The sequence below is a fragment of the Phyllobates terribilis genome, unplaced genomic scaffold, assembly GCF_046119375.1.
Source record: "Phyllobates terribilis strain yellow unplaced genomic scaffold, ASM4611937v1 Scaffold_85__1_contigs__length_6476398, whole genome shotgun sequence".
NCBI classification, from domain to species: Eukaryota; Metazoa; Chordata; class Amphibia; order Anura; family Dendrobatidae; genus Phyllobates; species Phyllobates terribilis.
The window spans coordinates 6,302,210-6,371,873 of NW_027362845.1; the positions used below are offsets into that span (position 1 = coordinate 6,302,210).

Sequence of the window (69,664 nt, forward strand, 5' to 3'; positions counted from 1 at the left end):
AAAAAAAATAGTTACCTGTCCACGTTCCTGCGCTGATCTCCCATGCACAGCTGTCACATCTGGAGATGGTGACAGCTGTGCATGGCTGCTGTAAGCTCACGCTGCCGGGAACACGTCCGCTCCCGGCAGCGGGAGCCACTGACTGAGGTCACCGGAGTGCATTCAGGCAGCGCAGCTCCGGAGACCTCCTTTACGGCAGTGCTGTACCGTGGGAATTTCTCACGATACAGCAGTGCCGTAAAGGAGCTAACCGGAGCAGCGCTGCCTGAACTTCGGCGAACCCTTACGGCCCCGTCATTCTAGCGGCGGCAGCGGTTCAGAGCGGTCACATTCTATGTGGCTGCTCTGAACTGGAGATCTTCGTGGGACACTCGTGGACTGCTACGTAGGGGTAAGGATAAGGTTGTGGTTTATTATTTTATATTTTATTACAGGAGATCGATGGCTTCGGGGAATTAGGTGTCTAGGTGAGTATAGGTGTAGTTTTTTATTTTTTACTTTATTTTAGGTGGCGATCGGCGGGGACAGGTAATGTATGAACTAATTTCTTTTAGGTAACCACTGGCCACCAATGACATGTATTTAACATTTATTGGGGACACAGTAGGGCAATTTAAATAGCAGGATCAGGCTGATGGGAACTACTGCTCCCATCGAGCTGATTCTGCTGGCACGAGTGGACGGGGGACAGACATAGGCCGATGGGAGTAGTAGTGTCACATCGGCCTATGTCTGCCTGCACGCACAGACACCCCGCACACACACCCACACACACACCCGCACACACACACCCCGCACACACACCCGCACACACACACCCCGCACACACACACACCCCGCACACACTAATCATGACGGGTCTGGGAGGAGTGGCTGACCTGTGCGGCCGTGGGAAAGTTGATGTGAGTTCATGCAGTCAAGCATGAACTCACATGAACCCTCTGAGGGCAACGCGGCGACTTCAAATGAACAGCTGATCGGCATCTCCTGATACCTCAGCTGTTCATTTGAAATAACCGGCGGGAAAGCGCAGCACAGAACGGGAAAGCCGGCGGTGAAGTCTTTTCACTGCCGGCTTCCCCGCCCGGGTCCTTCGCTCCTTGGTGCTGCGCTCCCCGCCCGGTCCTAATTTACGATTGGGATTGGAGGTGGTGAGGGGAGCGGAGGATCGGGGTGGGAGGCTGCGGGGAAGTAGTATGGGGCTGCGTGATTGTTTAAAAGCCGGCGGCTTTTTACCGCGCGCCGGCTTTTAAACAATCAGGAGAATTCTCCCACGCTGGGATGGCATTCTGATGACAAGCTGGATCGCAGCTGAGCGCTGCCATCCAGCTTGTCATCCTTCACAGACACTGCAGAGCGCAGGCATTATGGGAACTTCCGATTCCGGTATTCGATATTATAAAAGTATCGGAATTAAGTATCGGAATTCCGATACAGTGAATATCGGCCGATACCCGATATTTCAGTATCGGAATGCTCAACACTAATGACAACTTATTCAATATGATGACCTAATGTTATCAAATTATGTGTCGTACCGGGTTCAAAATGTTCATTATACCCCTTGATAAAAACCTTGAGGGGTGTAGTTTCCAAAATGGGATCACTTGTGGGGGGTTTCAACTATTTAGGCACATCAGGGGCTCTTCAAACGTGACATGGCGTCCGCCCTCAATTCCAGCCAATTTTGCGTTCAAAAAGTCACACAGTGCTCCTTCCCTTCTGAACTCTGCCGTACACCCAAACACTGTATTTTCCCCACATATAGGCTATTGGTGTACTCAGGAGAAATTGCAAAAAGTTTTTGGGGTCCATTTTCTCCTCTTACCCTTGTGAAAATAAAACAATTGGGGCTAAAACATAATTTTTGTGGAAAAAGTTTGATTATTTATTTTCATGGCTCCATGTTTAAACTTCTGTAAAGGTTCTCTGAGGGGTCTAGTTTCCAAAATGGTGTCACTTGTGGGGGGTTTCCACTGTTTAGGCACATCAGGGGCTCCCCAAACACAACATGGCGTCCGCTAATTATTCAAGCAAATTTTACTTTCAAAAAGTCAAATGGCGCTCCTTCCCTTCCGAACCCTGCCGTACGCCTAAACAGTGGTTTTTCCCCACATATGGGGTATCTGTGTGGTCAGGGGAAATTGAACAACACATTTTGGGGTCCATTTTTTCCTGTTAACCCTGTGAAAATAAAAAAAAATTAGGTCTAAAGTAACATTTTTGTGAAAAAAGTTAAATGTTAATTTTTTTCTTCCATATTCCAAAAGTTCTGTGACGCACTTGAAGGGTTAATAAATTTTTTGAATGTGGTTTTGAGCACCTTGGGGGTGCAGATTTTAGAGTGGTTTTACTTTTAGGTATTTTCTGTCATAAAGACCCCTCAAAGTGACTTCAAATGTGATGTGGTCCCTAAAAAAATGGTTTTGTAAATTTTGTTGGAAAAATTAGAAATCTCTGGTCAACTTTTAACCCTTATAGCTCTCTAATAGAAAAAAAAATTGGTTCCAAAATTGTGCTGATGTAAAGTAGACATGAGGTAAATGTTATTTATTAACTATTTTGTGCGACATATCTCTCTGATTTAAGGGCATAAAAATTCAAATTTTGAAAATTGCTAAATTTTCAAAAATTTTCGCCAAATTTCAGTTTTTGTCACAAATAAATGCAAGTGATATCGGAGAAATTTTACCACAATCATGAAGTACAATATGTCACGAAAAAACAATCTCAGAATAAGGGGGATCCGTTGAAGCGTTCCAGAGTAATTACCTCATAAAGTGACAGTGGTCAGAATTGTAAAAATTGGCCTGGTCATTAATGTGCAAACCACCTTGGATAGTAAAGGGGTTAAAGGTGGTGGAAAAATATTTTTATGTATTTTTGGCAGCGAATGGTAAACTGGAACAATTGGGTGATCTACGTATAAATATTCCATTAATTTTTTTTTTAGGGCCCCTCAGTGCAAACCTTCGTTTAATAGATTATACATAGCAGCATTAAACTCAACAGTAGGATCTCTAGCTAACTCCAAATAAACATCCCTATTTTCTAAATCCATCAAATTCAATTTTTTATACAATCCTGCATTCAGTACTATAGTGCCACCTTTATCCGCTGAGCGGACTAGTATGTCTGAATTATCCTTTAATTTTTTCAGAGCGTCTTTTTCTCTATATGTCAGATTAGAGTCCAAATGATTAGTAGAAGATAATTCATTCTTTAATTCCACTAGTTCTTTTTCAATTAAGTCCTGGAACTGATCCAGAACCAATGGTCTGGACTGAAGTGGGTAAAAGAAAGGATTGCCAGCCCGAAAGTCGTCATTTAAATTTACATTTGGAATTAAAGATTCCGTCTCGAATTGTTTCATTTGTAATAAAGACTGTTGTTCTGTGAATAATAACATGGAATCCTGGCTTGTCCTAGGAGAAACTTCTTCTGAAGCTGTATTCTGTGGATTTTTCATGTCCATAAAATGACATCGGATGGTGAGGTTACGTGCTAGTTTGTTAACATCCAGAATTGTTCTGAAAATGTCGAATTCGTTAGAAGGTGAAAAGCTCAGGCCTTTAGCCAGGAGAGAAATTTGACTCTCAGATAAGATGTAGCTAGAGAGATTCCAAACAGGTGACTCTAATAATGGCGTTTTTCGCTCTGTGTTGGGTACTTGTTTGCATTTACGCTTACGTCCCGCCCTTGTGTGACCCGCCACTAGCTGTTTCAGTAGCGGCTAGCCCTCCCTGGGAAAGGGGTGTACTCGGACGGCGGGCCCAGTTGGTAGAATGGGGATGCAGTCGCGGCCTCGGCCCGGTCCGTGCCCAGGGCGCACACATTAAAAATAGGGGCTAGTTGATAAGTGGCAATTATGAGTGGATAAACGACTACACCACCTGTGGTGTCTGGTGATGCGCCACCAGCGCTGCTGCAGTCCTCTGAGGCGGGATGTTGTGGCAGCCGATCGTAGTACTACTCCCCACAGGCGGAGCAGGGCCTCAAGGCAGAGAAAACAGGAGGATGCAGTGGTGCGGTGTCGTGTCCTGCTGCAATAATGGACCGGAGGCAATGGATGTAGTCTTCCAAGCTTTACTCACGTTGTTAGAGGTCAGCTGCAAGGCCTCTCCTTGCTCCTCACGGCATGCTGCGGCCACCAGAGAAGGGGGTTCGGCACACCCCGGTAGTTCAGGTGTGTCTATCAGGACCCCCAGCACCAGTGTGTTCCTAGAAATCTCCCCCTTGGGCCTCTCCTGTCCGTGTGCGGCGCGTGTTGCAAGGCTGGGTCTCCCTCTGGCTATACACAGAACAAGGGCACGGGTGGCAACTCCACCCCGTCCGTTACCCGGTGGGAACCAGTTAGCCTCCGGGCTTTTCCGACTGAGACGTGAAGTAACAAAGTCAGATTTCGGGGGCCGGTACCCCTCTTGCAGCAGGAGTCCCTCTGACTAGGCCAGAATGGAGAGTACAGGTGGCATATGCCGATCAGTCCGTATTCCCTCGGATCCTTTTGCCTGCGGAGCTCTCCTCCTCAGCTCCCCTCTAGGCCTTCTTAAGCAAGGACCTTGACCGGGTAGAGACCTCCGTTAACTCTATCCTGCTCCTCGTCTCAAGGCCAGAGCACGAGGACCGTGCATCTCCAGCACGCTGCAGGCTCCTACAGAAGGCCACTGTCAGCTGTGAAGACCACAATGAAACAACCTTGAACTTAAGATGGCTGGCTATTAAATATGTATCTACAAGTGTAACCTAAAAGTGCGTCCTCCACCCTCACCCACTACATGGTTCCCCCTATCTTTGGTGCCCCCATCTCCATTATCCTGCTGGGGCAGCACCCTAGTGCATACTAGCCCCCCATAGGACAGAAGTGTGTAGTGTTGAGTGATGAGGTGGGGTCCTGACAGGTGCTCCATCCTAACCTGGGAGAGGAGATACCACACCTCTTTCACAAGATGCAGTACCCCCCTGTGGCGACCGAACCCTCAGGGGCGCCACACCCTCTTCCTCCGTTTTTTGTAATCGCTCCACCAGCACTAGATAATTTATTTTTGACAAAATACAATTGTTGCATTTCTCCCATTGAACTCATAGATGAATCTGAGTAATCATCAGAGGTGGCAGCAAAAGAATTATCCGTAACATCATCATGCTCCTTAAAACTCCCTCTTCCAGATCTCTGAAAACGTTTGTGGGAGCGTTTTTTTAAGATGGATGGTAATTGTTTATTCCAACTATAAATCTTGTTCTGTGCATAGTCCTCACTGTCCCTTTTGAACTTGGATCTTTTTATATCCATAATGGTGTTCTCCAACTTGGCCAAATTAGATTTCAGTTTGTCATTACAAATATTAAATTCTTTTAGTTGCACATATTTCCCCAAAGACGATTGTATATTTTTAATATCCAATTTAATTTAAGTCAGTTCCAGTTCCTCATGTTTGATTATGAGGTGCATAAGATTCAGTGAACATTGACAAAGAATCGCATTCTGATCTTCTTGAAAACCGTCATTGTATATAGTGGTGGCGACTTTTTTTTAAACGCAGACCTCTAGGGATCATTTCCTTTTTTATATATGTGTCCAAGGTTGTGAGATCCCACCAAACTTTAAGTTCTCTGGTCATTTTGTTTTCCATCTGGAACATGAGATCTTTAAATTCATCCGGTTCTGTTGTCACCACTGACGGTTTATTATCAAAAATAGATGCTAGTTTGTTCAGTCTAGCCGAACAATCCTCTGTGTCACTGAAATTCATTATGTCAAATTGAGGGGATGTGAAAATCCACAGGGACTCCCGGTTCAGAAGTGTGCACTTGCAGTCAGACAAGCCAATGGCCTGGTAACAGGGGCCAAGCAGAGCCGGGTAAGTGGTAATACAAGTGGGCAGTGGAATGAGTCGAGGTTTTGGTAATCATGGTGTAACAGATCGGGCAGACTGACTGGGCAGGAGAGAATTTCATGTTTTCTTGATTATAGCATCATGCGGAGAATTCCTGCTCCTTAATATTAAAAGGGGTTGTCCGGGACTTTTTTTTTTTTTTTACCATGGACTTAAGAACTAACAGGCAAGTATTTGCTAACTATGTGCCTGTTGTGCCAGGCGCCGATATCTGCTGGTTCAGAGTGGTCACGGACCGCTCCTGACAGTGATTTTTCAGCTCCCGCTCTGATCTGTTGATGGGGTGTGACTGCCGGTGTCATGCTGATTGACAGCTGGCTCCCTGCTGCCTAACTGCAGGGAGCCGTCTGTCAATCAGCATAAAGTTGGCAGTCACACCTCTTTGACAGAGCAGTCGAGAAGAGGAAGAGCTGTTCTGTTGACGTGAAGCAGCAGAATCGCTGTTAGGAGCGGTCCAGGAGCAATCTTAGCCACCACAGGGTAGAACAAGCACGTAATAAGCAATTACCTGCCTGACAGTTCTTAGGCGCATTGCATTTTTCTATCTCACCCTGTAGGAGTCACCTTCTCCTCAACCAAAAAGAGAAGGTGCATATCCACCGACATTGTGATGCGCCAGCTTCCAGATCCAATTGCAGATAAAATTATGATTTTATTGTTAATCCATTAAAAAGATATACACATTGCAAAAATAAAATAAATAAAGGTGGAGACCTCTGTGAAACCTACACGTTTCGAACGCCAAACGTTCTTCGTCCTGCTATAGAAATACATGTAGGGAGTTACAATTTACATGCTCGACCGCGCCATCATATGGGCGTGTTGATCGTTCCTCGCGCCCAATTGTCTAAGTAAAGAAATGATAGGGTGTGGGAATAACAGAATAAAAACAAGTGATCTAATCTTGAAAAGTAGGCAGTGTGTATAAAAAATACACAAAGATGATACAAACAATATGATATATACATTAACATAAAATCAAAAAGATAATAAAAGAAAAGTGCTAAACCTGTGTCAGAGAAATAGCTCAGAGCTTAGCGCAAGGAAGCACTCCTTAGAAGAACTCCTTAGGAAAACAGATACAACTACAGCAAGCAGAACCTTCCAGGACTGACCAATGACCAAAATCCAAGCTCTGATTTAATAAGATCACGGTTACACCCACATACCTTCTTTTGGTGAGCTCATATGAGGACTTGTCATAGGTGTGCTAGATCTTTTAGAAGTTTATGAGATCCCCAACTTTCAGGATATCTTCGCCCATGGAGGTCTTGGGCGTGAAATATCATGGTCTAGGTTTCTATCATGATTTTACCTTTCTATAGAGATGAAACATGGCATGGATAGCATTATCCATCTAAACGATATTAAGTTGGGGGTGTTCGGCTGGCCTTACAATGATGTGAGTGAATGCGTTATGATCGTCCCTTTGCTACGATGTCGAAAATACATCTCCCATGAATATTGGATCGATGCAAACCCCAATATTCATCACTGACAACAGTCTTCAGAGTGTCTGAGACAAGTCCTTTGAAAAGAGGAAGCCCTTGCTTCGGAAATGTACTTATCCGCCTCTGAGTATGCAAATTCTAGACTTGTTGGCTGGTTCTCATCAGATTCTTTGCTGAATTTACCTGACCACGGCAGGAGGCCCTACGTCAATAGAGGTTGAAGTGTCAGCTCTTTCTCACTTTTCTAGTTATAATCCTATATGTTCATTGTGAGGGTGATATGTCCCCTCTCCAGAGATGTCTTTTTGGATTTTACAATTTTTCTTTACGACAGGGTGCAAAATTACCCTCCCCACCCCCAACCAGGATCAAACTGGGGTGTCTGGGGCCCCAATAGGAATTGATTCTAGGGGCCCACCCTACAGCTGTATATGAAAACCTGTTAGCCATTATCCCGATTATAGTGGAGCGTCGGCTGTAAAATACAGGAGGCTCCTGCACCTCTTACTGTGCGATACCATAACTGGGATGTACAATTACGGTAATTTGCAGTAAAGGACTTTGTTGGTGAAAACAAGTTAAGACCATAGGATCCACAGGAGAGGTGATAACTCCATAGAATCCACAGGAGAGATGATATCTTATTGGTCAGTGATTGATTGGTCTGACCATTTGGGACTGTACCGATTGGAAGAATGGGGAATTTTTATCCCTGACAGGGCACTTTTATTCCTATTGCAAAATGGAGCGGCAGATCGGGTGTGTCATCTTCTTTGCCAGAAAAAGCCAAGTGCAGTGCTCATATAAAATACATATAATACAGACTGTCTTTGATGTGAGCTCAGGAGCAGATGATGGGAGTGTTACAGATTCCCCTTTAAAAAGGACCTTTTGCTGACAGCCTCTTCACATGGAAGCTCTGTGCTTTGCTCCTGCTCTGCATCCTTTCATTTCCACCTATTAGCAGTGAAATATTGATTCCTTCACACCAAAGGCTGGGGGAAAGTACACAGAGAAGCTTTAAAGTGCACTCAGACATGACCAGAAGCAAGCATCAGAAGGAGCAGAGTCCAGATAGCGGGCCTTCCAACATGGCGCCTCCTCCCCCACACCAGCCAGAGTGAGAGATGCTGAGGCTGCTGCAGCAAAGCTGGGGAGATTTGCCAGACTGACCTTAGATTCTGACCCTTCAGATGATTTACAACCTGATCAGGTATGCTCACAGAGGAAGAGAGATACAGAGACTGTGCAGGGGAGGCAATGTGGCACCACTCTCACAGCAACAGTTAAACAGAGAAGTGCAGGAAATGCAGAGCACTAACAACACCTATGGAGAAGTCAATGATTCTGGGCAAGAGCCTACACGACAAGATGTTTTCTCTGCTGGAAAATCCTGTAGCTTCTCATTAGAAATTCTCAACAAACACATGGGAGGGCTTAGAGAGGACATTAATCTCATCAGACAAAACATGAAGAAAATAAACAGCCGAGTCAATGAGTTGGAGGAAAGAGTGAGTTCTGTTGCGGACCAAATGCCTACTATACATAAATATCTCAGGAGAGGTCTTCAGAATATTAATGCCCTTCTCAAGAAGGTTGATGACCTAGAGAATAGGCATCGGCGAAATAACATACGTTTAGTCGGGGTTCATGAAAAAGCGGAGGGTCGTAATTCAGCTGATTTTTTTTAATCCTGGCTGACTACAATGTTCGGCAAAGACATTCTCTCTCAATTTTTTGCAATTGAAAGAGCTCACAGAGTTCCTACATGTCCTTTGCCACCGGGTGCTCCACCAAGACCTGTACTCATTGTTATAGCAGAAGATGGAGTCCCTCAAGATTAAGGACCCTATCTATGCTATATAACTCTGACAGTTATTTTAGGTGAAAATAACAGCAAGCTCAAATGTTCCTTCTTGTATCAATAGCGTGTCCTTGCTAAGAAGATAAAGTGTCCTCCCTGGCCAGATGTTTCTTCTTGTAGCAATAATGTGTTCTTGCAAGAAGATAAAATGGCCTTGCTAACCAGATACGTCTAATTAAATATTTTAAAGCATACAGAAACTAGCTTTTTTCGCTTGTTCAGCTAAACTGTATAATCGAACCATATATGGCAAATCCGTTTCCTGCCTTCAGGGTGTATATTAGCCCTGTGTTTTGTAATAAAGTTTAGAGCATGTTTAGACACAAACATCCTGTCCTGTGTCTTCTTCTCTCCGATATCGTAATCCAAAGGATAGAAGACCAAGAATGCAGTGACGACAGCTGGCTCCTCGAACAGGGACCTTGAGTTAATCTACCCAGGGGTGCTCGACCGGTCCGAGACGTGGGACGAATGAAGCTCTTTGTTGGTGATATATACAGCGCTGAGGTAAGAATAACTGTTATATTCTACCTAATTATATGACTGTATAGAAGAGACTCCCTCACCCCCGAGCGGTTGGCTCCCCAGGTAATTCAACAGATTGTTGTCTGGCTCAGGTCCCTTTGTACCAGTAGAACCCCCTCAGATCAGTCCTGCCTTCTATCCTTTGGAGAATTTAAGAATGAAAGTATGGATCCGATGATTGTGTTGTGGATGTGTCCAGGGATTGATGTTTTTGGTCTGTTTTTCTGGTTGGCGTATAAGTCCTAGAGAGGCTAGTAGTGGAATGGTTCAGAAACCTTTGTGGTCCATTGTCTAAGTGACCATTGTCTAAGTGACTGAGGAGTCTCTTCTAGGTGAGGAGAACAGAAAAAAATGGGGAACCAAAATGCCAAGGAAGGCATTATAGCCAAAGACTTAGTGGTACGCAGAGAAGGGAAACAGGCACTGATTGGAATTGACAAAATATTGTGTAAAGCGGGAATGAATGAGAATGGAGAGATGAATGGAGAGAAATGGAAATCCTTCTTTAACTCCTATCATGGATGGCTGAAAGATAAGGGTCTGTTAGGGACAGTAGATGTATGGATAAATGCATGCGCTTATTTTGAAGGAAAGATTGAAAAATTAGGAGACGGACGTTACAGACTGACAAAAACCGGAATGACAGATTTTCCTCCCTGTCCGCTCCCGACGTCACCCCCACCCCAGTAGCAGAATTCCCAGGAACCTAAATGTTGGGTTTGCCCCAGATGTGGACAGCAGAATCCCTTGACAGTAGACATCTGTGTGGCATGTGGAGGACCGAGACCCCACCCAGCTAGTTTATTCCCAATGACGATGGTAGTTGTGCCAGGAGCACCGGGAGCAGCAGCAGCAGGGGGGGACGCAGTGGTTCCAGGTCAGGAAGCTCGTACAATGTTAATGTATAGACCATGGAGTCCTTCCGAGCAGTTGGCGTTGATCTCCCAGCTGCCAGATCCGTCCCAGTCCCCAATGGGTTTTGCCAGAATGATAAGAACCATACAGGATACGTACAATGCAACTAGAATAGATCTGCAAGGGGTAATTAAGGGAAAATTGGCAGATGAAGCCTGCTATGATACGTTGATAGATGAGACAAAAAAACAGTATGCCAATAGGACCGGACCCGTAGATGCAGAATCTAATGATGCAGCAGCTGGAGTCCTATTCGCAGCAGCGTTGGTAAAAGCATGTCAAGACAGGCAAGCAGAAAAGCAAGTTACACTAGAAGATAGAGTGCAAGGGAAGGAGGAAGATCCTAAGGATTATTTCTATGCACTAAGGAGAACTTGGTCAGAAATGGGATTTATTCCTGAAAATAAGACTAGTGAGAGGGTATTAGCAAGTGCTTTCATGAATGGACTAAAGAAAGAGATTGCAGTGAAGGTAAAAGCAAGTAGACCAGACTGGAGATCAGTGAAAGCAGAAGATTTAGCTAGAATAACTCAGGGGGCACAGCATGACATAGAGCAGGCAAAGAGAGCTGCCAGAGTACACATAGTAGAGACGACCCCCAGAAACAACAGAGGCAGAGGACGGACTGAAGGAGGAGGACAGAAACTGTGTTACGGATGTAAAAAGCCAGGACATTTTAGAAAGAACTGTAGGACCAACCCGTATCCAAATGCTCAGAGTACGGGTCCTCCAGCCGACCAAACAACGCCCCCATAGGATGAGGGTAGCTTGCACATGAACCCCCTCATCTCCTTACCCCCAACTCCCAGTTGTATAGTGCAGGTGAACCTACCAGGGGGACATGAAACCGATTTCCAAGTAGATACGGGGGCCGACAATTCAGTAATTACGCAAGGTGATTGGCCATATACTGACACTGATTTTTCACATCATGTCATTGCCACCTCCTTCAATTCCCCGTCTGTCCTGCTCCCTGTCACTAAGAGAATTCCCCTGCAAATTCAAGGAGCTACTGTACATAGCCAGCTCATGGTATCGCCCCAAGGCCAAGGTAACCTTTTGGGAAATGATGTGTTGTCCCAATTACAAGCACATATTGAGTATCATCCCGATGGCACTGTCACCATGACCCCAGGTTTAAAACCAAGTACCCTTTGCAAAATTATGTCACTAGATATTGCCAGCATAGAAGAGACAAATGAGTTTCCCCCGATATTAGAGCAGGCTGTGCCACATGATTTTTGGGCCTCAGACAAAACAGATGTTGGTAGGTTAAGAGTTCAACCAGTAATAGTAAAATTAAAACCAGGAGCAATCTTACCTCAACAGAGGCAGTATCCCTTTAGCTCGGCTCAGGAGAATGCCATAGCCCAGCAAGTCCAAAAATTACTACACAGGGGAGTCCTAGTCAAAACCCAGTCCCCTTGCAACACTCCCCTGTACCCAGTAAAGAAAAAGAGCGTGCCAGGTCAACCAGCCGCATATAGAATGGTCCATGACCTCCGGTTGGTTAACAAAGCCACAGAACTTCTAACACCAGTTGTGCCCAACCCGCATACTCTCCTGTCACAGATACCTTCTAACTCTCTTTGTTTTTCAGTGGTCGATTTGGCAAATGCATTTTTCAGTGTACCATTACATCCTGACTGCCAGTACTTGTTTGCTTTCACATTCCAGGGCAGTCAATATACATGGACAGTGTTGCCACAGGGTGCCCAGAATTCACCTACAATGTACACTGCAAGTCTGCAGGAAATACTGGAGGGATGGTCTGAACCACATATCGTTGTTTTGCAATATGTCGATGACCTGCTCATTTGTGCCCCCTCCAGGAAACAATGTCATAGTGCAACTATATCGCTTATGTTGTTTCTCTATCACGCTGGCTGCAAGGCATCGAAAGATAAGCTTCAGTTTTGTAAATCTTCAGTCACCTTTTTGGGACATTGCATTACACCAGGAGCTCGTCATTTAACAAATGCACGCAAACAAGCAGTACAGGCATTCACCGTCCCTAACAATGTTGCAGCCCTCAGAACTTTTCTTGGACTGGTCTCCTATTGCAGACAGTGGATTCATGCCGTCTCTATTTTGATGCAGCCCCTCTATGACTGTCTTACTCCAACACCTTTTGTGCTAACACCAGAGGCAATAGACTGTTTTTATTCTCTCAAAAACCGTATTTTGGCCGCTCCAGCTTTGGGCACCCCTAATTATGAGCTCCCATTTACTCTGTACCTTCATGAACAAGCTGGACATGCAGCAGGAGTTTTAACTCAAACACACGGTAATAATCAGAGACCTGTTGCCTACTTTAGTGGCTGATTAGATGCGGTAGCCAGAGGTGCACCATCCTGCGTACGTGCTCTGCATGCTGTTAGATTGTTACTCCATAAATCCGCAGACATTGTTCTTGACCACCCGCTCACCGTTCTAACACCTCATGATGTCTACACTATATTGAATCAAGTGCAACCCGCTCACCTCTCAGCAGCACGTCATCTTAGGTTACAATGTGCACTGTTAATGCCTCCCAATGTTTCTTTACAGAGGTGTACTACCCTGAATCCAGCAACTTTGTTACCTCTCTCGGATCTAAAGGAGGGGTTAGGTACTGTGCTTTTTAAGGAAGATCCAAGAGAGGAAGTTCCTCATGACTGTGTACAAATGATGGCACAAGAAACGACAGGTTTACCTACTGTATTTGAACATGAATTAGAAAATGCAGATTTTGAATTTTCTGTAGATGGATCCCGTCATCAGGACGATTCAGGTACTTTCCATACTGGATATGCAGTTGTCTCCCTCAATGCAGTAATCAAGGCAGAACCAATGCTCCCACACCAATCGGCTCAAGAGGCCGATCTTAGGGCCCTAACCGAGGCCTGTAAACTAGCAGAAGGTAGTATTGTTAACATTTACACGGATTCTAGGTACGCATTCGGTATAGCGCATGATTTTTGGTCCCATATGGAAGTCAAGAGGTTTCCTGACGGCAGCAGGACACCCCATTAAGAATGCTGATGCAGTCCAGCAGTTAATTGATGCACTACAACTACCCAAAAAAGTAGCCGTCATAAAGGTAAGAGCACATACCAGACGCACCGACCAGGTAAGCAGAGGTAACGCGATGGCAGATGCAGCGGCAAAAACAGCAGCCTGTAAGCCGCAACAAGGGCCAACAGTACGTCAGTTAAGTGCCCCTAAAAACCCATTTGTGTCGGAGGACATCTTATCCCAAATGCAGGCTCAGGCTCAAAAGGAGGAGGTTGATAAGTGGTTAAAGGAAGGTGCATGCCTGAATGAAGCAAATGGGGTATGGGGGAAAGGGACACGACGATGCCTTCCAAGGGCACTGTACCCAGCGGCTGCCCAGATACTACATGGGCCGACACACCAATCTAAAACGGCTGTGATGAGTGTGATGCAGAAACATTGGGTGGCACCAGGGTTCTCCACCTGTATAGAAAGCCTGATACAAGGGTGCATGATATGTGCTACACATAATCAGGGTAGAGTAGTTAAAACACCACCCAAACACACCCCCCGGCCCCTCTATCCATTCCAGAGACTGCAAATTGATTATATTCAGCTTCCAAAGTCAGGATCATGGGAATATGTGTTGGTCTGTATTGATTTGTTCTCAGGATGGCCAGAGGCTTTCCCGATTGCCAAAGCCACGGCTGCGGCAACCGCAAAGAAACTGCTTGCGGAGGTGGTTTGCAGGTATGGGGTACCAGAGGTAATTGAGAGTGAAAGAGGTGCACACTTCACAGGTGAAATAATGAATGAAGTCATGTCAGCTCTAGGAATTCAACAAGCATTCCACACCCCATATCACCCGCAAAGTAGTGGTAAAGTGGAAAGACTGAATGGGACATTGAAATTAAAAATTCAGAAAGCCATGGCTGAAACAGGAAAACCATGGCCGGACTGTTTACCGCTTGCTCTGTTTTCAGTAAGATACACGCCTAATAAAAAGACTGGACTCTCTCCATATGAGATATTGTTTGGCAATGTACCCAGCCTAGGGTGTTTCTAGCCGCAAGCATTAGAAATGAACAACCATGTGCTAAGTTCCTACGTGAGGGCTTTACACAAAAAGATTAAGCAAGTACATGATAATGTCTTCAGTTCTCTTCCAGATCCAGATCAAGACTCTAGCAGCCATACGCTGCAACCTGGAGACTGGGTGGTTATAAAAAGACACGTGAGGAAAAGCCTAGATCCACGGTTTGACGGACCCTTTCAAGTTCTGCTGACCACAAGCACAGCCGTTAAGCTAGAGGGAAAAGAGACCTGGATCCACGCGTCCCATTGCAAAAAGTTACTAGGAGAACCAGCGGACAAAGAATGATGACATTGTTTATACTTACCTGCATACTTACAACCACAGGTGCATGGACTACGTTAGGCACCACAGATGGAGGTGACAATAGATTCATTAAACACCATCTTGCTCTAATCGATGGACTAAAGGAGCAAAACCAGACTATTGCTAATTGCTGGATATGTACACATGCCCCTGTGACGTCCACTAGCATACCCTTTCTCGCTGTCCCAGTCTCATGGGAAGAGAAACTTTTGGCTGAACTGTTCAGATACTTGGGCCAATAATGCCACACAGAGACTGTGGAATACCACTGTTGGGATTCCCGTAGTAGGATGGACAAAATTTCCGTGGTGGCAAGGGAACCTGACGGGTCAAATAATTCCCAGGTTGTATTTAGCATTTAAAGGAGGGGAGTGGGTACCTCGTAACAAAACAAAAATTACTAATTTAGGGAAAATACCTGAACAAGGATTAAAAATAAGTTTTAATGCCACTTCAGGAAGCAGTGATGCCTTTACACCTTCCCTGTTGGAAAGATATCTACACACTTCTAATTGGGTGAATAATGTCTATTTTAAAAACGGGACAAATGATACCTGTGCCAACGTACCTGGCAATCTACAGTGTAACGAAAGCTAAAGTTATCAGAAAGGTGCACCTACGTGTGGCAATCCTGATGCTGGCTATTGTTCCCCTATAGGTCAAGGGCCTGGGTGGTGTATGATGTCAAATGTTTCTAAGTTTGTTGATTTAGTTCACAGTCTAATACTGCAACATTCAGCATTATGGAATCTCCCTTCATCCATGTATTGGGTATGTGGAGACAAGGCTTTCAAGTGGCTCCCAGTAGGAGTAACAGGAACTTGTACTTTAGCCAGATTGACACCCGCAACTTATATTGTTACTAGATCCTTTGTCTATTCCAAAACATACACTGCATAAGCGATCAGCAGACAATAAAGAAAGACCAAGTGGAAGACCCCATATAGTTCAAATGGGAGGGGTAAACAAATTTTTCAGTGCATTATTTATATACCCTATGTTGACACAAATGTGGGATAAATTAGTAGAAGCTACGGACTATCTTGATGACCAGATTTGGGATATTTTAGAAGTAGTTAACGGATCTCTTGCATTACAGAATCAATTGATTATTGTCACGAACCAACATACCCTTGTACTAGATTATTTAACAGCAGCACAAGGAGGGATGTGCCAGATAATAGGGCCCGCATGCTGCCATTACATAGACAATTCTAGTGTACTGACGCTGAAGCACAAGTCAGAAGACGTTGTAAAATTAAGGAAGCTTTATGATGAGGCCAACCTCAAGAATCAGGATTCCTGGTGGGCAAACACCTTTTCCTTTCTAAATCCCGCAAATTGGTTTAAAGGTATCGGTGGGTGGTTGGCTGGTATAGTGCAAGCTATTTTTCAGGTTTTGCTAATGTGCCTTGTGGTTTGTTTGGTTTTTAAGCTTTTTCTAATGTGTATTCAGCGTTGTACTAAAAGAAAATATAGAGAATCATATTGATAAATGAAGGAACAAAACGATGGAATGTTATAGCAGAAGATGAGGCCCCTCAAGTTCAAAGACCCCATCTATGCTATAGAAGCCTGACAGTTACTTTAGGTCAAAATAACAGCAGCTGAATGTTCCTTCCTTGTATCGATGTGTCCTTGCTAGAAGATAACGTGGCCTTGCTAACCAGATATGTCTAATTAAATGTTTCAAAGCATACAGAAACTAGTTTTTTGCTTGCGCAGCTAAATTGTATAATCGAACCATATATGGTAAATAAGTTTCCTGCCTTCAGGGTGTATATTAACCCTGTGTTTGTAATAAAGTTTAGAGCTTGTTGACACATACATCATGTCCTGTGTCTCACTCTCTCCAATATCGTAATCCAAGGATAGAAGACCCAGAATGCAGTGACGACAGGATCATGAGCCGTTTCAAGCCTTCTCCAAACTTTATTCTTCCCATCTTTTTTATACAGGTTGATATTAGTTTCATCTGTCCAAAGAATGCTTTGCACCTTGTGGTGAACCCTCTGTATTTGCTCTTATGAAGTCTGCTCTTTTATGGTGGACCTAAACACTGAAACACCTTTTTCCTGGAAAGTTTTCTTCACGTAGGTTCATATTGTGAAGGGGCTTTTCTTCACCATTGAAAGGATTCTGCAATCATCCACCACGGTTTCCTTCAGTGGGTGTGCACACCTTTTTGAGTCCCCAAGCTCAGAAGTGAACTTTTTTTTTTTTTTTTTTGCAAAATATACCATGCTGTTAATTTAGCAACTCCTAATATTTCTGATCATTTGTAGATTTGATCTTTTCTCTTCCATTGAGAGCTCATTTCTGTGTTATGAGTTCACAGCAACAGCTTCCAAATACGAAGCCACACCTGGAATCAGCACAAGACCTTTTACCATCTTAATTGATAATGGATTAATGGGGGAAGAGCCCATACAGCCAGTGAAAGAGCTTTTGAAATAATTGTCCAATTACCTTTGGTCCCTTGAAAAAGATGCAGCCCCATATTAAAGAGCTGTAATTCCTAAACCCTACATCCAATTATGATGTGAACACCCTCAAATTAAAGCGGAGAGTTGGAATTTTAAGGCCAGACTGATTATATAATTGTATCCTAAATATGTTTTGGTAAACAGATAAAATGCCCAAACTTGTATCACTGTCCAAATATTTTCTGGACCCAACTATTTAAAGAAATCAAACCAAAGATGGCCAAAAATTAAGCTATTTGTAATAATGAGAAATGACACAGGGAATAAGTATTTAACTCACTTACTTAAGTTTATTTAATACTTCACATAAAAGCCTTTGCTGGAGAGGACAGCTTCAAGATGCCTCCTGTATGGAGAAACTAGTCACATGCATTGCCCAGGTGTGATTTTGGCCCATTATTCCACACTAACACTCTTAAAATCCTGAAGGTCCCATGGGGAATTTTCATCATCCTTGTAGTTGGCAGCAGATTGGCCCTAAATGCCCCAAAGTCGCTGAGGTTCTAATCCCCAGCGAGCCAATGGGATTGTAATATATGATGTTAACTGTTGTTGACCCAATAAAGTCTTATCTGAGTGTGGTCCCCTATCCTGCATTGTCTGAGAAGTGTTATACCAACGGAAAGGAGTACGGCAATCAATAGGATGAACCCTGGCCCATGTGGTCTTTCTAACACTGCTGCATGGACAGTGCATGCACACTCAGCTCTGCTACACACGCACATTTACATACACACAGCTCTGCTACATACAGTGGTGTTCAAAAGTCCTGCATAGGCATAGAATAAATTGATTTTTCAAGTTTTAAACGATATTCTGTCGAATATCTTCGATGCTAATATGACATTATACATGGTTTTGTTCAGAATACAATTTTGCATTCTCTCCCTGTAATATTTTTAGCTTTTGAAGCAGTTTTGCCTGAAATTATTGCAACAACATGGGAATTGAAAGCACAACTAAATATTGTACAGCTTCAGATCCAAAATTAGCCAATCACAGATGAGGTTCTTGTGACCAATCATAACCTGGATATGGCAGCCAATCACATTCCATTACATTGCATCACATCTGCTGCTTTGTTTGTTTTATCTGTTGGTCTATCTAGTGAATCATACTGTAGAGCTTTATGATGGGAGCCTTCAGATTTTTGTCAGCGGAGGATCGTGTGCGAGTTTGTGGTGCTACATGAAGAGGGTTATACTGACCCCCAGATCGCAAGGAAGGTTGGCTGTAATCAGAGTACAGTCGTAAGAATTTTGTAGAAACATAAGCAGCTTGGAATTATCCAGGACAGGCCCAGATCTAGTCAGCCCAGAAAGTCAACTAAAGGGGAGGATAGAGTACTGATAAGAACATCCCTTGAAAATCGAAAGCTCACCTCTCCTCAGCTTCTGCGAGAATGGCAAGAAAAGAGCAATATTGAGGTATCAACATCAACTGTTAGGAAGAGATGTTTGGAAGCAGGATTGAGAGGGTACAAGGCCCGAAAGAAGCCATTGATGACAGCCATACAAAGACAAAGGCGAAAACTGTGGGCATTGAAATATTCAAAATGGAGGAAGGAGGAGGGGGAAAAAATGCTATTTAGTGATGAAAGCACTTTTTCCATTTTAGGAAATGATGGCAAATCTTATGTGAGAAGGTTTCCACATGAAGAGTACAAGCCAGTGTTTGAGCTTCTCTGTGAAACATCCGATGAAAGTAATGGTCTGGAGCTGTATGGCAGCCAATGGTGTTGGAAGGCTTCATATTGTGGAGGGTATGGTAATGCAAAAAAATACATAGACATCCTTAATAAGAAAATGCTGCCTTCTGCTCAACATCTGTTTTCAGGGGATTATATCTTCCAGGATGATAATGAACAAGGTGGCTACTATTGACTGGCCAGCCCAGTCCTTGGACCTGAATCCAATTGAAAATTTGTGGCACAAGGTATCAATAGAGATATCTAAAAAACAGCCAAGGACCAAGAGAGAGTTGAATGAGTCTCTGATACAGGCCTGAAACCACATCATCACTCGTGAACATCTGCAGAAGCTTGTTCACTCAATGCCACAGAGATGCAAGTTGGTGCTCAAGAGCAAAGGCTGGCCAATAAAGTATTAGAAGCTAAAGATGCACTCAAAAGGCCATTTTCAGGACTCTGAATTAAATAAAAAATAATAAATCTTAAAAAGTAAAATTTAAGTCTGTGTGAACTTGCATTGGAAGTTAATGAACTTGGAAACCTGTTCACCATTCTACACACTGTACTGGTGTAGGTATGGTTATGCTGTAAAAAAAATATCAAAAATGCGCATACCATAACAATTTATACACTTGGGACATTCAAAAATGAGTATGGCATACAATGAGGGATTACAAAAACATATATGTTCCACCAGTTTCACTGTAGAGATGCAGAAGTATGAAATATATAGTTTTCTTCACGCCTATGCAGAACTTTTGAACACCACTTGTATGCATATTTATATACACAGAGCTCTGATTCACATTTACATACACACAATACGCATGTACAATTTGTCAATAACATATATAGTTTCTATCCGTCTGAGTTATTTTTGATGGTCAACAAAATACGATTTTCCAGTAATTCATTTCTCACACTCTAGGTATGATAATGTCTTCTCTGTGTGTGGGATTTTTGATCTTTAAAAGGGGCTGTCCACTACTTAGACAACTCCTTCTCATTCCTCATGTTTGGTCCTGTTAAAATAAAAAGTCATACAAACCTCCCATGCCTGCGGCGTTCTAGCAGTGTCAGCACTTGCGTTTCCAGGGATTATATTACGTTGTTACGTCATATAAGCCCTGTGCCCAATCAGCCCTGGCATCACTGTTCCCACCTTTGGACACATCGAACAATAACAGAAAGTCAGAAAGCAGCTGTAGCCGTGGCTTCCTGTTGATGTCTGAAAGTGGGGACAGTGAAGCTGGCGCTGATTGGGCGCAGGGCTTGGGTGATGTAGCAACCTCACAATAGCCCCAGGTACATGAGTGCACACACGGCTGGAACAGCGATGACACAGAGCGTGAGTATGAGTGTTTTTATTTTAATGAGGCCAAACATGAGGAATAACAAGTGGTTGCCCTAGTAGTGGACAACCCCTTTATGAAGATACAATTTTCAGTTAAATCTTTTCAAACATTCTGAACATGAAAAACGCTTAGCTCCTGTGTGAATTCTCTGGGGCTTAATCAAACCGGATTTCTGGTTAAAACATTTCCCACATTCTGAACAGGAAAAAGGCCTCTCTTCTGTGTGGGTTCTCAGGTGCTTAATCAAATGTGATTTCTGGTTAAAACATTTCCCACATTCTGAACATGAAAAAGGCCTCTCTTCTGTGTGGGTTCTCAGGTGCTTAATCAAATCTGATTTCTGGTTAAAACATTTCCCACATTCTGAACATGAAAAAGGCTTCTCCCCTGTGTGGGTTCTCTGGTGGTTATCAAGGTTCTGTTTCAGGTTAAAACATTTCCCACATTCTGAACATGAAAAAGGCTTCTCCCCTGTGTGGGTTCTCTGGTGGTTATCAAGATTCTGTTTCCGGTTAAAACATTTCCCACATTCTGAACATGAAAAAGGTTTCTCCCCTGTGTGGGTTCTCTGGTGGCTACGAAGATGCGATTTCCAGCTAAAACATTTCCCACATTCTGAGCATGAAAAAGGCTTCTCCCCTGTGTGGGTTCTTTTGTGCATAACAACATCTGATTTCCATTTAAAACATTTCCCACATTCTGAACATGAAAAAGGCTTCTCCCCTGTGTGAGTTCTCTGGTGGTTATCAAGATGCTGTTTCCATCTGAAACATTTCCCACATTCTGAACATGAAAAAGGCTTCTCCCCTGTGTGGGTTCTCTGATGGCTATCAAGATACGCTTTTCGGTTAAAACATTTCCCACATTCTGAACATGAAAAAGACTTCTTCCCTGTGTGCGTTAGTTGGTGCAAAACAAGACTACATTTATGTCTAAAATATTTTCCACATTCTGAGCAGGAAAAAGGCTTCTCCCCTGTGTGAGTTCTCTGATGACTAAGAAGAGATGATTTCTTCATAAAACAATTCCCACATTCTGAACATGAAAATGAATTCTCCCCTGTGTGAGTTCTCTGGTGTCGAACAAGTTTTGATTTCTGGTTAAAACATTTCCCACACTTGGAACAATAAAATATATTCTCTGCTGTGTGAATGTCTTCATTCTTAAGAAAAAACTTTTGGAGAGGAAAACTATTTCCATATTCTGAACATGAAAATGGATTATTTGCTTTAGGAGCAGTTTGCTTTTTAATGCTTATTTCGTGACTTTGATTTTCCTTAGTGTTTGGTAATGAATCAGAAGACAGGATCTGTTTCAAAGGATCAGATGACAGATCTTTGCTGTGAAGGGATGATGATGATGGTATATCTGGTGTAATGGCATTCACTTCAATTGTATCTTGTGGCATCTCAAGATCATCAGATTTAAAAATTGATGATGTCAGCTGTCCCTCTGATCTCCTGGTACAGTCATCTGCCAAGAATAAAAACAGTTATAATTTTTGAATAAAATATCCTTGAATGTAATATTTGTGAACATTTCTACTTAAACTGTCGGTAACAATTGAAAGTTACGTAGAAAAATTATTATTATTTACCAAGACAATGACAGTTCACAGTCTAATAGAAAACCTCATAGGATGAACCAGTGGAGCGTGGTGTTCAACTGTTTGTTCATTTTGCCTCCCAAATATGGAAAAAAAGGCACCAAAAAATGTTATGTAGGCGAAAATAATACCAATAAAAACTTCTACTCATCCTGCAAAAAAAAAAAAAGTCCCCACTCAAGTCCATTATCTGTCAGTGGAAAAACAGGTTTCCACATTATTAGTGGCTCAAAAGGCTCTTAAAAAGAAACATGGCTTCCATAAACCAATCCAGCAATATCCGCACTCCCAAAAACAAATTGCCCCCCTTGCTTCTGACCCTTGCAGTGTGCCAAACCACATTTAGCATCCATGAATTTGGCATTACTATAGTGAGAAGAACCCAGTTAATTTATGGTGTGTGCCTCCTGGAGCACAATATGGGCACTATGTGTTGGGTAATAAAATGGCCAATGTGCAATTTTCACTCTCCAAAATCCACTGCGTGCTAATTTCTGGAAAGTGTCTGTGGAGTCAAAATAGTCACTAGTCCTATAGATTAATTCATTGAGGGTTATAATTTATAAAATGGAGTCACTTTATGGGGATTTCTAATGTTCTGGTTTTCTGCCATTTTGTCATATTAGGGCTTCTGCAAATGGTGTATCCCATCTCCTCTGGGATCTTCTCCTGCGATGTCTGTTTCTGTCACCAGGAGCCGCCTTATTCATTCTGCGGGTGGCGTTGGTGATGGAGATGTCGGAACCAGAAGCTCTGGGCGCACAGGCCCTGTCCAGCCATTAAGATTAGGGTGCTTGGGACCTGTAGTACCATCCAGTCTGGCAATATGAGTGTGTGCAATCCAGCTGAAGTCACACTACTAAAGCTGGAAGCATATTGCCAGAAGCTGCCTGATACAGCCTTGTTCTCCTCTGGTTCAGTCCTCTGTACTCAGCACCCAGCTTGTGTGTTTGGTTCCTGATATGGCTTTGGCCCATTTACTGACTATTAGTGATGAGCGAGCATGCTTGTCACTACTCGTTACTTACCCGAGCATCACAGTGCTCGAAATGCTCAGTACTCAGCGAGTATTTTTTTTTCTTAAAATTTCGGGAGCGAGCTCGAGTGCCAGCCTCACATGTTTGGCGCTTTTTAGGCAGCCAATTAACATGTAGGGATCGCCTGCCAGTCACTGTAATGCCGTAGCCATGTTGGTAGTGACATTACAGTGAATGGCTGACCGCATAGCATCATCAGGTCTATATAAGACCAGGGACCCTGCCCTCGTCACAGTCTACCCCAGAAATAGGCAGAGTAGGGAGAGCTGCGGCTGAGCGATGCAGAGAATTCTAGCTTCTTTTAGGCAGGGATTCCACACTAGTTGTATTTATTTCATCTGAACCAACAGCCCTTGTAAGGGCTCATTCTGATGTATATTAATACTGCTGTTAGCAGGTTAGGCAGAGTTTGTGGAGAGATAGTGCAGTACAGGTTAGGCTTCATTGCATGTTCTTTCTGCTGCTGTAACTCATATCAATAGCCCTAGTTCTCAGGGATAATAATATTCCTTTTTGCTCTTAATCCTGCTAATTTTTGTGAAAAGCAATATACTACACTATTTTTACTGCTCCATTTGTTTGTTAACAGTATACAGCCACACTTAGTTGATTTGACTAGCATTGCTATGTAGTGCAAGCATTGAAAAAGTCCATCTGTGGTGGTCAGATTTTACTGCGTAATGATCCTGAAATTTTTTGGAATCTGCAAAATATTATACTCCATTTAAAATGTGACAGTTGTGTGTTGAAAACATACATCCTGACTTGGCCGCTAACCAATAGCATATTGCTATTGCAGTAAAACTTGCTCATCTGAAGTGGTCAGATCTTTACTGCATTAATAATCGTGAAATTTTGTTGAAGCTGCCAAATACACTGTGTTCCAAATTGTTATGCAAATAATATTTTCTCAGATTTTCCCAAATTACCTACAGTGCCTACAAGTAGTATTCAACCCCCTGCAGATTTAGCTGGTTGACACATGCGGAATTAACTTGGCATTGTGACATTTGTACTGTAGATCAGCCTGGAAGTGGGAAATGCACTGCAGCAAATTTTGTTTTTGTTTTTTTTTTATTTTTTTTTTAAAAACGTTAAAAGTTAATTCAGAGTGTCATTTATTATTCAACCCCTCAAACCACAAGAATTCTGTTTGGTCCCCCTAAAGTATTAAGAAGTAGTTCAGGCACCAAGAATAATGAGCTTCACATGTGTGGATTAAAGATCTCTTTTGCCAGCCTTTTCTGACTATTTAAGACCCTCCCCAAACTTGTGAACAGCACTCAGACATGGTCAACATGGGAAAGACAAAGGAGCATTCCAAGCCCATCAGAGACAAGATCGTGGAGGGTCACAAGGCTGGCAAGGGGTACAAAACCCTTTCCAAGGAGTTGGGCCTACCTGTCTCCACTGTTGGGAGCATCATCCGTAAGTGGAAGGCTTATGGAACTACTGTTAGCCTTCCACGGCCTGGACAGCCTTTGAAAGTGTCCTCCCGTGCCGAGGCCAGGCTTGTCCGAAGAGTCAAGGCTAACCCAAGGACAACATGGAAGGAGCTCCGGGAAGATCTCATGGCAGTGGGGACATTGGTTTCAGTCAATACCATAAGTAACGTACTCCACCGCAAAGGTCTCCGTTCCAGACGAGCCTGTATGGTACCTTTACTTTCAAAGCGTCATGTCAAGACTCGTCTACAGTTTGCTCATGATCACTTGGAGGACTCTGAGACAGACTGGTTTAAGGTTCTATGGTCTGATGAGACCAAGATCGAGATCTTTGGTGCCAACCACACACGTGACGTTTGGAGACTGGATGGCACTGCATACGACCCCAAGAATACCATCCCTACAGTCAAGCATGGTGGTGGCAGCATCATGCTGTGGGGCTGTTTCTCAGCCAAGGGGCCTGGCCATCTGGTCCGCATCCATAGGAAGATGGATAGCACGGCCTACCTGGAGATTTTGGCCAAGAACCTCCGCTCCTCCATCAAGGATCTTAAGATGGGTCGTAATTTCATCTTCCAACAAGACAACGACCCAAAGCACACAGCCAAGAAAACCAAGGCCTGGTTCAAGAGGGAAAAAGTCAAGGTGTTGGAGTGGCCTAGTCAGTCTCCTGACCTTAACCCAATTGAAAACTTGTGGAAGGAGCTCAAGAATAAAGTCCACATGAGACACCCAAAGAACCTAGATACCTTGGAGAAGATCTGCATGGAGGAGTGGGCCAAGATAACTCCACAGACCTGTGCCGGCCTGATCAGGTCTTATAAAAGACGATTATTAGCTGTAATTGCAAACAAGGGTTATTCCACATAATATTAAACATAGGGGTTGTATAATAATTGACCCACACTTTTATGTTTAAAAATTAATAAAATTCAACTGAGCAACATAACTTTTTGGTTTGTAAGATTTATGCTTCTGTTCATAAAACCTACTCTCGTTTGCAGTTTGAAGGCTCTAACTTATTTGCATCTTATCAAACCAGCTAAATCTGCAGGGGGTTGAATACTACTTGTAGGCACTGTATATGAATTGCAGTCATTGTAATTTTCCAGTCAAATAACTATTAGAGTACAATTGAAAGGTTTTTGTACAAACTGCCTATGATAACAGTATATTTTTTAAAAAATAAAACACTCAAACTGCACTCAAAATACATGTTCCAAATTATTATACACAGCAGAGTTTTCAACCTTTTCATTTTAATAAAGAACAAAAAAATGGTCATTTTTGAAATTATAAGCATTAGCAGGTTATTACAAACTGAAATCAAACAGTTTTCAACTCAAAACTTTATTCTAGGTGATGTTACATTTGCACATAGGACCCCTTGTTCGAAAGGAGCTTCTGAACTCTCTCGTCCATTGAATTTGTCAGGTTTTGGATGGTTTCTGCTTTAATTGTTTTGCATGAGGACAGAATACCCTCCCAGAGCTGTTGCTTAGATGTGAACTGCCTCCCGCCATCATAGACACTCCTTTTGATGAAGCTCCAGAGGTTCTCAATGGGGTTGAGGTCAGGGGAGCATGGGTGCCACACCATAAGTTTGTCCCCTTTTAAGCCCATAGCAGCCAGAGATGCAGATGTGTTATGTGCAGCATGAGATGGGGCATTATCATGCATGATATGATCTCGATGGTCCAGATGGATGGAGTGGAGGATGGCTGGTTGATGGACACCCCATGCAAACACGGCTACGGCGCCAACAAGGAGGAGGTGGAGTAATGTTTTGGGTTGGAATCATGGGGAGAGAGATTGTCGGCCCTTTTAGGATCCCTGAAGGGGTAAAGATGAACTCCATAATGTATGCTGAGTTTCTCAAACAGCACTTCTTGCCATGGTTCAAGAAAAAGAACCGTGTATTCCGCAGCAAGATCATTTCCATGCATGATAATGCACCGTCTCATGCTGCACATAAAACATCTGCATCTCTGGCTGCTATGGGCATAAAAGGGGACAAACTTATGGTGTGGCACCCATGCTCCCCTGACCTCAACCCCATTGAGAACCTCTGGAGCATCATCAAAAGGAGTGTCTATGATGGCGGGAGGCAGTTCACATCTAAGCAACAGCTCTGGGAGGGTATTCTGTCCTCATGCAAAACAATTGAAGCAGAAACCATCCAAAACCTGACAAATTCAATGGACGAGAGAGTTCAGAAGCTCCTTTCGAACAAGGGGTCCTAGGTGCAAATGTAACATCACCTAGAATAAAGTTTTGAGTTGAAAACTGTTTGATTTCAGTTTGTAATAACCTGCTAATGCTTATAATTTCAAAAATGACCATTTTTTTGTTCTTTATTAAAATGAAAAGGTTGAAAACTCTGCTGTGTATAATAATTTGGAACATGCATTTTGAGTGCAGTTTGAGGGTTTTATTTTTTTAAAAATATACTGTTATCATAGGCAGTTTGTACAAAAACTTTTCAATTGTACTCTTAGTTATTTGACTGGAAAATTACAATGACTGCAATTCATATAGGTAATTTGGGAAAATCTGAGAAAATATTATTTGCATAATAATTTGGAACACAGTGTATTATACTGCATTTAAAATGAGCAAGGCACGTAGTAAGGGACGGGGAAGTGGATGTGATGCTGATGGTGCACACAGAGGCTAAGGCTGTGGGCAAGGGGAAACTGTGCCTGCTGAAGTAGCACAACAAACACCCACATCATGTCGATCTAGCGTCCTGTCCCACTTTGTAGGGGGTTGTGGAACAAAACTCTTGAAGCCAGACCAGTGTGAAAAGGTTGTTGGGTTGATAGCAGACAATGCTTCCAGTCAGTTTTCAGCACCACCCTGTCTTCCACACGGTCCAGTCTCAGTAGTCTTGAGTCTGGACCACATAATCCTCACCCTGATCCTCCTTCCTCTCACCATGCCGAGTGCCTGGAGACAAGTGATCTCACACTTAGACACTCCGAAGGGCTGGTTATATTTCCATTTATAATTTCTGTCCTCTTGCCCTGTTCGCTTCAAGCAGGATATGAGGAGATCACACTTAGCGATACCCAAATATTTGTAAGTCAGTAGGAAGACAAGGGTGTGGACGGGGAAGACGAGATGGTGGACGACGAGGTTACTTACCCAATCTGGGAAGGTGACAAGCAGAGCAAAGACAGCAGCGCAGAGAAGGTGGGATCCATAGTACCGCAACAGGCAGGAAGAGGTAGTGATGTGACCATAGAGACAAGGCGGGCAACTGTTCCCCAGAACACCAGCACGAGGGAAGTTGCCAGTCCAAGGGTTAGGTCTTCTGAGTCTGGCGCTTTTTTAAAAACTGTCCAGTTAACCCAAAAAAGGCTATTTGCAACACATACTGTGCCAGCATCAGCAGGGGCAGCACAGCTACCAGCCTGACTACCACCAGCATGCTCAGGCACACGATAGCAAAGCACTCAACTAGTTGGGCCAAACGCCAGGACCAGAAACAGTGTCTGTGGGTGACACCACTGCCTCTTCACCTGTTGTATGTGCATGCCAATCCCCTGTCCATGATGCAGGCGAAGATGCCTCCCACTCTCCACCTGTCGTAGCAACCACATTCACGTCCTTGTCCCAGCGCAGCGTTCAGTTGTCCCTTGGAACACAAGCGGAAATACGCAGCCACCTGCACACCCACAGGCCACAATACTAAACGGCCACATTTCCAGACTGCTTGCACTGGAAATATTGCATTTTAGGCTTGTGGAGAAGGAAGCTTTCTGCAACCTCATGGCCGCAGCTGTACCTAGGTACTCAGTCCCCAGCAGCCACTATTTCTCCCGATGTACCATCCCTGCCTTACACAAGCACTTGTCCCTTAACATTACCCGTGCCCTCACAATGCAGTTACTAGGAAGGTCCACCTAACCACAGACATGTGGACAAGTGCTTGTGGCCAGGGATGCAACATTTCCCTGACGGCACACTGGGTGAATATTGTGGAAGCCGGGACCCAGTCGGATCTTGGGACAGAACATGTGCTACCGATGCTGAGGATAGCGGGCCCTGGTTCAATCAGGGTTGCCCCCACCTTGTACAGCAGTTCCTGCACCTCCTTCGCCTCTTCATCCTCCACATCTCTGAAACGTCAATAATATGAAGCTAGAAACTTCAGCACTGCCTTGGCCAAGCAGCAACAGGCTCTGCAGAAGCTAATCTGCTTAGGTGACAAACTGCACACCCCTGCAGAGTTGTTGAAAGCTGTAACAGAGCAGAAAGATTTGTGGCTCTCACCGCTGAACCTACAACCAAGCATGGTCGTGTGTAAAAATGGCGGGAACCTGCAAGTGGCTCTGAAGCTTGTCAACCGTGCACATGTACCATGCCTGACCCACGTGCTCAACTTAGTGGTTCAGCGGTTTCTCAAAACCTACCATGATCAGCCTGAGCTGCTTGTGAAAGTACACTGCGTGTGCCCATTTCCGCAAGTCAGCTACAGCTTCCGCCACCCTGGCTGTGCTTCAGCAGCCTTTGCAACTTCCAGCTCACTGATTGTTGTACAATGTTACCATGCGTTGGAACTCAATGTTGCATATGTTAACAAGGCTTTGTGAGCAGCAGTGGCCAGTTGTTGAGTACCAGCTCCAACACGCCCGTCAAAATTCTGGTCAGTCTCCGCACATAAGAGCTGATGAGTGGACATGGATGTCTGACATCTGTGCAGTTCTCCAAACCTTTGAGGACTCCACCAAGATAGTGAGCAGTGGTGACGCCATAATCAACGTCACCCTCCCGCTTCTCTGCCTACTGAAACGCTCGCTGCTCACAATCAAAGAGGAGGTTTTGCAGGCGCAGCAAGTTGAGATGGGCAAGAAACTATACAAGGTGATGCTACACAGCCCAGCCTTGTATCATCTTTTCAACGTGGATTGGGTGCTAATGAGGAACACAGGCAGGTTTCCTGCGCTACAGACGGTACAACCTGCACCACCTTCATCCCGTCTGTTCACCGTGGCTGAAGAGGAGGAGGACAAAAGAGGAGTATGAGGAGGAGATGATGGACAATCATCCATCTTGGTGGGGACAGGGAAGTCTTGGCTCTTCGCAGTCTGGCACATATGGCTGAGTTTATGTTCCGCTGCCTTTCCCGTGACCCTCGCGTTGTACACATTTTGGGCAACAGTAATTACTGGTTGGTCACTCTTCTAGATCCATGCTACATGGAGAACTTTCTATCTCTCCTTCAAGTGGCAGAGAGGTCTAATAAAATATTGCAGTACCAGAAGGCCCTAGTTGAAGAATATAAAAAATTCCCATCTGACAACTTAGATGGTAGAGGTCACAGTTCATTTGACAATCAATGAGTACAGGGAGACAGACACACAAAGCCATATGCAGTAGAAGCAGGGGAACACTCTCAAAGGTCTGGGACAGTTTTCTCAGACCCTCCCAGTGCCCAGACCCTGATACACGGGGTAGTCTGACAAGGAGGGAAAAGTTTTAGAAGATACTGAAGGAGTATCTTGCTGACTGTACCACCGTCCTTCGTGATTCCTCTGTGCCTTACAACTATCAGGTATCCAAGTTAGACACGTGGCATGAACTGTCTCACTACGGCTTGGAGGTCCTGGCCTGCCCTGCCTCTAGCGTTTTGTCAGAGCGGGTTTTTAGTGCGCCGGGGGTATTATAACTGATAGGTGCGCCCACTTGTCAACTAAAAATGCTGACAGGCTGACTAATATCAAAATAAACAAGGCCTGGATTGGCCCAGACTTCTCAACACCACCGGATGACAGCAACAGAACACAAACTCAAATCCATTTTTTTTCTGGTCTATTCCCATGCAAATCTTCACACCCAGATAGGTGTGAAGATTTCTTCTTTTTATTTTGTCCTATTCCTTCTTCTCATCCTACACCACCATATCAACAGGGTGATCATCATGCAACACCCCCATTAATTATTTTAAAGGTATTTAGGACGCCCGCATGAATAATTTTTAGAGACCTACTTCTAACATTCTTTACAATATACATGTATACTCCTGCTGGAAATGAGTGTTCATTGTCGTTGCATACACTGTCTATAACTTGATTGCATTCTTCAAAAAAACTCATTGATAGATGTGTTTTTTAATGTAATCCACACTCAGAAATTCAACAAAGCAGGCAGGGTTGCTTGCTTTCCTTCACAGTTTGGTGCTGCCATATCCCAAAAAAATACTCTTTGGGGGCGGGTTAAAATCTATTTTATATTCTGCAATATTACCTCTCTTATCGGCAATTTGTGTACGAGTGAGCTATAGCACTAGGGATAGCGTATTACAGGTTATCTAGTTAGGGATTATAGCCTTATACTCCGTGCTGCTGCAAGCAAAAAAGAAAAAAAAAAAATCTATGCTATTCCTTATTAATACCACAGTTAGCTACATTTAGTATAGGGATAGGTGCTAGGTGGTAGCATCTGCTGGAAATGACTGTTCATTCTGGTCACACACATCTTTCCACAGTTCATAACTTAATTGATTTCTTCCATTCACTCATTGACCAATTCAAAATTTTTACGGTGATCTGTACTCAGAAATTCATCAAAGTTCACAGAAATTTATCATATGTCCTGCTGAAAGACGCATGACCTAGGATGCCAATCCAACATTCTGACACTGGGCACTACATTGCTACCCAAAATCCTTTGGGAATATTCAGATTTCATGATGCCTTACACACAGTCAAGGCATTCAGTGCCAGAGGAAGCAAAACAACCCTTAAATATCTTTGACCCTCCACTATAATTGACTGTAAGTTCTGTGTTCTTTTATTTTTAGGCCTCATTCCATTTACAATAAACAGCTGAATGATGTGTTTTACCAAAAAGCTCTATCTTGGTCTCATCTGTCCACAAGATGCCTACTGGCCCTGCAAAAATAGTGGAGGTCACTTGCTGGCGACCTGGAATTCAGAGATGATTCCAGGGGTCTTCCCCATGCTGTTCCCATGCCATTTCAGCACTGTTTCCATAGATCTGAACAATTTTTAGACTCCCTCCAGCCCTACGGAGGATATGGGGGGTGGGGGTTGGGGAAGGAACCGCCGGAAAATTGCTCGAGTAACAAGTAACCAAGCATCACTACTGACTACTTTTTTGTCTTCCGATTTTGTATTTTCTCTGCTCTCCTGGTTCTGACCCAGCCAAATGACTATTTTTCATCTCTCACTCCACAGAACAACAGGTCACACCAAGGCCCAAGCCTAGGTGTCTCTGTGTAAGTCCAGATTCATGTAGATGGGTTAAAGAAGTTAAAGGCTGATGGGAAAAACTGTGACTATAGACAATAACACATCACATTTTCTACTGAAAAGATTAGGCTGAACAGTCTTGGGCTGTGTGCCCACGATGCGTTTTTTAAGCATTTCCGCAGCGGCAAAACTGCTGCAGAAACGCTTAAAAAACGCATGGTAGAAGGCCTGCCATGTTCCCCAATGATAATCCGCATGTGCTGTACACATGCTGCAGAAATTTCCGCTGCGGGTTATCATTGCGGAAAAAAACGCAGCACTACCAATTATTTTGTGGAAGCGCTGCATCTGTACATGCGGAATCCAAGCGTTTCAATGTGCGGATGGTACCCGGGTGTGGAGGAGAGGAGACTCTCATCCAGACCCGGGTACCATAGAACCTGTGAAAAAAAGAAAAAATAAATATTATACTTACCTTCTGACGGCTCCCGGTCTCCTTGTCTTCGCTTGCCGCCAGATCGCGGTGGACTGAAGGACCTGCGCTGACGTCATTTAGTCATGTGACGGCAGGTCCTTCAGTGTAGTGTACCGCAAGCAGCCGGCAAGCCAGGACAGAACGAAGCAAGACTCCAGGGGCCATCAGAAGGTAAGTATAGATTTATTTTTTTATTTTTTGACATTCTTTGGGGTCATTTGCATGGATTTATATAGTGTGACCAAGTTGTCAAGCACTTTCCAAGTGATGCTAAAATCGGTTGGAAAGCGCTTGTCAACCCGCATGTAGAAATGCATGTGAAGAACGCTTCACATCCGCATGTCCCTGGCAGGAAAAACGCATGTACAATCCGCATGTACAATCCGCATGCGTTTTTTCTGCCAGGGAGATGCAGAAATGCTCAGGAAAAAATCCGGAGCATTTCTGCATCGTGGGCACATAGCCTTAATCAGTAAAAAAAAAATGAGAAGAGTAACTAGTGGAGAAACCTCCCTGGAGTAAATAGATTACCAGCAGCCACAAACTCTAAATTATCGTAAAATCCAATATTTTCTGTCAGATGAGTTTCAAGAAGAAATATTAGACATTCAAAGAAAACTTTTTATAATAGTGCAGAGCTGAGGTGTCTTAAATTTGAGTATCTGGCATTTGGAAGAGGAAATGGAGACCTTTTTTTAAAGAGACCAAGGAGTTACTGAGTAACATAAGTGAGGCCGGCCGATCCCACCACAAATCATACAAAATGAAAATCTGTAAACCAATAGACATAGGATAAAAAAAATGTTACATCCCCAACAACAACATATGTATGAGGGGGGGAGCTCCAACACTAAAATGGAGTTGCACTCATTTAGTTTGGACCATTGGAGCTACTATGAGTCCTGACCAGGAGAGTAGAGAAAGTATTAGTGCCCCCATTTCAGGAGAGATTGTGCAGTAATCTGAATTTCTTAGGATTGAGAACATAATGGAATTTATGACGTTGAGCGAATCCATGAAACCAGGGCTCGAGCCAACACATCTCCTGCAGGCGTGAATAAATGTATATTACAGCCATCAGCCACGCACAGCTTAGAGATGTATCATGGCACAGGTGTAATGTTTTCTGTATAGTTTATCACAATCCTGTTTGAAGTTAGTTGGTTTTAAAACAAATTGAAAAGTCAGGATAAAGGGAAACTCTGCTGTTATTGTACAGAAATTCACACTTGCCCCTCACTGCACATTTAATGCTGTAGGTCATAAAGTGAAGTTTGGTCAGAAAGACTGGACCTGGTCTTGTAGGGACCATATGAGCACATTCAGCAGCACAGAAGGGAGAGAAGGTAGATTCATCCAATAAGATATCATGGTTCTAGGAAGCCAAAAGCATCATTACCCTCCGCTTTCTTTTACAGGCCCATCATAATATTTTTCTTCAAGTGATTTTCTAACTTCTCAGCACATTCTACATAATGTGACAAAGTCACTGGTAAAGTACTGGAGGAGAGATGTGTAGCACTGAGATTGTTAGCTCCAGTAATTAAACATAGGAAAAAGGTTCCAGCACACGAGGGGGTAAATCAGCCATCTTTAGTGCTAGAATGATTGAACAACTGTAGAGAGGGAGGAGGTCATAGGATAAAATTCACAGCCTTTAGAGTATTTGTGGGGTGGGCCTGGAGGTAACAGTCGCACTTTAAATAGAAACTGTTCCTCTGTCTGCCTCTTTAAGAAGCTGAGTGAGTCGATCACAATACGCTGACATTTGGCTTTGTAGTTTACAGATCTGGGCAGGTAAGGGTCAAAGTCTCCTAATCACAGTGGGTAGGTGGATCCTCCAGGTTGTAAATTCTATAGAAAAGGGCTTTTAATGCCCAAAGTCATTTGGACAGTTTTGGGTGTTAAAATATGTTGTGGTCTAGAGGGAAATGGTGATCACACGATTGTGATATGTCCGGACTACATCACCCATAAAGCAGCCACAGCCGGTGACTGAGAAGAATCTGTGACTTCTCAGCATTTAGTGGTTACTACTCACCTGGGTAGTCATATGTAGGTATCTCCTCTTTACACCGCTCATCACCCATCACATATGTCTCTGTAGTATTAATATGGGTCAGATCTTCAACCTGAAACAAATATTGTAAAAGTCACAGACAGATGGAGAGGTCACATCTATGATCAGCTCTAATCCTGTCATCTCCACCGTTCTCATTACACAAGTATAAAACATATAATACTGGTGGATAAAACAAGACTGAACACAAGATCTTCACAGCCGTCTACACATCATAGAGGAGATCTCATGACACCTTCTCTTCATCTACCTGATGATCCTGAGGAACATTGGGATCTTCTTGTTTACAGTCCTGTGGAAGAAGAGGATGGGGACATCTCTCTGGTGTTGTCTTCTTACTGGATAGATCTGGAAGAAACACATACAGGGACTGAATTCATTCTTTACATACAGATAATTATAGGCCGTGTGTATTTAGTCCTGTCTATTACCTGGTGATGTGAGGGACTGGGGAACCTCCATCATGACGTTCTTGTACAAATCTTTGTGTCCTTCTAAATACTCCCACTCCTCCATAGAGAAATAGACGGCGACATCCTGACACCTCATAGGAACCTGACACATACAATGATACCATCATTCCCCCCAATCCCTTCATAGCGTTACTGTATAATGTCCCAGCATTCCTAGCAGTGTCATCTCTCCAGTCAGCAGCTCAATCACGTTGTAGGTGAGTTCTAGGATCTTCTGGTCATTGATGTCCTCATGTATCAGGGGGTGAGAAGAAGGCCCTGTGATTGGGCTCAGGGGTCTTCCCCATCCCTCAGACACAGGGTCCTGACAGCGCTCACTAGAGGTCTTCTTCACTACTGTGTAATCCTGGTTATGGAGAGACACATTAATAAATCTCCCTCCAGACATTTCCAGAGTCCTCACCTCTCCAGTTCTGTCCATCTGTTATTCCCATAGATAAGAATGATGTAATATGACGTCATCAGAATCTCTCACCTCTCCAGTAAACCGGAAGAGGATCTCGAGGGTGAGGTGTAATATCCTCTCCGCCATCTTGTCTCTGTCCATATCCATATTTGATGGGTAAATAAGGAAAATTCTCTTATATACGAGATCTTCACTGAGAGGATCTGATATTGTAGACACCTGAATGAGAAGAAGATGAGCAGATGTAACATTATAAAAATCCTATGTAATAATACAATTACTGGAGACAATAAGGGGAAATATAGCAGGTGATAGAAGGTGTAGATGCTGTATTCTCTAGTCTTATATGGACTGGAACATAAGTTGAATGGCTGACTAAGACATCTCCTCCATGCTCCCAATCACTGGCTGTGTTACTCACTGCGTCAGCAGCTGATTGGCTGTATGAATCACAAGTTCGTTGGGGCTGACCAGGAAATACAGAGATTGGCGGGGACCCTAACAGCAATGATATTTTTATTATCTTACAACATTCAGTTATTTTCATTGACTTCTACTAATAAAACCTATATATTTTAGGCCACAGCCAACAAGCAGTTTCTTCCTTGGAGTCGGTAGCTGAACACGTTTCTCATGGACTCATCTTTCTTATTGCTAATTCTTGTCGCATTTACTGACACTGGAATTATATTATACTGTGTGTGGGGGGGTGGCGGTACTGTGGGAACATTACACTGTGTGGGGGCATCATATATACTGCATAAGGGCAAACAAAAAAACGAAGAAAGATGATCTAGAGGCCGTACTGTAAAACTGCAATGATCTTTATTAGTATCAATAATCAATCACAGGGCATGGAAGTGAACAGAGCACAGTGCAAATGGCTATGCATAAAGACGCGCAGCAGGGAAGATACATAGTAAGAGCAATAAGTTAAAGAGTATAATTTATATATATGTGTACACCCCCTACATATCCAGGAATCAATAAATATAAGAATGAACAAGTATAAATCTGTCTTGGTATGATATGTCACTCTTAAGGGTAGTGTGGAACCACTTCAGTATGTGCAAGGCTATATGTACCCACATACTGGCCAATCATTATAGGGTAAATTGATTGTAAGGCAAATTGATACTGCAATTTACCCTATAATGATTGGCCAGTATGTGTTTTGTTAGAAATTTGCTTGCTGTGTTTTGTTAGTGATTTGTTTGCTCATCAGTTCAACCTCAGGTATCTATTCCATTCAGTGACTATATCTCTGAGACCTTGGGCCATTGTTCTCTCCGTCACCACAGGTAGTCTCACATGCAAACCCAGGGGATGGGTTCCACCTGAGAAAATATCTCCACTAAGGCTGCGTTCACACATTGTGTATTTTCGCGCGCTTTTTCAAAATACGCAATGTGCCTTGTGTCTGCCAGCAAAGTGAATGGGAAATTCACTTTGACGTTCAGACACTGTGATTTTACGCAGCGCGAAAGCGCAGCTGCGTAAAGAATTGACATGTCAATTCTTTACGCAGCAGCGTCCCGCGCTTTCTCCTATTGTGCCCATTATAAGAGATGGAATTATGCAGCGGTGTTCACACACTGCGTAATTCCAGCACTTTTTTATGGAGGTGCAGGAGAAACTATGGATACACAAAAAGAAAAAGTGGGCACTGCTGGGGAATAATAATCACAAATAGAAAGGGGTGCTACAGTAACCTGATATAAAGACACAAAATTATTCGGAAGAAAAAGACTCAGGATATATAACCATGCACACCCAATGTTGGAAAAGTGAAAAAAATCTTTATTACATGATTACATTTAGACAACAAAAGAAAAATTTTTTAAAAGCATTTAAAACAGGCAAAAACATGTGCAATCTTCATATGGGGGAATTCATGATAATATGCATAAAAATAGCAATAAACCCCACTATGTTATGTGCCACAGGTATATTTTACATCACTTATATAACATTCGATTAATGTAGACCTACTAAGCAACCCTGGTATAAATAGCACAGCATAACCAGTCAAAATATGTGTTTATGACAAAGCAAACCCCCCTAAATAATATAAGTGAATCAAGGAATGAGTAGGAGAGATGGTCTATTGGCAATGGGGGCCCATCTTTTAGAGGTATTGGCCAGATTGTGTCACCAAAGTCATATATGACGTGGCACAGTTGATCCACATATAAATAACAAGCCAGGCATTCCTGAGTGGTCAAGTCAAGAAAATAAGTAAATAAAAAATATATGGAAGAATAATTACCTGCCGGCACCAGAGACCCTACGCGTTACGCTGCTCAGACGCAGCTTCGTCAGGGGTATGAAACTATGGATACTCACCTATCCGATGGATGGGAGAGGCGTCCAGTCCGGTCCCGCGCTTCCAGCATCTGCCGGTGAAGCGATCAGCTGTTAGCTAACTGGCTTGTAACCAGCTTCTGGTCAGTTGATTTACAAGCCGGTCACGTGGCAATCAGCTGATCGCTTCACGGCAGATGCTGGAAACCGCGGGACCGGACCGGACGCCTCTCCCATCCATCGGATAGGTGAGTATCCATAGTTTTTTATTTTAAAGCAGTGTATGTACTGCAGCCAGAAGCTGTCTGTACATACACTGCTAGGGGGACACTCTCACACACGACACAGACGCACAGGACACACACGACACACAGACACAGACAGTACACACACGACACACAGACACATACATTACACATGACACACAGACACATACATTACACATGACACACTTCATTTCACACTGCGTTTTTTGCTGCGCTTTTTTACGCAGTGTGTGAATGGAGGTGCTTTTTTTACCTGCGTAAAAAAACGCAGGTAAAAAAAGCAGGAAAATACGCAGCGTAAAAAAACGCAGGGAAATACGCAATGTGTGAACGCAGCCTAAGGCACAATTAGCTGGGGGAGGGAGGGGTGAGGTCTTCTGCGGATTCAGGGGGCTGAACCCTGTGCAGGAGAAAGGAGAGATTCATTGCAAGTCGGACTGAGAGCTGGGTGGTATCACGGGCTGCGGTCGTGATATCCATCATCCGAAGGAGGATATGCTGTGACTGCCAATATACCGGCGGGAGATACAAAAAGCTGTGGGCCAACCAAAAGTTGGGGGACAGTGGGTATCACCTGGTACAGGGCAGTGGAACTACTGATCCCAGGTTGGAAACTCGAGGACTAAGAGAATTGCCTGTTGGACATTTTCCTGGAATTGCTGTTCACCGTGGCCGGAAGGAATAAAGCTAATTGCATCGATAACCTGTCTAGGTGATTATTAAAATCCACAACCGCACATCTTTACAGATACTAATAAAGAATATTGTAGTTTTACAATACGGCCTCTAGTTCGTCTTTCTTCGGTTTTTTGTTTGTTATGTTTATGGCGACTGGCCATGATATTTAGTCCTAATAAATGGTAGGAGTCTATTATTGTGATTGATATATGATATATATTGCTCTCCCTACTATTGTTCCTATGAATTTCATCTATTATACTGCATAAGGGGCATAATGGGGGCATTACACTGTGTGGTGGAATCATACATCCTGCATAAGGGGCATAATGGGGGCATTACACTGTGTGGGGGCATCATACATCCTGCATTAGGGGCATAATGGGGGCATTACACTGTGTGGGGGCATCATACATCCTGCATAAGGGGTATAATGGGGGCATTACACTGTGTGGGGGCATCATACATCCTGCATAAGGGGCATAATGGGGGCATTACACTGTGTGGGGGCATCATACATCCTGCATAAGGGGCATAAAGGAGGCATTACACTGTGGGGGCATCATACATCCTGCATAAGGGGCATAATGGGGACATTACACTGTGGGGGGCATCATACATCCGGCATAAGGGGTATAATGGGGGCTTTACACTGTGTGGGAGCATCATACATACGGCATAAGGGGCATAATGGGGGCATCATACATCCTGCATAAGGGGCATAATGGGGGCATTACACTGTGTCGGGGCATCATACATCCTGCATAAGGGGCATAATGGGAGCATTACACTGTGGGGGGCACCATACATCCTGCATAAGGGGCATAATGGGGGCATTACACTGTGTGGGGGCATCATACATACAACATAAGGTGCATAATGGGGGCATTACACTGTGTGGGGGCATCATACATACAACATAAGGTGCATAATGGGGGCATTACACTGTGTGGGGGCATCATACATACTGCATAAGGGGCATAATGGGGGCATTATACTGTATGGGGGCATCATACATACTGCATAAGGGGCATAATGGGGGCATTACACTGTGTGGGGGCATCATACATCCTGCATAAGGGGCATAATGGGGGCATTACACTGTGTGGGGGCATCATACATCCTGCATAAGGGGCATAATGGGGGCATTACACTGTGTGGGGCATCATACATACTGCATAAGGGGCATAATGGGGGCATTACACTGCGTGGGGGCATCATACATCCTGCATAAGGGGCATAATGGGGGCATTACACTGTGGGGGGCATCATACATCCTGCATAAGGGGCATAATGGGGGCATTACACTGTGTGGGGGCATCATACATCCTGCATAAGGGGCATAATGGGGGCATTACACTGTGTGGGGGGCATCATACATCCTGTATAAGGGGCATAATGGGGGTATTACACTGTGTGGGGGCATCATACATCCTGCATAAGGGGCATAATGGGGGCATTACACTGTGTGGGGGCATCATACATCCTGCATAAGGGGCATAATGGGGGCATTACACTGTGGGGGCATCATACATCCTGCATAAGGGGCATAATGGGGGCATTACACTGTGGGGGCATCATACATCCTGCATAAGGGGCATAATGGGAGCATTACACTGTGGGAGCAGTAAAGGGGTCCTGTACTATGAGGACAATATGTTTCCTCCCTTCCTCTCTCCATAGTTGGGTCGTATGTATCTATTACAGGAAACAGAACAAAATCCTTATGATTCTTATAAAGGGGCAACACAAGACCCCAAAAGAGTCTCCGTGCTGAAGGGGTTAATGCCCCCTGCGCCCAGTAATGGGGTCTCCACATACATCCACCTGCAGAGCCGCCACCACATATATGGCTGCTCTGTGCGCACAGGAGCTGTGATGAGGTCACAGGAGGGGAGGAGTCAGGGGTCACATGATCAGGGGCCTCAGTGGATGCAGGACTCTGCTGTGCTGGTTGTCATGGTGCTGGATGAGCTGAAGTTTATGTGTGGGGTCAGGAGGGGTTTACAGTGTGGATGTAGCAGAGCCGCGTGTGTACGAGGTGTACGGAGCAGAGCCGCGTGTGTACGAGGTGTACGGAGCGGAGCCGTGTGTGTACGAGGTGTACGGAGCGGAGCCGCGTGTGTACGAGGTGTACGGAGCAGAGCCGCGTGTGTACGAGGTGTACGGAGCAGAGCCGCGTGTGTACGAGGTGTACGGAGCAGAGCCGTGTGTGTACGAGGTGTACGGAGCAGAGCCGCGCGTGTACGAGGTGTACGGAGCGGAGCCGCGCGTGTACGAGGTGTACGGAGCGGAGCCGCGCGTGTACGAGGTGTACGGAGCGGAGCCGCGTGTGTACGGAGCGGAGCCGCGCGTGTACGAGGTGTACGGAGCAGAGCCGCGTGTGTACGAGGTGTACGGAGCGGAGCCGCGTGTGTACGAGGTGTACGGAGCAGAGCCGCGTGTGTACGAGGTGTACGGAGCGGAGCCGTGTGTGTACGAGGTGTACGGAGCAGAGCCGCGTGTGTACGAGGTGTACGGAGCAGAGCCGCGCGTGTACGAGGCGTACGGAGCAGAGCCGCGTGTGTACGAGGTGTGCGGAGCCGAGCCCCGTGTCACTATGTCACTTATCTTTATAAATAAACATACAGTACAGAATATATACATACTGACCCTATACACATACAGTACAGAATCTATACATACTGACCCTATACACATACAGTACAGAATCTATACATACTGACCCTATATACATACAGTACAGAATATACACATACTGACCCTATATACATACAGTACAGAATCTATACATACTGACCCTATATACATACAGTACAGAATCTATACATTCTGACCCTATACATATACAGTACACAATATATACATACTGACCCTATACACATACAGTACAGAATATATACATACTGACCCTATATACATACAGTACAGAATACATACATACTGACCCTATATACATACAGTACAGAATATATACAAACTGACCCTATATACATACAGTACAGAATATATACATACTGACCCTATACACATACAGTACAGAATATATACAGTACATACTGATCCTATATATATACAGTACAGAATATATACATAGTGACCCTATATACATACAGTACAGAATATATACATACTGACCCTATATACATACAGTACAGAATATATACATACTGACCCTATACACATACAGTACAGAATATATACATACTGACCCTATACACATACAGTACAGAATATATACAGTACATACTGATCCTATATATATATAGTACAGAATATATACATAGTGACCCTATATACATACAGTACAGAATATATACATACTGACCCTATACACATACAGTACAGAATCTATACATACTGACCCTATATACATACAGTACAGAATATACACATACTGACCCTATATACATACAGTACAGAATCTATACATACTGACCCTATATACATACAGTACAGAATCTATACATTCTGACCCTATACATATACAGTACACAATATATACATACTGACCCTATACACATACAGAATATATACATACTGACCCTATATACATACAGTACAGAATATATACATATTGACCCTATACACATACAGTACAGAATATATACATACTGACCCTATACACATACAGTACAGAATCTATACATACTGACCCTATATACATACAGTACAGAATATACACATACTGACCCTATAGACATACAGTACAGAATCTATACATACTGACCCTATATACATACAGTACAGAATCTATACATTCTGACCCTATACATATACAGTACACAATATATACATACTGACCCTATACACATACAGTACAGAATATATACATACTGACCCTATATACATACAGTACAGAATACATACATACTGACCCTATATACATACAGTACAGAATATATACAAACTGACCCTATATACATACAGTACAGAATATATACATACTGACCCTATACACATACAGTACAGAATATATACAGTACATACTGATCCTATATATATACAGTACAGAATATATACATAGTGACCCTATATACATACAGTACAGAATATATACATACTGACCCTATATACATACAGTACAGAATATATACATACTGACCCTATACACATACAGTACAGAATATATACATACTGACCCTATACACATACAGTACAGAATATATACAGTACATACTGATCCTATATATATATAGTACAGAATATATACATAGTGACCCTATATACATACAGTACAGAATATATACATACTGACCCTATACACATACAGTGCAGACTATATACATACTGACCCTATATACATACAGTACAGAATATATACATACTGACCCTATACACATACAGTACAGAACATATACATACTGACCCTATACACATACAGTACAGAATATATACATACTGACCCTATATACATACAGTACAGAATATATACATACTGACCCTATACACATACAGATTATATACATACTGACCCTATATACATACAGTACAGAATAAATACATACTGACCCTATACACATACAGAATATATACATACTGACCCTATATACATACAGTACAGAATATATACATATTGACCCTATACACATACAGTACAGAATATATACATACTGACCCTATACACATACAGTACAGAATATATACATACTGACCCTATACACATACAGTACAGAATATATACAGTACATACTGATCCTATATATATATAGTACAGAATATATACATAGTGACCCTATATACATACAGTACAGAATATATACATACTGACCCTATATACATACAGTACAGAATATATACATATTGACCCTATACACATACAGTACAGAATATATACATACTGACCCTATACACATACAGTACAGAATATATACAGTACATACTGATCCTATATACAGTGCCTACAAGTAGTATTCAACCCCCTGCAGATTTAGCTGGTTTGATAAGATGCAAATAAGTTAGAGCCTTCAAACTGCAAACGAGAGTAGGTTTTATGAACAGAAGCATAAATCTTACAAACAAAAAAGTTATGTTGCTCAGTTGAATTTTATTAAATTTTAAACATAAAAGTGTGGGTCAATTATTATACAACCCCTATGTTTAATATTTTGTGGAATAACCCTTGTTTGCAATTACAGCTAATAATCGTCTTTTATAAGACCTGATCAGGCCGGCACAGGTCTGTGGAGTTATCTTGGCCCACTCCTCCATGCAGATCTTCTCCAAGTTATCTAGGTTCTTTGGGTGTCTCATGTGGACTTTATTCTTGAGCTCCTTCCACAAGTTTTCAATTGGGTTAAGGTCAGGAGACTGACTAGGCCACTCCAACACCTTGACTTTTTCCCTCTTGAACCAGGCCTTGGTTTTCTTGGCTGTGTGCTTTGGGTCGTTGTCTTGTTGGAAGATGAAATTACGACCCATCTTAAGATCCTTGATGGAGGAGCGGAGGTTCTTGGCCAAAATCTCCAGGTAGGCCGTGCTATCCATCTTCCCATGGATGCGGACCAGATGGCCAGGCCCCTTGGCAGAGAAACAGCCCCACAGCATGATGCTGCCACCACCATGCTTGACTGTAGGGATGGTATTCTTGGGGTCATATGCAGTGCCATCCAGTCTCCAAACGTCACGTGTGTGGTTGGCACCAAAGATCTCGATCTTGGTCTCATCAGACCATAGAACCTTGAACCAGTCTGTCTCAGAGTCCTCCAAGTGATCATGAGCAAACTGTAGACGAGCCTTGACATGACGCTTTGAAAGTAAAGGTACCTTACGGGCTCGTCTGGAACGGAGACCATTGCGGTGGAGTACGTTACTTATGGTATTGACTGAAACCAATGTCCCCACTGCCATGAGATCTTCCCGGAGCTCCTTCCTTGTTGTCCTTAGGTTAGCCTTGACTCTTCGGACAAGCCTGGCCTCGGCACAGGAGGACACTTTCTAAGGCTGTCCTGGCCGTGGAAGGCTAACAGTAGTTCCATAAGCCTTCCACTTACGGATGATGCTCCCAACAGTGGAGACAGGTAAGCCCAACTCCTTGGAAAGGGTTTTGTACCCCTTGCCAGCCTTGTGACCCTCCACGATCTTGTCTCTGATGGCCTTGGAATGCTCCTTTGTCTTTCCCATGTTGACCATGTCTGAGTGCTGTTCACAAGTTTGGGGAGGGTCTTAAATAGTCAGAAAAGGCTGGCAAAAGAGATCTTTAATCCACACATGTGAAGCTCATTATTCTTGGTGCCTGAACTACTTCTTAATACTTTAGGGGGACCAAACAGAATTCTTGTGGTTTGAGGGGTTGAATAATAAATGACACTCTGAATTAACTTTTTACGTTTTAAAAAAAAAAAAAAAAATTTGCTGCAGTGCATTTCCCACTTCCAGGCTGATCTACAGTACAAATGTCACAATGCCAAGTTAATTCCGCATGTGTCAACCAGCTAAATCTGCAGGGGGTTGAATACTACTTGTAGGCACTGTATATACAGTACAGAATATATACATAGTGACCCTATATACATACAGTACAGAATATATACATACTGACCCTATACACATACAGTGCAGACTATATATATACTGACCCTATATACATACAGTACAGAATATATACATACTGACCCTATACACATACAGTACAGAATATATACATACTGACCCTATACACATACAGTGCAGAATATATACATACTGACCCTATACACATACAGTACAGAATATATACATACTGACCCTATACACCGCGTGCAGAATTATTAGGCAAATGCGTATTTTGATCACATGATACTTTTTATACATGTTGTCCTACTCCAAGCTACGTAGGCTTGAGAGCCAACTACCAATTAAGTAAATCTGGTGATGTGCATCTCTGTAATGAGGAGGGGTGTTGACTAATGACATCAACACCCTATATAAGGTGTGCTTAATTATTAGGCAACTTCCTTTCCTTTGGCAAAATGGGTCAGAAGAGAGATTTGACGGGCTCTGAAAAGTCCAAAATTGTGAGATGTCTTGCAGAGGGATGCAGCAGTCTTGAAATTTCCAAACTTTTGAAGCGTGATCACCGAACAATCAAGCGTTTCGTGACAAATAGACAACAGGGTCGCAAGAAGCGTGTTGGCCAAAAAAGGCGCAAAATAACTGCCCATGAATTGAAGAAAATCAAGCGTGAAGCTGCCAAGATGCCATTCGCCACCAGTTTTGTCATATTTCAGAGCTGCAAGGTTACTGGAGTATCAAAAAGCACAAGGTGTGCGATACTCAGGGACATGGCCAAGTTGTATTTTAGAGGATTATTTTTATTATTGATCAACAACTATGTTCTCAATCAACCCAAAAGACTCAAATATCCAAGATTAATATTTTTGGAAGTTGGAGTGGGCTTTTTTTTCGATTTGGCTATCTTAGGAGGATATATGTTTGTGCAGGTAACTATTACTGTGCAGAATTATTAGGCAACTTAATAAAAAACAAATATAATCCCATCTCCCTTGCTTATTTTCACCAGGTAAACCAATATCAGTGCACAAAATTTAGAAATAAACATTTCTGACATGCAAAAACAAAAACAAAAAAAATTACTGATGAATATAGCCACCTTTCTTTATGATGACACTCAACAGCCTTCCATCCATAGATTCTGTCAGTTGCTTGATCTGTTTTCAATCAACATTGCGTGCAGCAGCCACCACATCCTCCCAGACACTGTTCCGAGAGGTGTACTGTTTTCCCTCCCTGTAGATCTCACATTTTATGATGGACCACAGGTTCTCTATGGCAGGGTTCCCCAACTCCAGTCCTCAAGGCCCACCAACAGGTCATGTTTTCAGGATTTCCTTAGTATTAGATTTGTGGACCTAACTGTATTCATATATTTACACTATATGGACAAATGTTGCATCTCTTGCCCCCAAAACAAAACCGAAAATGTTCTCCTGCCCCTTTTCCTAACTCCCAATCCCCAAATAGACAAGGACATTGGGAGTTTCCAATCCTCCCCCTTTTCTAGATTTCTGGAGATAAAGCATCTTCAGCCTCGGCTCTTTACCTCCTACAGACAACATGGTGGGAAAATGACCCACTTTTTATTAGTCTTTTTTTTAACGGAAGTTACAATAAAATGTCCCCAATCCCTTTTCCCTTCCCCCAATCCATAATGCTGGGGTAAGATTATCTCTACAGAGACCCCTGTACAGGAATATTAGGGCTCCAGCGACATCACATCTATTATACAGAGAATAGCGCTATCTCCATAGCTCTGTACACAAGGACATAGAGATCAGACAAGGTCCTCATATTCAGGCAGCTTCTATTTTACTCCAACCCTCTTTATAAGAACAAGATCAGAGTCTCATTATACCGAGCAGAGAAGCTCCAGGGACAAAGACCCCGTCTGGTCCTCGACCGAACCTGGAGACTATAGAGCTCTATACAGTGTACACATGCGGCTCCGCTCCGTACACCTCGTACACATGCGGCTCCGCTCCGTACACCTCGTACACACGCGGCTCCGCTCCGTACACGTCGTACACGCGCGGCTCCGCTCCGTACACATCATACACGCGCGGCTCTGCTTCGTACACACGCGGCTCTGCTCCGTACACCTCGTACACGCGCGGCTCTGCTCCGTACACCTCGTACACGCGCGGCTCCGCTCCGTACACCTCGTACACGCGCGGCTCCGCTCCGTACACCTCGTACACGCGCGGCTCCGCTCCGTACACCTCGTACACGCGCGGCTCCGCTCCGTACACCTCGTACACGCGCGGCTCCGCTCCGTACACCTCGTACACACGGCTCCGCTCCGTACACCTCGTACACGCGCGGCTCCGCTCCGTACACCTCGTACACGCGCGGCTCCGCTCCGTACACCTCGTACACGCGCGGCTCCGCTCCGTACACCTCGTACACGCGCGGCTCCGCTCCGTACACCTCGTACACGCGCGGCTCCGCTCCGTACACCTCGTACACGCGCGGCTCCGCTCCGTACACCTCGTACACGCGCGGCTCTGCTCCGTACACCTCGTACACACGCGGCTCTGCTCCGTACACCTCGTACACACGCGGCTCTGCTACATCCACACTGTAAACCCCTCCTGACCCCACACATAAACTTCAGCTCATCCAGCACCATGACAACCAGCACAGCAGAGTCCTGCATCCACTGAGGCCCCTGATCATGTGACCCCTGACTCCTCCCCCCTGTGACCTCATCACAGCTCCTGTGCGCACAGAGCAGCCATATATGTGGTGGCGGCTCTGCAGGTGGAGGTATGTGGAGACCCCCATTACTGGGCGGAGGGGGCATTAACCCCTTCAGCACGGAGACTCTTTGGGGGTCTCTGTGTGGTGTGAACAGTGAGGTAACAGCTGTGGACAGAATGCGGCATAGCTGGTTCCCATCCACATTAGATCCATTCAGACGACTGCAGGATGAAGGACAGAAGCCCAGAGAAGTCCTCACACAACGCCATTATTCCTCTCCTAGTTCCGTCCAACACAATAATTGCTGCTGTTACACAGCCAATAAACATGCGGGGATTGCCCGCCATACACAGTAATCCGGTATCCATGTTGGATACTGGCATTACTGTGATTGGCCGGTCGTATTGGGTCTTACAGCAGTGTTCCCCAACTCCAGTCCTCAAGGCCCACCGACAGGTCATGTTTTCAGGATTTCACTGGTGATAATTACATCACCTGAGCCATACTAAGAAAGTCCTGAAAACATGACCTGTCGGTGGGCCTTGAGGACTGGAGTTGGGGAACACTGTCTTATAGAACCTCTTCTAACACCGACCATCGTACATCAGAACTTTTATCTCCGAGAAATGTCTGGCCACGGTGGTCTCACCAAACTTCTGCTCTTTTTCAATTTTTTTTTAGCAGCGGCCGCAGTGGATTTCATCCTAGATTCATAGAGCCGAATAGAGGACGATGTTCCTTCAGTCTGATTGTAATTGATCGTGATGTTTGTCCAACGTCCACTTTACCACAAGGCACTTTAACGAGTAAATCACTAGAACTGTAGCAGGTAAAAAAACACCAATATCCACAGGTGTCCCCTCTTATTGGTGGGAAAACTATCACCTTTAGGCTGAGTTCACACGATGCGTTTTTCATGCGTTTCCGCGGCGTTTTTGCAGTTGAGTAAACGCTGCGGAAACGCATTAAAAACGCATGGTAGAAGGGCAGCAATGTTCCTCAATTGAAATCCGCATGTGCTGTGCCCATGATGCGGATTTTTCCGCAGCGTAAACGCTGCGGTCAAAAATCCGCAGCATGTCAATTAATTTTGCGGAAACGCTGCTCTTTTGCCGCCATTGACTTGCATTAGACCGCATGGAATCCGCATCACTGTATATGTTGATGCGCTTTTCATGCGGTCTAATGTGCGGATGGTACCCGGGTGTGGATGAGAGGACTCGCATCCAGACCCAGGTACCACTAAAAAAAAAAAGAATAAAATAAAAAATATATATATTCTCACCTTCTGACGGCCCGCGCTGCGTCCTGCTGGCTTCCCGGGCACTTCGCGGTTGAATGAAGGACCTTCGCTGACGTCAGAGTCATGTGACGGGTCACGTGACGCTGACGTCGGAAGGTCCTAAAGTCTTCACTGCCGGCAGCCGGGACCGAGCGAAGCAGGACACCGGGGGCCATCAGAGGGTAAAGTATATATTTATTTTTTATTTTTTGACATTCACACTATATAAATCCATGCCGGTTGCATGGATTTATATAGTGTAAAGTTGACAAGCACTTTCCAAGTGATGCTCAAATCGCTTGGGAAGCGCTTGTCAACCCGCATGCGGAAATGAAAGTGAAGACCGCTTCATTTCCGCATGTCCCTGGCAGGAAACCGCATGTACAATCCGCATGCGTTTTTTCCTGCCAGAGAGATGCAGAAACGCTCAGGAAAAAATCCTGAGCATTTCTGCATCGTGTGCACATACCCTTAATAATCCTCCAACAGTTCTGGCATGACAAACACAGAAAAGTGCATGAAGGAGATGTCATAGTCAGCAATTCAACTGGTGTTCCATCCATACAAGACTAGAGAATACAACATCTACACGTTCTATCTCCTGATATATTTCCCTCATTGTCTTCAGTAATTGTATTATTACACAGGATTTTTATGATGTTACATTGGCTTATCTTCTTCTCATTCAGGTCTCTACAATATCGGATCCTCTCAGTGAAGATCTTCTATATAACAGAATTTTTCTGAATCACCCTTCAAGAATGGATATGGACAGAGACAAGATGGCGGAGAGGATATTACACCTCACCCTAGAGATCCTCTTCCGTCTTACTGGAGAGGTGAGAGATTCTGATGACGTCACATTACATCATTCTTATCTATGGGAATAACAGATGGACAGAACTAGAGAGGTGAGGACTCTGGAAATGTCTGTAGTGAGATTTATTAATGTGTCTCTCCATGATCAGGATTACACAGTAGTGAAGAAGACCTCTAGTGAGCGCTGTCAGGACCCTGTGTCTGAGGGATGGGGAAGACCCCTGAGCCCAATCACAGGGCCTCCATCTCACCCCCTGATACATGAGGACATCAATGACCAGAAGATCCTAGAACTCACCTACAAGATGATTGAGCTGCTGACTGGAGAGGTGACACAGCTGGGAATGCTGGGACATTATACAGTAACACTATGAAGGGATCGGGGAGATGACTGTATCATTGTATGTGTCAGGTTCCTATAAGGTGTCAGGATGTCGCTGTCTATTTCTCCATGGGGGAGTGGGAGTATTTAGAAGGATACAAAGATCTGTACAAGGACATCATGATGGAGGTTCCCCAGCCCCTCACATCACCAGGTAATAGACAGGACTAAATACACACAACCTATAATTGTCTGTATGTCAAGAATGAATTCCGTCCCTGTATGTGTTTCCTCCAGATCTATCCAGTAAGAGAACAACACCAGAGAGATGTCCCCGTCCTCTTCTTCCACAGGACTGTAAACAAGAAGATCCCAATGTTCCTCAGGATCATCAGGTAGATGGAGAGAAGGTGTCATGAGATCTCCCCTATGATGTGTAGACGGCTGTGAAGGTCTTGTGTTCAGTCTTGTTTTATCCACCAGTATTATATGTTTTCTATTTGTGTAATGAGAACGGTGGAGATGTCAGGATTAGAGCTGATCATAGATGTGACTTCTCCTCTGTCTGTGACTTTTACAATATTTGTTTCAGGGTGAAGATCTGACCCATATTAATACTACAGAGACATATGTGAGGGGTGATGAGCGGTGTAAAGAGGAGATTCCTACATATGACTACCCAGGTGAGTAGTAACCACTAAATGCAGAGAAGTTACATATTCTCCTCAGTCACCAGCTGTGGCTGCTTTATCGGTTGTGTAGTCCGGCCGTATCACAATCGTGTCATCACCATTTTGCCTCTAGACCACAACATTCTCCTCCATCCAAAACTGTTCAAATGACTTTGGGCATTGAAAGCCCTTTTCCGTAGAACTTACAACCTGGAGGATCCACCTACTCCCTGGGATTAGGAGACGCTGACCGTTACCTGCCCAGATCTGTAAACTATAAAGCCAAATGACAGCGTACGTAGAATGTGCTGACAAGTTAGAAAATCACTTGAAGAAAAACATTATGATGGGTCTGTAAGAGAAAGCGGAGGGTAATGATGCTGTTGGCTTCCTAGAACCCTGATATCTTATTGGATGAATCTACCTTCTCTCCCTTCTGTGCAGCTGAATGTGCTCATATGGTCCCTACAAGACCAGGTCCAGTCTTTATGACGAAATTAACCTTTTTTTTTCACAGTTTTTGACTGCAGTATTTTGTGCCCAAAATACTCTGATTTGACCCCTTCCTGCAGCCAGTTTTTTGTTCCTATCTGGGCTCATTTTTCGAATATGACGTGTGTCACTTTATGTGGTGATAACTTTGGAATTCTTCACAAAGGATAATAGGAAACAAATGGACCTTGCAAATTATTTTCCAACTTCTCTTGAATCCGACACTACCTTATATACGATTGTACACTACTGTCTGGGCACATGGCAGGTTAAGAAGGGAAGGAGTGACATTTAGCTATTTGAATGCAGATCTTGCTGGAATAGTTTGCAGACACAATGTATTGGGGGCCCTGTTCATGGTCACCTGGCAGCTCAAAAGATGGCCACCACGAACAGGCTTGGCGCTATCTACTCCATGTTCTTAGTGTTTTCTTACGCCCTAATCTTAGTGGCTGGATAGATCCTGCGTCGCCCAGAACTTTTGGTTCTGACTTCTCCTCCATTACCAGCGATGCCTGCAGAATGAATAAGGCTTCTGGTGACAGAAGCAGACTTCACGGGAGCAGAGATCCCAGAGAAGATGGGACACACCATTTGCAGAATCTCTAATACGACAAAATGGCAGAAAACCAGATCAGTAGAAATCCCCATAAAGTGATTCCATTTTGGAAACTATAACCCTCAGTGAAATAATCTATAGGAGAAGTGACTATTTTGACTCCACATACACTTTCCGGAAATTAGCACGCAGTGGATGTTGGAGAATGAATCTTGTACATTTGCCATTTTATTACCAAACACATAGTGGCCAGATTGTGCTCCAGGAGACACACACCGTAAAGTAAGTGGGTTCTTCTCACTATAGTAATACCATATACTGTACATGGATGCTAAATGTGGTTTGGGCACACTGCAAGGCTCGGAAGCGAGGGGGGAAATTTGACTTTGGGAGAGCTGATATTGCTGGATTGGTTTATGGAAGCCATGTTGATTCTCAAGAGCTTTTGAGCCACTAATAATGTGGAAAACTCTGTTTTTCCACTGTCAGATGATCGACCTGAGTGGGGACTTGTTTTTTATGAGATGAGTAGAAGTTTTTATTGGTATAATTTTTGGCTTTTTATTCCATATTTGGGAGGCAGAATGAACAAATAGTTGAACACCACACTCTACTGGTTCATCCTATGAGGTGTTCTATTAGACTGTGATCTGTCAGTGTCTTAGTGAATAATTCCATATTTTTGCATAACTTGCCGTTTTTACGGATAGTTTAAGTAGAAATATTAACCCCTTTCTGACGTATGACCTAATAGTACGTCATGGTGACCTGGGCCGATTTTACCAATGACGTACTATTAGGTCATATGGCAATCGCGTGGCACACAAGTGGTGCGGGGCGATCGCCGCTGGGTATCAGCTGATAGTCACAGCTGACACCCGGTACTATGTGCAGGGAGCGGTCCCGCACCGCTCCCGGCACATTAACCCCCTCAATGCTGCGATCGAAGTCGATCGCAACATTACGGTGGCAAGGGGAGGTGATCGCGATACTCACCTCCTCTTCCGCCCTCCAGCGCTGTCTGCTGCGGCTTCCTGGATGTTGCCATGATGACCCGATGTCGTCATGACAACATCCGGGTCACCAGACAGCAGGAAGATTCTTTGGGCATGCACAGTGCATGACCAAAGAATGTTCTCCCTGTGCAGCACTGACAGCCTGTGTAGCACAGGAATGGTGCTGCATTCCTGTGCTATACAGGCGATCAGAATAAAAAACGTGAAAGTCCCAGAGTGGGACATAGAATAAAAGTCCACAAAGTGTTAAAAAATAAATAAATAAATAAAAAAATTGTAAAAATATTTAAAAAAATAATAATAATAATCCACCAAAAATAAAAATATAATGTACCCATCAATAAATATTATTATGAAAAAAAAAACAATAAAAGTACACATATTTGGTATCGCTGCGTCCGGAACGACCTGACCTATAAAACTGTCCCACTAGCTAGCCCCTTCAGTGAACATGGTAAAAAAAAAAAAAAGGAACCAAAAAACAATGCTTTATCATCATACTGTCAAACAAAAAATCAAATAACACGCGATCAAAAACACGAATATAAATAAAAATGGTACCGCTGAAAATGTCATCTTATCCTGCAAAAAACAAGCCACCATACAGCTCCATCAGCCGAAAAATAAAAAAGTTATAGCTCTCAGAATAAAGCAATGCAAAAAAATATTTTTTTCTATAAAATAGCTTTTATTGTGTAAAAGCGCCAAAACATAGAAAAACTATATAAATGTGGTACCGCTGTAAACGTACTGACCCGAAGAATAATGCTGACTTATCAATTTTACCACACGCGGAACAGAATAAAAAAATAAACATAAAAACAATTCTGGAATTGCTGGTTTTTGTTTATTCTGCCTCCCAAAAATTGGAATAGAAAGCGATCAAAAAATGTCACGTGCCTGAAAATGGCACCAATAACAACGTCAAGTCATCTCGCAAAAAACAAGCCCTCATACGACTCTGTCGGCCAAAATATGGAAAAATTATAGCTCTCAAAATATGCTGATGCAAAAACTAGGTTTTGCAAAAAAATGCGTCTTTTAGTGTGTGACAGCTGTCAATCATAAAAACTCGATATGATTCTAGTATCGCTGCAGTCTCACCAACCCGAAGAATAAGGTCGTCTAATCACTTATACTGCACGAGGAACGGCGTAAAAAATAAACTCTCGGGTTAGGGTTGGGCTAGAGTTAGGGTTGTGATGTGGTTGGGATTTTTTTCAAAAGTAAAAAAAAAAAAGATGATGATATGGCGACTAGTATTGAGCGCAAGTATGCACTGACTATCGCAGGTGCTCAAGTGACATGCTCGAGTCTCTGCCCCATATGCTTCATGGCCAAAAAAACCTCACGGGGATTGCCTGCCATGCACGAGCGATCCCCGTATATTTTTTTTTGCATACCCATGTACCTGATGCAAACTCAAGTAGCAAGCACTCGCGCTCAAGACTAATGACAACTTATTCAATATGATGACCTAATGTTATCACATTCTGTGTCGTACCTCTGGATTCAAAATGTTCACTATACCCCTTGATAAAATCCTTGAGGGGTGTAGTTTCCAAAATGGGGTCACTTGTGGGGGGGGTTTCCACTGTTTAGGCACATCAGGGGCTCTCCAAACGCAACATGGCATCCGCTAATTTTTCAAGCAAATTTTACAAACAAAAAGTCAAATGGCGCTCCTTCCCTTCCGAACCCTGCCGTGTGCCCAAAAAGTGGTTTTCCCCCACATATGGGGTATCTGCTTACTCGGGAGAAATTGCACAACAAACTACATGGTGTAATTTCTCCTGTTACCCTTATGAAAATGCAAAATTGGGGACTGAAAAACATTTTTGTGGGAAAAATGTGAAAATTTTATTTTTACGTCTCAATGTTCTAAACTTCTGTGAAGCACCTGGGGGTTCAAGGTGCTCACCACACATCTAGATAAGTTCCCTGAGGGGTCTAGTTTCCAAAATGGTGTCACTTATGGGGGGTTTCCACTGTTTAGGCACATCAGGGGCTCTCCAAACGCAACATGTCGTCCGCTAATTATTCAAGCAACATTCAAAAAGTCAAATGGCGCTCCTTCTCTTCCGAGCTCTGCCGTGCGCCCAAACAGTCGTTTTTCCCCACGTATGGGGTATCTGCGTGCTCAGGGGAAATTGCACAACAAATTTTGGGGTCCACTTTTTCCTGTTACCCCTGCGAAAATAAAAAAAAATTGGGTCTAAAGTAACATTTTTGTGAAAAAAGTTAAATGTTAATTTTTTTCTTCCACATTCCAAAAATTCCTGTGAAGCACCTGAAGGGTTAATAAAGTTCTTGAACATGGTTTTGAGCACCTTGAGGAGTGCAGTTTTTAGAATGGTGTCACTTTTGGGTATTTTCTGTCATAACGACCCATCAAAGTGACTTCAAATGTGATGTGGTTCCTAAAAAAATGGTTTTGTAAATTTTGTTGTAAAAATGAGAAATCGCTGGTCAACTTTTAACCCTTATAGCTCCCTAATGAAAAAAAATTTTGGTTCCAAAATTGTGCTGATATAAAGTAGATATGTTGGAAATGTTATTTATTAACTATTTTGTGTGACATACAGTTATATGAAAAAGTTTGTGCACCCCTATTAATCTTAAGCTTAATGTTTTCTTAAAATTGGTGTTTTTGCAACAGCTATTTCAGATTGATATATGTAATAACTGTGGGACACAGTAATGTTTCTGCCTTGAAATGAGGTTTATTGTACTAACAGAAAATGTGCAATCTGCATTCAAACAAAATTTGACAGGTGCATAAGTATGGGCACCCTTATCATTTTCTTGTTTTAAATACTCCTACCTACTTTTTACTGACTTACTAAAGCACTTTTTTTGGTTTTGTAACCTCATTGAGCTTTGAACTTCATAGCCAGGTGTATGCAATCATGAGAAAAGCTACTTAAAGTGGCCACTTGCAAGTTGTTCTCCTGTTTGAATCTCCTCTGAAGATTGGCATCATGGGCTCCTCAAAATAACTGTCAAATGATCTGAAAACAAAGATTATTCAACATAGTTGTCCAGGGGAAGGATACAAAAAGCTGTCCCAGAGATTTAACCTGTCAGTTTCCACTGTGAGGAACATAGTAAGGAAATGGAAGAACACAGGGACAGTTCTTGTTAAGGCCAGAAGTGGCAGGCCAAGAAAAACATCAGAAAGGCAGAGAAGAAGAATGGTGAGATCAGTCAAGGACAATCCTCAGACCACCTCCAGAGAGCTGCAGCATCAACTTGCTGCAGATGGTGTCACTGTGCATCGGTCAACTATACAACGCACTTTGCACAAGGAGAAGCTGTATGGGAAAGTGATGCGAAAGAAGCCGTTTCTGTAAGCACGCCACAAACAGAGTCGGCTGAGGTATGCAAAAGCACATTTGGAGAAGCCAATTTCTTTTTGGAAGAAGGTCCTGTGGACTGATGAAACCAAGATTGAGTTGTTTGGTCATACAAAAAGGCGTTATGCATGGCGGCAAAAAAACACAGCATTCCAAGAAAAACACTTGCTACCCACAGTAAAATTTGGTGGAGGTTTCATCATGCTTTGGGGCTGTGTGGCCAATGCCGGCACCGGGAATATTGTTAAAGTTGAGGGACGCATGGATTTCACTCAGTATCAGCAGATTCTTGACAATAATGTTCAAGAATCAGTGATAAAGTTGAAGTTACGCAGGGGATGAATCTTTCCGCAAGACAATGATCCAATACACCGCTCCAAATCTACTCAGGCATTCATGCAGAGGAACAATTACAATGTTCTGGAATGGCCATCCCAGTCCCCAGACCTGAATATCATTGAACATCTGTGGGATCATTTGAAGAGGGCTGTCCATGCTCGGCGACCATCAAACTTAACTGAACTGGAATTGTTTTGTAAAGAGGAATGGTCAAAAATACCTTCATCTAGGATCCAGGAACTCATTAAAAGCTACAGGAAGCGACTAGAGGCTGTTATTTTTGCAAAAGGAGGATCTACTAAATATTAATGTCACTTTTCTGGTGAGGTGCCCATACTTATGCACCTGTCAAATTTTGTTTGAATGCAGATTGCACATTTTCTGTTAGTACAATAAACCTCATTTCAAGGCAGAAACATTACTGTGTTCAACAGTTATTACATATATCAAACTGAAATAGCTGTTGCAAAAACACCAATTTTTATAAAACATTAAGCTTAAGATTAATAGGGGTGCCCAAACTTTTTCATATAACTGTATCTCTCTGATTTAAGGGCATAAAAATTCAAATGTTTAAAATTGCATAATTTTCAAAATTTTCGCCAAATTTCCGTTTATTTCACAAATAAACGCAAGTGATATCGAAGAAATTTTACCACAATCATGAAGTACAATATGTCACGAAAAAACAATCTCAGAATCAGTGAGATCCGTTTAAGCGTTCCAGAGTAATTACCTCATAAAGTGACAGTGGTCAGAATTGTAAAAATTGGCCTGGTCATTAACGTGCAAACCACCCTCAGGGGTAAAGGGTTTCAAATATATAAAATTCAAAGATATTTTATTCTAAAATAATAATTGTTTTTATTCTTGGCAGGTGACTGCACCAGGAGATCAGAGGGACGGCCGACATCTTCAATTTTTAAATCAGATGATCTTAAGATCCCACAATATACAAATGAAGTGAATGCCATTACTCCAGATATACCATCAACCCTTCACAGCAAAGATCTATCATCTGATCCTTTGAAACGGGTTATATCTTCTGATTCATTACCGACTACTAAGGAAAATCAAAGTCACAAAATAAGCATTAAAAAACGAACTGATGATAAAGCAAATAAGTCATTTTCAAGTTCAGAATATGGAAACAGTTTTCCCTTCGAAAAGTCCTTTCTTAAACTTGAACAATTTCACACAGCAGAGAATAGATTTTTTTGTTCCAAGTGTGAGAAATGTTATAACCAGAAATCAGATCTTGTAAGACACCAGAGAAGTCACACAGGCGAGAAGCCATTTTCATGTTCAGAATGTGGGAAATGTTTTAACCAAAAATCTAATCTTAATTGCCACCAGAGAACTCACACAGGGGAGAAGCCTTTTTCATGTTCAGAATGTGGGAAATGTTTTAACCATAAATCGAATCTTAATTGCCACCAGAGAACCCACACAGGGGAGAAGCCTTTTTCATGTTCAGAATGTGGAAAATGTTTTAACCATAAATCAAATTTTATTAAGCACCAGAGAACCCACCCCGGAGAGAAGCCTTTTTCATGTTCAGAATGTGGGAAATGTTTTAACAATAACTCAGATTTTGTTAAACACCAGAGAATTCACACAGGGGAGAAGCCTTTTTCATGTTCTCAATGTGGGAAATGGTTTACACAGAAATCAACTCTTAATAAACATTGGAGAAGTCACACAGGGGAGAAGGCTTTTTCATGATCCGAATGTTGGATATGTGTTAACATAAAAATGTATCTTCTTAAAGGGGTTGCCCACTACTAGGACAACCTCTTGTCATTCCTCGTGTTTGACCTCGTTAACATAAAAACATTCATACTCACCTTCCTTGCCAGCGCCGTTGCAGCGGTGTCTGTACTTGTGTTCCCGGGGTTCGTGAGGCTGTTACATCACACGAGCCGTGCGCCCAGTCAGCGCCAGCTTCACTGTCCCCACCTTGGATGTATTGAACATCAACAGGAAGCCAGGGGTTTGACTGCTCTCCGATTCCCTCTTAATGTTTGATTTGTCCGAAGTTGGGGACAGTGATGTCATCTTTTACTTTTTAAAAATTACAAAAAGTAAAATGGGCCCATGCAAAAGTTTGGGCACTGTGCATGGTTACTACCTAGTAGCCAGCCAAGAGTCTTTCAATTCTTGTTTGAGGGATTTTCATCCATTTTTCCTTGGAAAATTCTTCCAGTTCTGTGAGATTCCTTGGTCATCTTGCACGCACTGCTATTGTGAGGTCTAGGCACATATGTTCAATGGTGTTCATATCAGGGGACTGAGGGCAGTTGTGAAACCTTTATCTTGCGCCTTTTGAGGGGTAGTCTATTGTGGATTTTGAGTTCTAATTTAACCTCATCGTTCCACAGGACTTGTTTCCAAAATGCATCAGGCTTCTTTTATATGTTCTTCTGCATACTTCTGATGCTGAATTTTATGGTGAGGATGCAGGACAGGTTTTCTTCTGATGAATCTTCCATGAAGGTGATATTTGTGCATGCGTCTCTGAACAGTAGAACAATGAACCACAACTCCTGATCATGCTAAATCTTTAGGAAGGTCTTTTGCAGTCAAGCAGGGGTTCTGATTTGCCTCTCTAGCAATACTACTAGTAGTTCTTACTGTAATGTTGCTTGGTCTTCTAGACCTTATCTTGACCTCCACTGTTCCTGTTAATTGTCATTTTTTAACTGAGGAAAGGGCAACTTGAAAACACTATGCTATCTTCTTATAGCCTTCTCCTACTTTGTGGGCCTCCACCATTTTCACTTTTGGTGTACAAGGCAGGTGCTTAGAAGTACCCATGGCTGCTGTTTTTTAGCACAAGGTTAGAAAAGGCTGGGTTTTTATAAAGCTGCGATATTTGCATCTCCTAGCCTTTCCTAATGACGATACTGCACAAGCTATAACCCTGACAGTCTAAGGTCTGAAACCTTGGTCAAAGTTATCTGAGCACACAAATTTTCAAGGGTGCCCAAACTTTTGCATCAACCTATTTTCATTTTTGTAATTGTTAAATTGAAAAAAATTACTATATACAGTATATATATTTTTTTGCCTAAAACACAAAGGAAATGTTTCATCTTTAACTTTAACCCTTTAAGAGATTAGAATAACAGTAATTTTGACCAGGGGTGCACAAACTTTTGCATGCCACTGTATAGAAGTTTTTATATGGTAGATTATATTTAATTGTAAATGAAGAGAAGGAGGTTGATTCCTCCTTTTTATACAAATCTCCAATTGATGTAATACCCAAAAGTTACCAATTTTTAAGTTCAAGATCTGGATTGCATTGCTCTAAAGTTTCTATAAGCGCTTTTATAGAGCGCAGTTAGCATAGAACTTATTTTGTTAGTCAGTACACCCCATAACTCTAATGCTGCATCTACCTTCAGTGATATACAGATTTTGTTTGTTGAGGTTCAAGATGTATGAATAAAAGGAAGATGGGATATTGAATGTTCCTACTAAGTGTCTTTCAATTGTTAAGTAATATAAGGGATTTCATATAGCATGCACAAACAGTTATCTTCACATGAGTATGATCAGGTCACTTACCAAGGGACCCGACACGTGTTTCACCACAGACGAAGTTGTGGTGAAACACGTATTGTAGGAACACTATACTTTGTATGGGGGAATGACAATACTGTGGGAACATTGTACTGTGTGTGGGGGAATGATAATACTGTGGGAACATAATGTATGTGGGGAAATGGCAGTCCTGTGGAAACATTTTAATGTGCAATAGCGGTATTGTGGAAGCATTATACTGTGTGTGGGGGGGGGTGGCAGTATTATGAGAAGATTATACTGTGTGGGGGGATAGCAGTACTGTGGGAACATTATACTGTGTTGGGATGGCGGTGCTGTGGGAACAATATACTGTGTGGGGGGATGGCGATTCTGTGGGAACATTATACCAGGTGGGGGATTGAGATACCGTTGGAACATTATAGTGTGTGTGGGGGGATGGCGATATTGTAGGAACATTATACAGTGTGTGGGGGGATGGCGATATTGTAGGAACATTACACTGTGTGGGGACATCATACATACTGCATAAGGGGCATAATGGGGGCATTACACTTTGTGGGGGCATCATACATACTGTATAAGGGGCATAATGGGGGCATTACACTGTGTGGGGGCATCATACATCCTGCATAAGGGGCATAATGGGGCATTACACTGTGTGGGGGCATCATACATCCTGCATAAGGGGCATAATGGGGGCATTACACTGTGTGGGGGCATCATACATCCTGCATAAGGGGCATAATGGGGCATTACACTGTGTGGGGGCATCATACATCCTGCATAAGGGGCATAATGGGGGCATTACACTGTGTGGGGGTATCATACATCCTGCATAAGGGGCATAATGGGGGCATTACACTGTGTGGGGGTATCATACATCCTGCATAAGGGGCATAATGGGGGCAATACACTGTGGAGGCATCATACATACTGCATAAGGGGCATAATGGGGGCATTACACTGCGTGAGGGCCAAGAAAGGGGACCTGTACTATGAGAACAATACGTTTCCTTCCTTCCTGTCTCCATAGTTGGGTCGTATGCATCTATTACAGGAAACAGAACAAAAACCTTATGATTCTTATAAAGGGGCAACACAAGACCCCAAAGAGTCTCCGTGCTGAAGGGGTTATTGTCCCCTGCGCCCAGTAATGGGGAATCTCCACATACCTCCACCTGCAGAGCCGCCACCAGATATATGGTCCAGGTCATGTATATAGTGAGGGGATGATGTCACCGGAAGGGGCGGGGCCTCCTCCTCCAGTTGTGCTGAGGCTGCTGGAGAGGAGGCTTCTCTATACTGACAATGAGAGGAGGAAGGCGTTGCATCATGGAGCTGTGCGGAGATGGGAACAATGTCTTTCTGTTTTTTAAATATGGGACTAAGGACACAGTCTGACAGCCGTATTAATCGGATGTATATCGGAGTGCATTGCTAAACGGCGACTCTCCCTACTCAAGTGCGACAGCTCTATAGGAATACATGGAGTTGTCACGCTCGTGTCGGGATAGCTGCCGGCCAGTCCAATCATTGCATTTCGATCTATGCACAATTTATACGGCTGTCTGACTGCGCCCTATGTTTGAGTGGTCCGAGACTGTATTTTGAGGGCACAGAAAAGTGGTTAATGTTTCTTGCATGGGGCTTCAAGTCAGTGGACTTTTATAGGGGATATTCTGATGCTGCATGTTGGGGGGCTTGCACAGGGAGGAGGATGATGTAAGCACGGGGCTGCATGCTGACTGGGCTGCGCAGGGAAAGGCTAATGTTGCATATGGGAGGGCTTGCACAGGGAGTGGGGCAATTCTGCCTGTAAAGAGCTGCAAATTTGGAGCTTGCACAGGGAAGGGGGTGATGTTGCTTGCATAGGGCTGCATGTTGGAGACTGTACAGGGCAGAGGCTGCTGGCTGTTTCTTGCATGGGGCTGCATGTTGGGGGCTTTGCAGGAAAGGGGATGTTACTTGCATGAGGCTGCAGGTAGGTGGGTCATATGTGAAGGGAAGGGATGAGGTTACTTACGTGGGGGGGGGCGTCACAGGAAAGGGGGTGATGTTGGTTATCTGAAGGAAGGGATTAATGTTATTTACATGGATATCTGCCTGAAGGGGCTGAGAGGTAAGGAGTGGGTCATGTTTTGAACATAAAACATTTTTTCTTGTTAATAGTATTGGGGGACACAGAACCGTGGGTACACACAGTGTCACCTGGAGGCTCGAAACTGCATTAAAAAAAATGTTGCTACATTCCCTACTCAGACACTATGAAGCTCAATTTTAGCCCAGTGTCCATAGTAGTTAGGCACAAATTGCATTGAATCTTCTACACAATTTTTTTCCCAGGTGGTGCGGATTTCCTCCATCTTTTTTTCACCATCCCTTTCACTCTACTGTAGTGTATCTCCCTGCGGATTACATTTCATCACTGGCCATTGTCCTCCATGACAGCTACCGCAGTGGAGTGCTGGTGTCCCCACAGTCCATGTGAGGTCACGGAAGCGGCAACCCTGTGAGCATCTGATGACATCAGATACAGTAGATGAGTATAATCCCTTCAAACTCCCCATCCCCTTCTCTTTATTTCTATTGGCTTGCTTTGGTCTGTCCATTGAGGGTCTCCCAACTTTCTATTCCCGTTGGGCCATTCTTTTCTCCCTTTCTGTACTTTCTTGATGCTTCTCTGCGGCTTTTTTCCGGGGTTCATGTGCTTTTTTGTGATGTTCGAGGAAGTGTTATAGGTGGTATGGGGCCCACCCAGGTCCTGGCTGCTGGCTAGGCACTGTACTACATGTGTGTGACTTGCACTATATTGCAAGTTCATCTATGTGCAGTTCTAATTACAAGGCGATCGCCCCCTCAATGGATGAAGAGGCTGAGAGTGGTTGTTCATCAGTATTCTGCACATGTGTTAGCTCTTCTAGTAAGGGGGTCTGCTGCATCCTTTGTGTGCATTTTCCTTGAGATCTTAGCTGATCAATACCATTGCATTTTTGCCATGTTTCTAATTTAATTATTTTGGGAATTTTTAAAGTCCCTTTCATTGCTTTGGCTGTGCTGTTTATTTTCTTGCGGCTAGGTCAGAAATCTTTTTCCGCCTATAGGGTGGCATGCTACCACTCCAACCTCCCCCACCTGGCTTGGGTACAGTGGTGGAGTGGTATGACTGAGGCGAAGGGAGGGTGGGGGTAGAATAAGAGACTGGCATTTTTCTCCCTTCAAGTAGTTTTCGCTGGGTTTACTTGGGGAGAGCCTTATTTTCCTGGGTTTTCTTTCCCAGGCTGTTTTTGCACTGCTGCAGACACCCTTGCTGCCTCTCTTCTCCTGTTCTCACACTCTTCCTTTCCTAAGTAAGCATCAAAACAGATGACCCAGGTGCCATCTGTCACCATTGCCATTTGAGGACACAGTAGCATGCTTTCATGCCTGCACCTTTACTGGTAGCAATAGGTGCCATTTTGGGCTTATTTTCAATTTTCCAGGCACCATGTCCTCTTCCTGGGAGCCCACATTGCAGCCTCCTGTGGCTCTAGTTACTTATTGTCTTTGTTTGCGCTGTGACAAATGTCTGCCATGTGTTTAGCCCGGCTCCCTCTATGCTCATTGCCATGTAGGTGCTCCCAGAGGTTTTTCTCCTCTCGTGACTCCTATTCCTACAGAGACGACAAACTCCTCTCGACCCTCCAACTCCAGGCAGCCCTCATTCAAACCTACACTGTCCTCACACACCCATTTTAAGGCCACAAAGCCCTCCACTTCCAGATCCTCCACTATACGAAGATCTTATATTATGCTAAAGTTTTCCTACTTGAAGGGACAGGTTTCTTCCCTTTCCATACTCTTTCATGATATACTAGCATTTCACAAACAGGTTAAGACCTTCCTACAGGAGGTGGCTCATTGCACCCTTCTTGCATTCAATTGGTGGAACTTTGGGACCTTTTTTTTTATTGCTCTCCAATAGCCTCCCTTTGAGCTTCTTACGCAACTTCTCCTCAAAATTCCCTTTATAGAAGCTGTTGTGAGGCAAAAAATCAGAAAATAAGGCATTGTGGCGGGTGCTGTCACGATTACAACCAAGATGAGAAGGTGTAGAAAAACAGTGAACTTTATTTATCACATGAAGACCTGAGGAAGAAATCAAATCAATGCTGAAATGCGTTGCTGTCTTTTAATAAATATTTGTTATTTTTCTAAACCTCCTCATCCTGCTCTTCATAGTGACAGCGCCCATGTTTATGTTCTCTTTTTTGTTTTTTAGGCTGTGTGCCCACGTAGCGTTTTTCAAGCGTATATGCTGCGGAATTTCCGCAGCGTAAACGCTTGAAAAACGCATGTATATCCGCACCCCATGGTCCCCAATGGCATTCCGCAATGTCAATGCCCATGCTGCGGATTTTTCCGCAGCGTATATGCTGCGGTCAAAAATCCGCAGCATGTTCATTAATTTTGCGGAAGCGCAGCGGAATCAATGTGCGGATGGTACCCAAGTCTGGAGGAGAGGAGACTCTCATCCAGACCTGTGTACCAAAGAACCTGTAAAAAAAAGAAAAAAATAAAGTTTATACTTATCTTCTGATGTTTTCCCTCCGTCGCGCTGTTGTCTGAAGGACCTGCCACGTCATTGAGTCATGTGACCCACCACATGACTCAATGACGTCACCGCAGGTCCTGCACACAACAGCGTGAGCCGCTCAAGACTCCGGACGGGGCAGAGAATGCATCAGAAGGTGAGTATAAAGTTTATTTTTTTATTTTTTACCATTCTGAACAAGTTGTCAAGCACTTTTCCAAGTGATGCTTGGAGAAGTGCTTGATAACCCGCATGCGGAAATGCATGCAAAGACGTCTCACAAACGCTTCTACCTGGCGGGAAAACCGCATGTAATATCCGCATGCGATTTTCCCGCCAGGGAGAAGCGTGAAAAATATGCTTCAGGTCCGCAACGTGGGCACATAGCCTTACTCATTTTTGCCTTGTAATTGTTTTAGTAAGCTGCTCTGTTGGCTTTAAACAGTAGAGAAGCAATACCACTTCACTACTACCTATCTATTTGCCTTATCCCCCACCATATTTAATTAACCCCTGTCCATAATTAATTGATTGATTCCCCAGACCACAATTAATTATTTCCCCAGTCCATATTTATTGATATTATTGATACTTATTGATCCCCAGTCCTTAGTTAATTGACCCACCGTCCATACCTATTTATTTGCTTTACCCCCCATCCTATTTAATTAAACCCCCTGTCCATAATTAATTGATTGATTCCCTAGTCCACAATTAATTATTTCCCCAGTTCATACTTATTGATCCCAGTCCATAGTTAATTGACACACCGTCCATACTTAATTAATCCACCTGACCCACTCAACTGATCCCCCGTCCATACTTAATTGATACTTAATTGATCCCCCGTCCATACTTAACTGATCCCGCGCCGATATCTAATCGATACACTTGCACATCCCTAATTGATCCCCGTCCATACATCTATATATAAATAATTGTGTTTTGAACTTGTACATATATACTGACTGTATCCCCATATTTAGAATGACGTCCATGTTGGCCGGAGGCGTGCAGTGTACATCTTGCGCAATGTATGCATTCCCTGAGCTACCGCTCAGGGATCCATACTGCTGCGAGAGATGTGAGCATATCGTGCACTTGGAAGCCAAAATCCTGGATCTAAGTGCTCAGATAGCGGTACTGAGGAGCATCGACAACATGGAACGGAGTTTGCTGCTCACCGAGCAGACACTCAATGGGTCAACACTGGGGGTGGAGCTTAGTGGGGAAGCGCAGGCTGAACAGGCAGGGAGCTGGGTAACAGTTAGAAGGGATAGAGGGAAGAAGTATAGGAAGGCTGGTTCAGAACCGGCATTATTGGAGCATGACAGATCCTCTGACCGCCGGGGGAGTGTATGCTCCAGTAATGAGGGGGAGGGGGGAAGTGTAGGGCAGGCTAGACAGGTCCTGGTAGTGGGTGACTCTATTATTAGGGGGACAGATAGGGCAATCTGTCACAAAGACCGGGATCGCCGAAAGGTGTGCTGCCTCCCTGGCGCTCGAGTTCGGCACATCGCGGATCGGGTTGACAGGTTACTGGGTGGGGCTGGCGAAGACCCAGCGGTCATGGTCCACATTGGCACCAATGACAAAGTGAGTGGTAGATGGAGGGTCCTTAAAAATGATTTCAGGGATCTAGGTAGGAAGCTTAGGGCAAGGACCTCCAAGGTAGTTTTCTCAGAAATACTACCAATCCCGCGAGCCACACAGGAGCGCCAACGGGAGGTTAGGGAGGTGAATAAGTGGCTAAAGAGTTGGTGCAAGGCAGAAGGGTTTGGGTTCATGGAGAACTGGGCCGACTTCGCTGTCGGCTACAGGCTCTACCGTAGGGACGGGCTGCACCTCAATGGGGAGGGTGCAGCGGTGCTGGGGAAGAAGATGGCTAATAGGTTGGAGGAGTTTTTAAACTAGAGACGGGGGGGGAAACCAAGGAAATAGGTGGGATGTGAGGCAAGCAAGGGGTAAGGGGAGAAGTGAATATAATGAGGGTGGAGAGGGGGGTGGGGATAGTACAGTTAGATCGTTAGAGAAGAATAGGATGCTAAATAACCCCAAAGTTTTATCTTGCATGCTGACCAACGCAAGAAGCCTGACCAATAAGGCGGATGAGCTGCGGGCGCTTATATCGGAGGAGAGGTATGACATCGTAGGTATAACAGAGACTTGGCTAGACGATAGCTACGACTGGGCGGTAAATTTAACAGATTATAGTTTATTTAGAAGGGACCGGAAACAGGGGAAGGGCGGAGGAGTCTGCTTATATGTAAAGTCACGTCTAAAGCCCAGACTAAGGGAAGATATAGGAGAGGGAGAAGAGGGGGTCGAGTCCATGTGGGTAGAGATAGAGGGGGCAAAAAATAATAATAAAATATTACTGGGGGTCTGCTATAAGCCACCCAATATAACAGAGGAGAATGAGAAACTGCTATTAGGACAAATAGACAAAGTAGCAAAACATAATGAGGTGATTGTAATGGGGGACTTCAACTACCCGGATATTGACTGGGAAACAGAAACCTGTAGATCGCAGAAAGGAAAAAGGTTCTTGACAAATATCAAGGATAATTATCTCTCCCAACTAGTGCAGGAACCAACGAGAGGGAAGGCAGTGTTGGACTTAATATTGACTAATAGGCCTGATAGAATAACTGAGGTACAGATAGGGGGGCACCTAGGTAATAGCGACCATAATATTATCGACTTCAAAATGCCCTTCAGTAGGGTTATCAATAAGGGAACAACTAAAACATTAAACTTTAGGAGGGCGAAGTTTGATCAGCTGAAAGAAAACCTTCAACTTATAGACTGGGACAAAGTTCTTAATCAAGGAAATACGAATAGTAAATGGGAAACCTTCAAAATAATTCTGAATACTCAGTGCGAGAGGTATATACCGTATGGGAATAAAAGGGCCAGAAATAAGAGGAAACCAATATGGTTGAACAAGAACGTAAAAGGGGCGTTAAATAGCAAAAAAGAGGCATTCAAGAGATTAAAACGTAAAAGGGGCGTTAAATATCAAAAAAGTGGCATTCAAGAGATTAAAAAAGGAAAACAGTAAGGAGGCACTAATGTGTTACAAGGAAAAAACGAGAACCTGCAAAAAACAAATAAAAATAGCAAAGGAGGAAACAGAGAGACGTATTGCTAGGGAAAGTAGATCAAATCCCAAACTGTTCTTTACGTATATAAATAGTAAAAGGATTAAATCGAATAATATTGGACCGATAAAAAGTGAGGAAGGCAAAATCATAGAGAAAGATGAGGATAAAGCTAATCTATTAAATAAATTTTTTTCGTCAACTTTCACAAAGGAAAAAGAACTAACAGGAGAAATGAGAAGTGACAAGCTTAATCCTCCACTAAGTATGACTAATCTAACCCAAGCTGGGGTACAGAAACGCCTCAGTAACATTAAAATAAACAAATCACCAGGACCTGATGGCATACACCCACGGGTACTAAGGGAACTAAGTAATGTGATAGACAGACCGTTATATCTTATATTTAAGGACTCTGTTGAGACTGGGTCTGTACCACTTGATTGGCGACAGGCGAATGTAGTGCCAATATTCAAAAAGGGAGCAAAAAGTAACACCGGAAACTATCGGCCGGTGAGTCTGACGTCCGTTGTGGGCAAAATTTTTGAAGGCTTTATTAATGAGGCAATCATGGAGCATCTTGATGCTAATAATCTATTAACCCCGAACCAACATGGATTCATGAGGAATCGCTCCTGCCAAACAAACCTGATTGACTTCTACGAGGAGGTTAGCTCTCGAGTAGATCAGGGGGAACCAGTGGATGTCGTGTATCTCGACTTCTCAAAAGCGTTCGATAGCGTGCCACATAATAGGTTGGTATACAAAATGAGAATGATGGGGCTGGGGGAAAATGTCTGCAAGTGGGTAGCTAACTGGCTAAAGGATAGAAGGCAGAGGGTGGTTATAAATGGAATATACTCAGATTGGGTAAGCATCACTAGTGGGGTACCACAGGGGTCTGTACTAGGCCCAATGTTATTTAATATCTTTATTAACGACATAGTCAACGGGATAAATAGTAAAATATCAATATTTGCAGATGACACAAAGTTATGTAAAACAATTAATACAAAAGAGGACAGTGCAGACCTACAGAGGGATTTGGATAAGCTGGGTAGGTGGAGCATTAAATGGCAAATGAGGTTTAACGAGGAGAAATGTAAGGTCATACATATGGGAAGGAAAAATGGAAGTCACCAGTACTCACTGAATGGGAAATCATTGGGGAATTCAGTGATGGAGAAGGACTTGGGCATCTTGATTGATAGCAAACTAAATTGGAGTGCCCAAAGTCAGGCCGCTGCTGTAAGGGCAAACAGGGTAATGGGATGTATCAGAAGAGGTATAGCTGCAAAGGATGAGAACATTGTACTTCCACTGTACAAAGCACTGGTCAGACCACACTTGGAATACGGTGCTCAGTTATGGGCCCCAATATATAGAAAGGATATAAATGAGCTTGAAAAGGTACAAAGGAGGGCAACAAAATTAATAAGGGGAATGGAGGGACTGCAATACCCAGAGAGGTTGGCAAAACTAGGACTATTCAGCCTGGAAAAGAGAAGGTTGAGGGGGGACATAATAAATGTGTACAAATATGTTAGGGGACAGTATAGAGACCTTGCCCGGGATTTGTTCAAAAGGAGGGATATTACGGTAACAAGAGGGCATTCACTAAGACTGGAAGAGAAAAGGTTTCAGCACCAGCATAGGAAGGGGTTCTTTACGGTAAGAGCAGTGAGAATATGGAATTCACTGAGTGAGGAGACGGTAATGTCGGATTCACTAAACCAGTTCAAGCGGGGACTGGATGCTTTTCTAGATACCAGGCAGATTTCTGCATATACTTAAAAATAGAATAAAATAGTAGGTTGATACAGGGATTTATTCTGACTG

At 43.5% G+C, this 69,664-nt stretch overlaps 2 protein-coding genes across 2 annotated transcripts; one reads left to right on the forward strand and one right to left on the reverse strand.

Annotated features, from left to right (window-relative positions):
- Window positions 1–19,247: 19,247 nt before the first annotated feature.
- LOC141197676 (uncharacterized) lies at window positions 19,248–40,431 on the reverse strand. The gene is made up of 6 exons (XM_073662764.1): window positions 40,367–40,431; window positions 35,295–35,516; window positions 34,850–34,973; window positions 34,669–34,766; window positions 34,380–34,470; window positions 19,248–22,028 (listed from the first exon to the last, which is right to left on the reverse strand). Exons 2-6 carry the CDS (start codon window positions 35,310–35,312, stop codon window positions 20,644–20,646), a joined length of 1,716 nt encoding a protein of 571 aa, XP_073518865.1. The 5' UTR covers window positions 35,313–35,516; window positions 40,367–40,431; the 3' UTR covers window positions 19,248–20,643.
- Window positions 40,432–48,070: 7,639 nt separating this feature from the next.
- Window positions 48,071–59,912, forward strand: LOC141197643 (uncharacterized). Its single transcript, XM_073662724.1, has 7 exons — window positions 48,071–48,103; window positions 49,715–49,864; window positions 49,994–50,173; window positions 50,257–50,380; window positions 50,464–50,561; window positions 50,759–50,849; window positions 57,477–59,912. Exons 1-7 carry the CDS (start codon window positions 48,071–48,073, stop codon window positions 58,322–58,324), a joined length of 1,524 nt encoding a protein of 507 aa, XP_073518825.1. The 3' UTR covers window positions 58,325–59,912.
- Window positions 59,913–69,664: the final 9,752 nt, after the last annotated feature.

What these genes read in the sequence shown, in the direction of transcription:
- LOC141197676 (XM_073662764.1), bottom strand. An exon ending in ATGTTCCTCAGGATCATCAG is followed by an intron (nt 34,471 to 34,668) that starts GTAGATGAAGAG and finishes TATTTGTTTCAG; the next exon opens with GTTGAAGATCTGACCCATAT. An exon ending in ACCTACATATGACTACCCAG is followed by an intron (nt 22,029 to 34,379) that starts GTGAGTAGTAAC and finishes TATTCTTGGCAG; the next exon opens with ATGACTGTACCAGGAGATCA.
- LOC141197643 (XM_073662724.1), top strand. Translation starts at nt 48,071, where the DNA reads ATGCGGGGATTGCCCGCCATACACAGTAATCCG. An exon ending in TTGAGCTGCTGACTGGAGAG is followed by an intron (nt 50,174 to 50,256) that starts GTGACACAGCTG and finishes TGTATGTGTCAG; the next exon opens with GTTCCTATAAGGTGTCAGGA. An exon ending in TCCTACATATGACTACCCAG is followed by an intron (nt 50,850 to 57,476) that starts GTGAGTAGTAAC and finishes TATTCTTGGCAG; the next exon opens with GTGACTGCACCAGGAGATCA.